This window comes from Schistocerca gregaria, chromosome 8, assembly GCF_023897955.1.
Source record: "Schistocerca gregaria isolate iqSchGreg1 chromosome 8, iqSchGreg1.2, whole genome shotgun sequence".
Classification (NCBI taxonomy): domain Eukaryota; kingdom Metazoa; phylum Arthropoda; class Insecta; order Orthoptera; family Acrididae; genus Schistocerca; species Schistocerca gregaria.
In genome coordinates this window covers 335,263,072-335,335,160 of record NC_064927.1, presented here as the reverse complement: position 1 = coordinate 335,335,160, position 72,089 = coordinate 335,263,072, and the positions used below count along the sequence as shown (strand labels likewise).

The window sequence follows — 72,089 nt, the reverse complement described above, 5'->3', positions numbered from 1 at the left end:
GTAACAATCAACATAGGTAGATGGATCGTAATATATTGTCCACCCAAAGTGAAGCGAGCGCCCACAAAGGCGATTGCTGTGGGACAACTTACTAATTTAATTTGTCTAACTTGTTTGTTACGACTCTCAAGTAAAAATTTGTGTGTATGTTTATCTTGGAAGTTAATGAATGTATCTGAACCACGAACTGTGTAGTGGTGTTGCTTCGTTACAAGGTGTAAGTGACGTCAGGTGGAGCTGATTACTGGTTTTAATATTCGACCAATATTCCCGAATGTCATACGTCAAGTCTGTTAAATCAGCAAATCCCAGATTTAAGAATCTAACTTCCATGTAAAATTTATTTTTAAAATTCTGTCCACAAATAAGTTACAGTGTTAAATATTGGACTTAAGTTACGCAATCGACAAAAAAGTTTAGGTATGGTTTGAAATTACGCTTAAAGTTTTTTTGAAAGCTACTTCGTGTTCTAGCTATGACACACTCGATATATTTAGCCTGGATAATTTAGTTGAATTATAACCTAAAAACTAATTTTTTACATATCTTAATGTTTTTGATGCAGTGTCTCGTCAACCATGTGCCTTACAATAATAAATGTTTGCAGGTACATTCATTGATATACGTTGACTTTGTCTACAAACTGTCTTGCTAACAGAATTAACAGTAAAAGAATCACAAATTACAACGACACGTGTCATGTTGACGTTTTACTGCGTGCCATTTTGTACAAATCTAGTTTTCCTACTCATCTAAATATTTCTGATATCATATCTCCTGAACCACGTGTTGTACGTTGATATGATTTCAGGTACGAGTACATGCAGTGTATATACGGCTACTGTCTACAAACTGAGTTGCGAGTAGAGTCAGTAGTTAAGAAAAATAAATTTAGACGTCATTCGTCACGCTGAAGTTTGGCTGCACGAACAGCACAACTGTAATTAAAGTTTTTTTTTCTTTAATAATTTTGACTGAGAGATAGGTATCAAAGAGAAAAGTCAAATTTCTTACAAGTTTGAAATTACTTTTAGTCTGGATTGTTGCGCGCTATCAGTTACAATGACTCAAGACGAACACACAACTTATAACCGTAAATCTTATTCTGCTTTTTTAAAATTTTGACACACGAGTATACTCTTAATCAGCAGTTTATGACAGCATTTTAAATTACTCATTTCATTCTATAGCCTCACGAAATATTGAAAACCTTTGTTACCCCAGGCAGCCATTAGTTAGGACACCTTTAAATAGATCAGTGTTCCGGAATAGTTGTGTACTTCCAAAGTAATCTGCAAAACACCAGAATAGTACGCTAACCATCCAAATTTTAAGTAGGGTACCACATCGAGATTCACTGAGGTTACAGAAGTCATGTTATATCTCCTAATATCGTGTCGGACTTCCTTTTGTACGGCGTACTGCAGCTACTCGGCGTGGCGCATTGTCATCCATAAATATCCCATTGTTTGTTTGGAAACATTAAATCCATGAATGATTTCAAATTATCTTCAAGTAGCCGAACATCCAGAGGAACTAAAATCTGACAATTAATTTAACAAACATCATAAAAAGAATAAAATGCACCGTGAAAGGCAGAGCATGTTTACCAAATTTGAAAACCTCGAGCCGCTGACCCCTGTCATGGCAATGTGGATTCTATGTTGCATTGTAGGAGAGACATTGAAAAATTCCATAAGAATTTGTACTACCAAACAGAAGCCAGGAAAACGCGAGAGCGCCGCCTTCCGTGGTTTTAGTGAGTAGCCAACAACGCAGGCCATGGTGAATTCTGAAACCATATAATTTAGGATGGACAAAGACCACGAGGAAAACGAATGAAGCTAGAGTGTAACGTTCCATCGTCGATCATATCCGTAGAAATAAAAGGAGAATTGGGAATGAAGCTACCCTTGAAAGCAAACATCCTGACATTTGCCTTAGGCGATGAAATGAATTGAAATGACCACGTGACATTGTTGGCCAGGAGGCCCCATCCGGGGAAGTTCGGCCGCCGGATTTGAAGTCTAATTTCAAGTGACGCAACACTGGGCGGCTTGCGTGTCTTCAAAGGATAAGACAACGACCAAGGACAAAGAATCGCTGCCCTGATGCACTTAATCACTTTACACAAATAGGATAAAATGTACTGGATTGAAGCAGGAGCGAATGTTCCTTCACAAACACGGAACAATAGAACAGTGCTAGAAAGAAAGAAATTTATGCCTCAGTGTTGAACGGTGAATAGTAAAATCTGAGGTAAACCTGTTATAGGGTTCGAGTACCAATTAATGGTAAATCATCGGCGGATTTTTGTGGGCACCTTTCTCTGTATTCCATACTGAGCTACGAAGGCGAGCTTAGAGCACGTTCATGACAGTTGTGCCACATAACAGCGCGTGCAGATCGCCCTGTTGGATAGTTACTGCTTGTAAACTATTTCCGTCTACCCTCCTATCTTGAGCAGTTGTTACCTTGTAAATCATGAGACATTAAACAGGAATAAATAACAACCAACAACGGAAGAAATGCATCCGACGTTAGTGTTTGCTAAATATACCGCTGTAAAAAGGTACACTAGGGAACATTTATATTAAAATCCCACAAGTGTCCATTTCACTAACTCTTTATTTCCCGTCTATGCCGATAACAGAGTTCTTCAGTTATAGAGACTGAAGTTACGTAAGACTTTGGATGAAAGTGTGGCAGCTGCTGCGTATTTTGTTGTCATAGCTAGGATAAAGCAACAGGAAAATCGATGGATCATCCCCACGCTATCTCCGTCAGTTGTCTGCGAGACTGCCGGCAGCACTGTGATGTATACTATCTTACCAAAAATGTTCATAGGCGTGTTAGTAGACATTTATGCGGGTTGTGTTCATCCGTCGCCTTTATGACAGCTTGAACTCTCTGAGGACACTTCCAGTCGCATGTCTGAATGTCTATGCAGGACTGACAGCTTGCAATCATACAGGGTATATCGGTATGTCACGACGGATTTTGGCCGCATTAGCAATCTGGCGAGTCCCACTACTTCTTTATTAATTTTTATACCAGGCCGTTAATACATATTACTTTAAGTCTAGTTTTATGAAACAAGTGTATGCGTTTGTATACTCTGTTACGTGAGGGACACAGCAATTCAGTGAGTGCCGACGGTGATCTTCACGACTTCGCCGGAGACTAGGGTCGCAGGAAGTAAGCTTCCCAGAGTTGGTGGCTGCGCAAAAGAAGAACATACCCAAAGCTACACTGAATAGATGTGTGCACTATTCTTAAACCGTATAAAATTAAACAAAATGGTGCATAAAGTGTTATACGTTAAGTTCTGACTGAAACCTATATTGGTCAAAATCGGTATTAGCCACGATAGCTTTAATATAACTGCTGACGAATTTCAAGTTCTTATGTGGCAAAAGAATGAAGCTCTGTGTAATAAAAGTGTTTAAAGTGTTGAAGAGAACTGTGGTGGTGTAATAAATTTCTTCGAATGTTTCGTAAATGAAGATGATTTGAGATTTTTCTATTAAACTAATCGTAATATTGACTGGAAACGAGATAAAGTCTCAGCTGATTACAATGCTATAGAGGTGGTACTTAGTGATTGGTACATAGTCATTTCTTACCTTTTAATATTACAAATTTACAATTTTAACATGGAATATGTTATACCAGCGTTGTGAAGTAACAAGAACTGTTGCAATAGTGGGAATTGCTTCAGGTTCCCGTAAAGTGATCAGATTGAGAATAAAATGAAAATTATAAATGTGCTTTATGTGTCTCCACTTAGTTCACTTAGCAGATACCCTGATTGAAACATTACTGCAGTTGTGAGTTATGTTCGACTTTCTAATTTACAATGGTCTGAGTTTAGAAATTAATATTTAGATCTTTACAAAAGCGTGTGCCAAATTATCAGTCTTCTGTGAACCACATCCTGATCTACCATGCCTAAGTGTAATGTCCAGGGGACGAACTTACAACCTTCAATTGACTCACATGTAATCTTTCTTGACAGTTTTTTCTAAAACTGTCACTTTATTTGTTCAATACTCCTGTAGGCAAAACAAAATGCATTATTAAATCAAACCATATCTATAATTATGCATGACGACTACGACCAATAATAACATATGCGAACGATTGCAGTTGTAATTCGCTCCACTTTTTTTTTTTCGTTTTGACTTAGTGAAGGGTTCTTATGATGTGTTGCGGACTGCGGCTTTTGGCTGGCTGGTGGAGGGAGTGAGTTACTACAGGACCTGCACGTGTGATAAAAATATTTCTCCTGAAAACCAAAGTCTCAACCAGGTACACACTGAAAAGGGCACTTTGCAAGTTGAACCCAGAAAGGCGACGAGCAAGGGTGGCACAGCCTGTTATAAAGTTTCATTGTGCATGTAGTGCAAAGAATATCTTTTGCCAGAGACAAGATCTGAAAGACAAGAACAGAATTAGCCCAACTGTAATTTTTCTCTTAAATTTAGCAAGGAGGCCCCAAATTAGCATGTAGCAATTGTTTTTACTATACAGGAGAGCTCTCATATATGTGTACTTACGCACCTTCTCATTGGCCATAACCAGGAATCTACTGCAGTCCAAGGGCACAACTACTGCTTTGGTTAACCATGGTAGAATCCATAATAACAGGGAATTTGTTAGTATATTTATGAACAGTCATTGGGCAGCACACGAAATAGCTGAAGCTACTGGTCAGCAAGATTCTGGTGCTGGCAAAACCAGCTAAGCTTTGCAGAGATATTAAGGAAATACTGGCTCCGCAGGCCTCATAGTCCTTAGGGCAGCTAAGTGAGCATTTGCATCATCAAGTACAGTATGCAACATCTTCGAACTGCACAGTGAGACGTCTCCAACATAGAACGCAAGTCAGATTCCAGGCCTGACACAGAATTCTCAGTGATTGCTGCAGCCATCCCTTATTGTCATACGTCACTAACATTGTGAGCATGGCCATATCAGCATTGACCCAGCCAAAGCAAATGCGGTTTATCTTGCTTATTTTATCATGGTTTGAGGCTACAGTCATATAAACTTTTTAATGAAAGTTCCTGTATTTGACCGTATAGAACGTTTCTCTAGAGAACGACCAGGATTTTAGCCTTCAGCCATTTTCAAGCATTGCAAATTTTGGTTGTTATCAGTATATATTAAGCTTGGTGACACCTGCCTTACATAGCCAATATTTCGATGATAACTTCCTTTATAGAAATCTGATAACGCTCAAAATTTTGAGAAGTAAACTGTCCAAAGACCGAAATCCTGGCTGTACAGTAGAATAAACAGTCTATACAGTTAAATTACGGTACTTCTACGTAAAAAATAATAAAAAATTAAGAAACCATTTATTTTGCAGCAAGGTTGCATTTTGCTGATCCAATTTTCTGAACCTACGATGCGCTTAGGTGAGGGTACTGATGTTCGGTCTTCCTTTTCCAGAAGTCTAGGTTTGCAGTTGTTAGCCAAATCTGCAAACACTGTTTTGTACCATACACATAATGTATATACCTATTTTTACCTAGGTTGTCGTACACGTTTTCAGTCTCTGGTTCCCTTGATAACGGATTGTATTCTTGATTCAGCGGACAAGAGAGTTTTACTCTCCTTCAGCAATAAATTAGTTTGCTGTAGGGACCCTCAGTTTCATTCCATGGTTTGTTGGATCCTATCACCAATGTGTCCGTGTGAGATGTGGCACCAATATTTTCATCCTTAATTGCCCGACACTGAAAATTTTATTACACAAACCAATTTCATTTGTGCGTCTTCGTTTTCTCTTAATTTGTATGATTTACGGGAGAGTGGTCTATCGCTGTGTATCACCGGGGATAAATTCTGTACCATCTCAGAGTTGTGCTAAATGACCAACCAACACCGCAGAGCAAGTAGTTCAAATATTGGCGACTCACAGAAACCTAAGAAGCGACAGTTGCTACTGATCTGTGGTTGACATAGAAACCAAATCATTATGTCACCTAACTATGCAGGAATTGCATTACAATAGCTGTTGTGGCTGAAAGGGCGATGATGAGTGAAATGTAACAATTTACTCGATTACAGGCCTAGGGGAGAAGATATTTCAGTTTTGGTCCCTATTGCGACTATGGGATAATGATTCGTGGAAGACGGGATTCCACAGCCCCTTCGACGGTGCTGTCCTCTTAGAAGGAACCGACTACTACCTTTTGGTTTCTTAGTACTGAACTGCGTGCTTACCTTCACGGCTTGATGAACGTGTGATTTGCTAAGGTTGAGCAACCAGGCGACGTTCATGAGTTAATCCAGCACCTCTTCTGCTGTTCTTATCGTCTGTGGAACGTATTCCTTTTCATTACACATTCCTGACAAACGTTATTTCGTGTGGTTAAAAAATACAGTAACCTTTGATTTAGGGGTTTTACCTGTATTTTAAATCGATATCGTGCATTTGCTGCTTTATTTAGTTATGAGCCGCAGAAAATAGATATTTTCTGATGCTCACTTCTTTTTATATTAAAAAGTTTTTGTTGAATGTCCCTGACATGTGTAGCATGTGTAAGTACAACCAAAGGAGGCAGTGGATCAGTATTTAATTACATAACACAATCGACGAAAGCACTAGGTAATTAACAAAATACAGATTCACGTAAGCAAGGCCAATTTGCTATAAGGTGAAGCGGACAGATTTGATTCTTACAGTGATTACAATGACACCTCCGAATTAAAAGCAGTTTGCGAATAGCGGCAGAATTACTGGTAATCATGATTTGTACTGGTCTCACACTAGAGCACCTTAAACAAGATGCACCTCCCACAGCGATCGCCAAACCACTTCGAAGTCACAACCGTTAACTGGCCTCATCCACAGGCACAACCAACCGGATTAAGCATACCTTTCTGCTGCACTATAGAAGGTACAGAATTTGGACACTGCTGAACCAGAACAGAAACTGCAGTCACAGCACTGTACCGTTCCAGACAAGAAATGAGCCGATAACAACTGAATACTTCGGGGCGCAGTATTTACACTAGTGGCCATTAAAATTGCTACACCACGAAGATGAAGTGTTACAGACCCGAAATTTAACCGACAGCAAGAAGATGCTGTGATATGCAAATGATTAGCTTTTCAGAGCATCCACACAAAGTTGGCGCCGGTGGCGGCACCTACAACGTGCTAACATGAGGAAAGTTTCCAACCGATTTCTCATATACAAACAGCAGTTGTCGGCGTTGCCTGGTGAAGCATTGTTGTGATGCCTCGTGTGAGGAGGAAAAATGCTTACCAACACGTTTCCGACTTTGATAAAGGTCGGATTGTAGCCTATCGCGATTGCTGTTTATCGTATCGCGACATTGCTGCTCGCGTTGGTCGAGATCCAATGACTGTTAGGAGAATATGGAATCGGTGCGTTCAAGAGGGTAATGCGGAACGCCGTGCTGGATCCCAACGGCCTCGTATCACTAGCAGTCGACATGACAGGCATCTTATCCGCATGGCTGTAACGGATCGTGCAGCCACTTCTCGATCCCTGATTCAACAGATAGGGACGTTTGCAAGACAACAACCATGTGGACGAACAGTTCGACGTCGTTTGCAGCAGCATGGGCTATCAGCTCGGAGACCATGGCTGCGGTTACCCTTGACGCTGCATCACAGACAGGAGCGCCTGCGATGGTGTACTCAACGACGAACCTGGGTACACGAATGGGAAAACGTCATTTTTTCGGATGAATCCAGGTTCTGTTTACAGCATCATGATGGTCGCATCCGTATTTGGCGACATCGGAGTGAACGCACATTGGAAGCGTGTATTCGTCTTCGCCATACTGGCGTATCATCCGGCGTGATGGTATGGGGTTCCATTGGTTACACGTCTCGGTCACCTCTTGTTCGCATTGACGGCACTTTGAACAGTGGACGTTACACTTCAGATGTGTTAGGACCCGTGGCTCTGTCCTTCATTCGATTCCTGTGAAACCCTACATTTCAGCAAGATAATGCACGAACGCATGTTGCAGGTCCTGTACGGGCCTTTCTGGATACATAGAATGTTCGACTGATGCCCTGGCCAGTACATTCTCTAGATCTCTCACCAAATGCAAACGTCTGGTCAATGGTGGCCGAGCAACTGGCTCGTCACAACACGCCAGTCACTACTCTTGATATCGTGTTGAAGCTGCATTGGCAGCTGTACCTGTACACGCCGTCCAAGCTCTGTTTGACTCAATGCCCAGGCGTATCAAAGACGTTATTACGGCCAGAGGTGGTTGTTCTGGGTACTGATTTCTCAGGATCTATGTACCCAAATTGCGTGAAAATGTAATCACATGTCAGTTCTAGTATAATAACTATGTCCGTTGAATACCCGTTTATCATCGGCATTTCTTCTTGGTGCAGCAATTTTAATGGCCAATAGTGTATAGTAACAAACAACTCACACGTACCTAAGGGCGCAGATGAGTCGGCCGTTGTGGCCGTGCGGTTCTAGACGCTGCAGTCTGGAGCCGAGCTACCGCTACGGTCGCTGGTTCGGATCCTGCCTCGCGCATGGATGTGTGTGATGTCCTTAGGTTAGTTAGATTTAATTAGTTCTAATTTCTAGGCGACTGATGACCTCAGAAGTTAAATCGCATAGTGCTCAGAGCCATTTGAACCATTTGGTGCAGATGGAAGCAGCGCTGGGAAGGCCGAAGACACCGCACGATGCCACAGGACAAGACACTAACCGCACCCAGGCGTAAACCGCCCACGGACGGCAAGGGCTTCCAAAGCGAACACTGTCTATCCCATTTTCGCTGCCCGAAGGATGCCCCGCGGCGCGCAGTCCCACTCAGCTCTGCGGAATCCGTGCCTTGCGTCGATCCAACAGCGACCCCGCCCTGTTTCAGCACTGGCTGCCGGCCCCTGCAACAATCGCCCCGTCTGTAACTCTCTCTCCAATCTCAGCTTAATTTTATCACTGAAGCAACAAAGACACTCCTAAGAATGTGTGTGTGAAACCTTTCTACCTGTGTGCTGTCGCCTCGCTAATATTGACGAAACAATGCGCTGGGAAGAAATCGCAAGAACCAGAAGCTAAGATCAAGAAAGCCTTTACTTCTAATATGGTTCACATCTTTCCAAATGCGACGACGAAAGTAAATGCTCCTCAGTGGACTCAAAAATGGCTATTACCCTATTATCGAAATCTGTCTTCTTGGGTAAGAGTACCCACTGGAAGGGAGTACATATCACAGCTCAATGCAAGGTGTATTGTTAAAGGACAAGAGATGCATTCTCAGCATATCCGAGCAACGACGAGGGCTGTATGTTCTAATATCCTGTGGGTCGAGAAATTAAAACTGCATCGAAAATCCGGTGAAGCTTTAAGTGGATGTGTTGCGCAGCGTCGCTAGAATGCTGTCTCTCATGTCGCACTTTCCAGTTCTGAGGGCACAGTAAGCACTTAAAATGTCCAGACAATGGTTTCTTTCACAATGTGTGAAGTGCGTACTGAAAGTATCCCCTGATTTCATGCAGCCCATAAAACGTAACTGTCAGCCGGTTCCTTCTTTATGAAACATCTAGGCTGCGGAGTGTAGGTGCAAGGAAGTGGCTTCGGCAGCGTTTTTTTTTTTTTTTTGTTTTATCATCACCAAAAATCTCGGACTTGGTAGTCTCAGATTTTCATCCCTTCAGTAACATCTACTGTTGGCTATGGGGACAGTATTTTGACACAGATAGCGATCTGCAGACCAGTGGAAGAATTGGGCATAAATAAATTACAAGCGGCTGCTTTCTATGATGAGGCTATTGGTAACAAGCGACGACAGTTTAAGCCGGAACGGCGTCAATATAGAGAAATAGCTGGAACGTGTAGCTAAATGTTGCAAATGAAACGTTTTTCACTGTGGTTTCCATTTCGCGGCCGGCCGATGGTTAAAAAAGTATCTCTCGCGCAAACTGCGAACATTGTAAAATTTTATATGGAATTGGACTTTATCCCTAAGCTCTTAGTTGGAGGTAAATTATGTAGTGCAGTATAGCGACTGCCACATTTATATTTTTAACCGCATGATCAGTTAGTCAGATTGTACAATAATTATGTATGTATGCAGAGTTAAAAAAAACGAATGAATATTAGAGTCAAGCCCGGGATTGGCTCAAATTTTTCGTCGCTTCAGTCTGCATGTATTTGTCATATCTCTATAACCAAACAGTTTCATTTTGATTATGCCGTAATGTTCGTTTATGTCTCTTCTTAAATCTGTCATCTTGTAGTATATACTTTATAATTCTCGCGAGCATGCGGTTTCACTTGAAAACAACTAAGTGATAGATCGAATTTAGTTATTATTAATGAAACACGATAGTCCATTTCAACGTCTTTAAACACTGAAGCATAAGGCAGGAAATAGAAGGTAGCAAAGGTAAAACGAGTAATACGGGTGCAAGTAAACTAACCTCAGCGTCTTGAAGTTAAAGCTACAACATTATAAATTCAATTAATACACAAATATCTTCATGGAAATAAAACGAATGTTTTCTTAGTAACATGTATGAACTCTTGTAATACTTACTTTCCCGCCCAGTGTTCGAGTACTTCACACACGATGCAAATGATAATGGACGGATTCTGTACGTCGCGATTTTTGGAAAGTTTTTGCTTAATTGGTAGTGGGGGTCTCTTTAGGAAAATATGTTATTAAGAAATTCACACACGATGCAAATTATAACGCGCGGGTTCTGTCTTCGCGACTTTTGGAAAGTTTTTGCTTAATTGGTACAGGGGCATCTGTTTAGGAAAATATGTTATTAAGAAATCCCTAGTCAGCTTTGGGACGGTCAGTTTGCTAAACACAAAACATTAGGCAGGCTGAGTGTCAGCAACAGACATTGTTTCTGATATTAAGGACTGCTCGTATCGTAAGGTCTTTCCACCTGACCGTAACTTTTGATTTTGTCGACGATGGGCTGGCTTACAATGAAATTTTACATTACAAAGACTTTTAGAAGTTTTAGGGTGGAGTTTTGCTTTACAGCAGAGCGTTTCAAATGCTAGAAGATACTCTTCAGTATATAAGTACATATTTCTTCACTCCTTGAAAGTAAGTAACTGTTTAGTATATGAACAAATATTCACAAACAGAGCAACTCAGGTTATTGACATACGTGACATGACAGTACCTGAGGAGACGAACGAGGTCGTAGACTGGAAAAAACAAAGGGCAGGCTAAAACTCATAGGTATTATACTTTTATACATAAGTGACGATACCTTTTCTAACATCAAGTAAATCATGGACGAGAGAGGTTATTCATATTGTCATTGGCTTGCCTGATGTGTCAAAGAGAGGAATACTCAAAGTACTGTATTAAGTGGGCACACACTACAAGGTAGTCACATTCCATCCTAACTATTGTCTACATCAACATGAGGAATCATTATGGAACATGGATTATTTCTTGTCTCTACACTCTTAGTATTAATTCGCACAGATTATTTTTCCTACAGCTACCCTATGATTATAAATTAAGGATTGTTTGATACAAGTGGTGATCAAAAAGTTTCCGTTTGAGGGCGTTGCTGCGATGCATATGCAACACAGCACGAATACGGATTAGAAAAGCAGATTAATCTTCGCATCGAAAGAGGTTAGAGTTGCCTCTAAATGAAAGTTTTTTGATTGTGCCTTACGCTATATTTAGCACTTTTGTCATATCATTTACAGTGATTTCCGGAATTGAGAAGCAGATTAATCTGCGAAAGAGGTTTTAAAATTAAATTTAATAAAAGTGAAACAAGTCTCATGGAGGTCCGTCGATTGAAATCAATATCTGCTAGGGAAAATACATTGAGAAATTAGTACACGAGTTAATCAACTCCCAGTAGTATACGAGTTCAACAAATCCCACTGCAAAAATAGTGACGACGTCTGAAATAATATAAGTATAAAATGTTGGCTACAATCGCAAGGTGTGCTGAGAAATAGAAACGCGTTACATGAAATCGAAATTTAACTGTTTGGTAGTCACTGTAGATAATATTTGCAGTGTACTCTTACATGCATGTGAAATGTGGACAGTATACAGTTCAAGCATGTAGGATGTAGGTGTCCTTTCATTACGTAAGATCGCTGAAGGGGAAAATCTATTGATCGCATGGCTGAGTGTGTGTCGAATCTGGCTAAAATAGTTACGTGGCAGGCATTGATTAACACACCGTAGGAGTTCAAGAAATAGTTAATTTAGTACTATATCAGGTGTGGGAGGTGAGTGATATTAAGTGAACATGTTCAAGTGTATATAGGCTGTACTGTGCTTGCAGAGATAAAAGGGCTACCATTGACCATTGGACACGATAGCGTGAAGAACTCATCTAACGAAAGCAGTAACAGCAGCAGCAACTACAACATACAGAGCAAATGTAAATACACCATGTGATAAATAAAAATAACAAGTCAAATATTTCTTACAGTAATTAAGGTTTCACGCTGAGTTAAAAACAATTGACGACAGGTGAAATATAACAGACTAAGTAAACGTCTCAGACAAGCACAGTTATCAATTGCATGTATGATTTCAAGGTTAAAATAATTACTCACCAACTTAAAAATGGACAAAGAGTCTTATGTACTAGGGTTACTTTTAAAGTGCTGTAAAGTATCTGTAGAGATCAACAGTTGTTTCAACTCACGTAGCAGAAGTGTCTATTGTATATCAACGATGCATAATTTTACTTGTAGGTAATAAATAGTTTCCAACGCCTGGTTTCATTCCATTTGCGTCCTATTAGTAACAACAAATGAATTCACAGCCATAGCTGCACGAGGGCCTAGAATAAACTAGTAAACAAAGGCATTCTGTTCAACACACAAGGACCCTACACTTTTTCTCAAGCACATAAAAGTCACAGTTGAGTTCCAACAAATTTTAAGTGGAGCAAACAGAACGAGACCAACTTGGCGCCCCATAAGTTTGAAGCTTGCGGCAGCGGGGCGCCCTGTTTCTGAATTATTCATTCGCACACCCGCCAACTTGCGGACACTATAGTCTTTTAGGAAACCGACGTTCCTCAGTGTTTGCCCGCACTGCCGCCGCCGCTGCCGCCGCAACTTCTAGGAGACTTATTTAGACCATAATTTTGCCGTTAATATTCATGACCGACGGCAACGGCAGCCAGCAATACGGCAAACTCAGTAGCTCTGCGAAGGGCGGTTCAAAGAACTGCACCGGAAAAACAATTGCGCCACCCAGCTGTAAAATTACGGCCTTGACACAATATTAGGTTAATGCCTTTGAAATATTATTAGCGTACTTGTGCTTTTCTCTAGCCCCTCTGGCACCGCACGAGGTGGCGCAGGGTTGGAGCAGCTCTCGCAGTCGAGAGAAGTACGTAAAAAATCTTCTGGTGAAGCAGATTTGCGTTACATCTACCTTCCCCAAAATGCTTAATGGGAAGGTCGACGTTGTGCCTTTGAATCGGAATAGACTGATTCTCTTCTCCGTATTACAGCAATCCTCGCTAGTGCTCTAATAACCATGTACGCGACGGTTCAATAAATATAACATATCTTTACTCCTTCTTTCCTCTCGGCTCTATAGCCATGGACCAGTCCGACAGTTTCAGCCTACGTTACATCTGCATCAGTATTTCCTGAGTACCACGGAAGAATAAAAAGAAAAAGAAAGAGAGGCAGAGAACTGCATCACAGAATTATTAGCACTTTGGGACACCGTTGGCCTTCACGCAAATAATGAATCTGCTTGGGATTGACTGACAGAATGGATGGATGTTCTCTTGAGGCATATCGTACCAAATTTGTAGAATTGAAGGGTTAGATCGTTAAATCGCAGAGCTGGTTGCAGTGCGCTGACCAAAATACTCCAGATACTCCCAATTGAGGAGAGGTCCGACGACCTAATTGGACGAGATAGGGTATGCCAAGCGTAAAGACAAGAAGAAACTCTCTCCGTGTGCGGACGAGATTATCTTGCTGATATGTAACCCCAAGATGGTTTGCCATGAAGGCCAACAAAACTGGGCGTACAAGGTCGTCGACATATAGCTGTGGTGTATGGGTGCCTCGATTGACAACTGAAAGGGTTCTGCTATGCAGAGAAATGGCACCCTAGACAATCACTCCAGGTTGTCGGGCCATTTGGCGGACGACAACTAAGCTGGTCTGCCACCGCTGTTCGGGAGTTCTTCAGACACGTCTTCGCTGGTATCCGATTTACCTTGTCCATCACGGTCACCAGATCTCTCGCCAGTTGACAAACAACGTTTGGAGCACTTTCGGGTGGGTCCTCGAATCAGTTTGGGATTTTCACGTTCTAACTCGCCATTTGAACAGAGTATGACACGATATCCCTCAGGAGGCTCATGCCCAACAGCTCTATAAACAATGTGAAGGAAACCATTGTAACGAAAATTAAGATAGCTAGGTGGAATTTGAGGTTTCCTACTCGCAAGGTCTTAAACACGATTTTATTTGTCTCAGTGGAATGAAAATGGAGCTAACTTCTTCCGTTCCTGTTGACAATCTGAAGACACCAAATAACAGAAAAATGCGTCTTTCAAGCGAAAACGTTTCTAGGCACACGCGTACTTGCCTGGCAAGTCTTTAACGCTCAACAGGTATATTATCATCTATAACCTTTTACAGAGTGAGGCAGCTAAGGAAGCAGAACCCCGTTTAGACCGGCAACGAGGTAAAATGTTTATAATGAGAGGCTCAAAATCTCTCAAATGCCTCTAAGCACTATGGAAATTAACATCTGAGGTCATCAGTCCCACAGACTTAGAACTACTTGAACCTAAGTAACCTAAGGACATCACACATATCCATACCCCAGACAGGATTCGAACCTGCGACCGTAGCAGCAGCGCTGTTCCGGACTGATGTGCCTAGGACGGCTCGGCCACAGCGGCCAGCTGAGATGCTCTTTTCGTTAATTTATAGTAGATAATATGACGTATTTTCTAACCCAAATAATGTTTAACACCAATTTCTATTTATTGAAAAGAACCTTTGAAATATCCGGAGTTTCATAAAATAGCAACAACGAAACTACGTCAGAAGCCACGCTCTGCCATCAGAAAAGGTGATAGGAAGTTCTGTCCTGGCGCAGTGCGACAGCATATTTGGTAGCTATGGGACGGCCATCGACTTGTGTCAACAACTTCAACGTAAGATGAGGACTCACAGTCCTATATACTTTTAATTCTGTTTTGCTCTATGGACTTCCCAACTACACTCCTGGAAATGGAAAAAAGAACACATTTACACCGGTGTGTCAGACCCACCATACTTGCTCCGGACACTGCGAGAGGGCTGTACAAGCAATGTTCACACGCACGTCACAGCGGTCACATCAGGAACCGCGGTGTTGGCGGTCGAATGGCGTTAGCTGCGCAGCATTTGTGCACCGCCGCCGTCAGTGTCAGCCAGTTTGCCGTGGCATACGGAGCTCCATCGCACTCTTTAACACTGGTAGCATGCCGCGACAGCGTGGACGTGAACCGTATGTGCAGTTGACGGACTTTGAGCGAGGGCGTATAGTTGGCATGCGGGAGGCCGGGTGGACGTACCGCCGAATTGCTCAACACGTGGGGCGTGAGGTCTCCACAGTACATCGATGTTGTCGCCAGTGGTCGGCGGAAGGTGCACGTGCCCGTCGACCTGGGACGGGACCGCAGCGACGCACGGATACACGCCAAGACCGTAGGATCCTACGCAGTGCCGTAGGGGACCGCACCGCCACTTACCAGCAAATTATGGACACTGTTGCTCCTGAGGTATCGGCGAGGACCATTCGCAACCGTCTCCATGAAGCTGGGCTACGGTCCCGCACACCGTTAGGCCGTCTTCCGCTCACGCCAAAACATCGTGCAGCCCGCCTCCAGTGGTGTCGCGACAGGCGTGACTGGAGGGACGAATGGAGACGTGTCGTCTTCAGCGATGAGAGTCGCTTCTGCCTTGGTGCCAATGATGATCGTATGCTTGTTTGGCGCCGTGCAGGTGAGCGTCACAATCAGGACTGCGTACGACCGAGGCACACAGGGCCAACACCCGGCATCACGGTGTGGGGAGCGATCTCCTACACTGGCCGTACACCTCTGGTGATCGTCGAGGGGGCACTGAATAGTGCACGGTACATCCAAACCGTCATCGAACCCATCGTTCTACCATTCCTAGACCGGCAAGGGAACGTGCTGTTCCAACAGGACAATGCACGTCCGCATGTATCCTGTGCCAACCAACGTGCTCTAGAAGGTGTAAGTCAACTACCCTGGCCAGCAAGATCTGCGGATCTGTCCCCCATTGAGCATGTTTGGGACTGGATGAAGCGTCGTCTCACGCGGTCTGCACGTCCAGCACGAACGCTGGTCCAACTGAGGCGCCAGGTGGAAATGGCATGGCAAGCCGTTCCACAGGACTACATCCAGTATCTCTACGATCGTCCCCATGGGAGAATAGCAGCCTGCATTGCTGCGAAAGGTGGACATACACTGTACTAGTGCCGACATTGTGCATGCTCTGTTGCCTGTGTCTATGTGCCTGTGGTTCTGTCAGTGTGATCCTGTGATGTATCTGATTCCAGGAATGTGTCAATAAAGTTTCCCCTTCCTGGGACAATGAATTCACGGTGTTCTTATTTCAATTTCAAGGAGTGAATTTGTGATGGTACTTTGTCTTTTTAGTCCGTTTAATTTCATGACATAGACTTTACAACCTGATGATGAGAACATTGCCTCTTGAAACGCTTTGTTAAAATATATGTATAAGAATCGCGGTTGAATGCTAACAGTGATAACCAGTGCTTAACAGTAACTACTGTAATAGGCTGTCGTGATACGAAAAACAGCAATGTATTATGAAAGAGACGTCGGTTTCTTTCTGGCGTCTGCCATAGGAGGAAGGCGGTAGGTAATCAGAACACTGTGACTTAACAATTCTAGATTATTTGGCAGGATTCTCTCTGCATCTTAATCTAATACTGCAGCTATGCAACTTCAAAATTGTAACATTACTGCGTAACTTGGAAGCGTATTCTATGAATCTTAAAAATGTATTACTTTAAAATGGACTAAAAGCTTCAAAATATTTCAGTAATTTAAAAAGTAATTCTATGGCCTGAACTCATAAACACAACAAGACTTCCTACGATTTGATCTACATATTCAAAATTTCAACGCCTTGAAAAATGAATGTGAAATATAATTAAAAACAGATCACTTTTAAGAGGTATATCCATAATGGTGCTGATCAGCATCGACCGAAGACATATATACGACACTGTAACGACGTAATGAAAAGGTCACAGGACAGATACGCAGAGGACCAAACATACCAGACAGTCAAACGGCACTTAGTGTCTAAACTATCATATTTTTCAATCTGAGACGGTAGTACACTTAACAACATAAAAGTACTACTTAAACTGGTTATAACTTAATACTAGGCAGCCATAGATTTTTGGCGCTAGCGTTTGTAATAATAACTTATTCCAGTACTAAGCGACAAAACCGAAACACTAAATAGCTTAATTAGTAACCATGGGTAGCATCAGTGGCTAGCCCTACTTAACATTCAGATGATAAACTAGCAGTGAACCTTACCCTAGAACAACAGACCTCAAACAACATATATGAATGTAGCGACACTACATGTAGCTTACACTTCAGAGCCCGGAAGCTGGCGCTTTATTGTATGTAACCAAGTCAACAACCGTTAATGCTGCTGCTAACAAAGCAATAGACAGCATTGAAAATATAAACAAAATTTCAGGGACACCCATAGGATAGCCTCTAGACAAAAATGGCCAGCACAATGATCGGCTGACAGACGTGTTAACAGATTTCTGCCACAAATAAGCACTGCTTAGACTTCAAACATAAACTTATCGTTCAACAGGAGACAACGCAAACTTGTAGCAGGAAGTTAACTGCCACATCCTCACAAAATAATCATTGTAACAAATCGCTAAATAAACAACTGTGCCTCCTCAGCAAGACATCCACTGTTTAACTAAATACGCCATCCAACCACAAACTCAAAGAATCGACCCATATCCCCCTTTAGCGATCTAGTAACCTATACTGCTAATAGTGATGGTGGTAGGACAAGTAGTGTAAATTAGCACCCTACACATTCCAATTCGCTGCTCGCTTTGTTCATCAATGAAATACCTGCAAGAATCCATTGTGCACGTCGTTCCATAACCGCAGGAATCTGATACCTACTGGCCCAACGAAGCCGCCTCTGCCACACCACTACCTGAAGGAGTTGCGCGTCCTCTCACACCGCGCAGCATAGAGTGACTGCACACCCACTGAGCGCACCTTCTGTAACAGGGGCGCTCACGTGACAACGCGGAAGGTTGCAGCGAGTGAGCCGCATTTAAGTGTAAGAGCGCCGCACTCCATAAACGGCATGAGTATGCAGAAAGCAATGGATACCACAGCATTTAAGAGGTATAACATGTATCCACGAGGAACGTGTAATGCAGTTGAAAAATTTTCATGGTCTCTCAATGAGCAAAAGATTCCCAAATAGTCTTCCATTCGGTCGGCGGAAGGGGACTACCAAGAGAAGGTGAAAAGACTGAATAACCAACGAAAGAATAACGTTCGACGATTTGGGGCATGTAACGTCAGAAGCTAGAACATGGTGAGGAAATTAGAAAATCTCAAAAGCGAAATGCAAAGAATCGCCTACATATTAATAGGTCACTGAAGTTAAATGGAAAGACGACGAGTATGTCTGGTCTGATTAGTATAGGATACTATGAACAGTAGTAGAAAACGGTATACTGGGAGTAGGATTCGTTATCAATAGCAAGGTAGGGCAGAGAGTGTGTTACTGTGAACAGTTCAGTGATAGGGTTGTTCTTATCAGAAACGACTGCAAACCAACACCAAGAACGATAGTTCAGGTATACATGCCGACGTCGCAATCGGAAGCTGAAGAGAAAGTAAATGTATATGAGTATATTGAAAGGGTAATACAGTACGTAAACGGATATCTAATAGTCATTGGGGACTGGAATGCTGTGGTAGGGGAAGGAGCAGAAGAGAATGTTACAGGGTAATACGAGATTGGGATACGTAGTGAGAGAGAAGAAAGATTTATTGAGTTTTGTAATGAATTTCAGTTAATAATATCAAATACTCTGTTTAAGAATGAGAAGAGGAAGAAGTGTTCTTCGAAGAGACCGGGTGATACGTATAGATTTCAGTTAGATTACATCACGGACAGACAGAGATTACGAAATCAGATACTAGATTGTAAGGCGCCTCCAGGAGCAGATAGAGACTCAGATCACAATGTAGTAGCCGTGAAGTGTAGGGTGAGGTTTAAGACATTAGGCAATTAATAGGGAAAGAAGTTGGATATAGAAATACTAAGGAATGACGAGATACGCTTGAAGACCTCTAAAGTTGTAAATACTGCAATAAGGGATACCTCATCAGGCAGTGCGGTTGAAGAGGTGAGCTAGAGGATTCGAACCTGCGACCGTAGCAGTCGCGCGGCTTCGGACTGAGTGCCTAGAACCGCTAGACCACCGCTGCCGGCAAGAGCTGACAAGTGCGAGAATTATCGCACAATCAGCTTAACAGCTGATGCATCCAAGAAGTTGACAAGAATAATATACAGAAAATAGAAAAGAAAACTGAGGAAGTGTTAGATGGCGATCAGTTTGGCTTTAGAAAACGTGAAGGCTCAAGAGAGGCAATTCTGACTTTGTGGTGGGAAATGGAAGCAAGACTAAAGGGAAAGCAAGCCACGATCATAGGACCTGTCGACCAAGAAAAAGCGCTCGCCAATGTAAAACTGGTGCAAGGTACTGGAAATTCTCAGAAAAATGGTGGTAAGCTATAGGGAGAGACGGCTAATATACACTATGCACAAGAACCGAGGGAAAAACAAGATTGGACGACCAAGAAAGAAGTGTTCGGATTAAGACAGTTGTAAGGCAGGGGTGTAGTCTTTCGCCCCTACTATTCAATCTGTACGTCGAAGAAGCAACCATGGATATAAAAGAAAGGTTAAGGAGTGGAACCATAATTTAATGTGAAAGGATATCAATGACACGATTCACTTATGACACAGCTGTCTTGAGTGAAGGTGAAGAAGAATTACATCATCCGTTGAATGGAATAAACAGTATAATGAGTACCGACTGTGGACAGTTAGGAAGACGAAAGTTATGAGAAGTATCAGAAATGAGGACAGCGAGAAAATTATTAGGATTAATGGTCATGAAGTACATAAAGCTACGGAATTCTGCTACTTAGGCAGCTAAGTAATCAATGACGGGGAGATCAAGACGGACATCAAAAGCAGACTAGCCAATAGAAGTTTACTAGTATCAAACATAGCCCTTCATTTAAGGAAAAAGGTTCTGAAAATGTACGTTTGGAGTACGGCATTACATGGTAATGAGAAAACCGGAACAGAAGGGAATCGAAGCATTTGAGACGTAGGGCTACATAGTCTTTACATAGTCTTTACAGTAGTGAAAAAACGAGTTGATAAATATGTTAATTTGTCATTTTATAATCTAAGACATCATTGTTGATTACTTTCACTGTAGCCTTTATTGTATGTATCTTTTGTAATTCAGGATCACAGTCTTTTGGATTTGCGTGTTAAAATCTAAGAAATAAACCAATAGTTTTTTTTAATGTTACAGTGTCAGCATTTCCACGTTCACCAGATAACACAACTCTACCACTATTATATTGTTCAAGCCGCTTTTCATATTCCTCCGATAATATGCCTTCCAATAACATTTTTTTTCAGATACTCTTCCATTTTTGAATCAAGATCCACAAGCGATTGTTCATTGCCAAAGGAAAGCTACTTCCTGATCCCACTGACTGGGTGTCCCTGTTTCTGCCTGTTTGAGAACCGTTCGATGCAATCTTATTTATCAGGAATATTTTTCACACACGAAAACGTACAGAGCCACACAATACCATTCATCGCAGTTTTTCTCATAGAATTTCTGGGTCCGGCAAATAAGGACGTTGTACTTTAACTCCATTTGATGTTGGTTCGTATTTTGAAAAAAAAAAGTCCCCAATAGTTCTACAAAACAAGCAGTCAGTGTGGGCGGAATGTGGTCCGACAGCTAAACGGACACTTTAAATGGACACTTCTCTTTTGAGTGCATATGTTATCTGTCTATTATTTTTACTCCATTTGTCAGTGCATTGTTTTTTTTTTTTTTTTTTTTTTTGACATGACACGGGTTCCTCCTTTCCAGCACGTACGAAGGCATGGCTCCCACGGAATTAACTGACCGAGTTTATGGGATCAGCATCCTTCTGCCTCTTGACACCGTCCCCCCCCCCCTCCCCTCCACCGAGAATTTCGACTTCTCATCTGAATGGCATTGCACTGCAGACGTGCGTCCTTCTCGGCTCTGCTCCAACAGTGGAACAGCAGAACACATCTTACACTATCAGGGGTGACAGTCCGTCTCCGTTTAGTACGTTACGGATTATGTGTGCGTCGTCCACTTCTCCGCCTTCCTTTGAGGAATGTGCACAGAAACATTCGAGACGGCAAGGGTGTATGGAAGTAAGTCAATGGGGACAGGAATGACTTCAGCTAGTGTTTTCGAACGAATCCAGGTTCTGTTTGTTTGACAATGATGGCCGCATTTTGGTTTGCCACAGACAGGGAGAGCGCCCTTGCAGTGGCTGCGTTTGCATAAGACATACTGCGCCATATCAAGGCCTTATGGTGTGGGATGCTAATGGGTACAACCACAAATCACAGCTGGTGCGTGCTCAGGTCACCGTGACTACTGTTAACTACGTGAATGACATCCTGCAATTCGTAGCCATACGCTTTATGCACAACACGCCAGACGCCATTTTTCAGCAAGACAATGTACGACCACACGTCGCTGCACGAACTCTTATCTTGTTGGTGTCATAGGACGTCGGCCGCTTTCCCGGCCCGCCAGATCACGAGGCTTGCCGCCAATCGAAAATGTGTGAGATATGATGAAATGACAGGTGCAGCGCTGTCACACTATTACAATCATCACCAACCATCTCAGATGCTCGTTGGAACCTGGTGAATGCAGCATGGATGGCTGTACCACAGGACGCCATTCGCGCCTTACACACGTCAGTGCCATTATGCAGGGAACAATTTAACAGGGCATACAGTGAACGGGACACGGGCTGGGCTGAGGAGACTGAAATGCTTATCATTTTTGTAGAACATACTAATGCACTGGCCCTGTGAATATGAACTTTTTATCTCTAGACTTTTAAGGGGTTCTGCTTTCCTGAACGTGAGTGTACTTCAGTAGATTGTGAAGCAAGTTTACCAAGGTCAAATCTAATTTGACTAGATAGTTGCCTGAGGGAAGCCGGCCCACGACTCGTCCTTGATATCCTAGATCAGTGGTTTCCTAACTGTCTTAGACCGTTACCCCATAATTCAACTAGACGTTTACTAGTTCCCCCTTTCCATCCCCTGCCATCTTTTACCGCCCCCATCCCCAAAATAATCGCCAACTTTAGCACCTAAGGAAACTGTAGTGTGAAAGACTTTTCCGAGAATATTTTTATTTTTAATATAATGAATGATGAATGATATTAAATTGGTATATATATATATATATATATATATATATATATATATATATATATATATATATATATATATGTGTGTGTGTGTGTGTGTGTGTGTGTGTGTGTGTGTGTGGTGGGGAGAGGTGGGGATGTTGGAATCAATGACGAACGAATTCGTAGTGCATCGAAAGTGCTGGCCACTTCGTCTGAGATAAGAAAGCTAACTGTCCACAGTGAGGATATGCTACAAAATATACTTCCCCTGCATTATTCCTCTCCACTTCGCACTTGCTTCAACTGGCACTGCAATCTCGATTAAAATCAAAGAAGTTCAGATGTGTCCACTATACTTACTGTTTGTGAATGACTTGATTGCTGGGCTCCTTACGTCTGAACTGGCACAAATTGCACTTCAGTCTGTGAATGCTTTGTGTCTAACCAGTCTAATAATAATAATATTAACAATAATAGTAATAATACTTTCTACAGTCTTATGTAGTTACTGCTGTGTCGTGTTGCAAATGAATTCATTTATCTGTTTCAAAGCGAGTAATGAAGCAACTTATGGACGACTGCAGATACTATTTACAAGTTGGAGAAGGCTTTTCTTGATATATCTAGTATTTTTACAAATATGTCTCACTTTTTTCGTCAGCGATATAGGGACAAAGCACAACGTTAGCGTGATGAGAGTGGACATTGTGAGGAACCTGTAACCTCCATCTGAGTAACGCTAATAATGGAGAAAAACTTATTATTGATGAATTATATAATAAATGTTATTCTTAAATTGTGATAATAGTAATTCTTTTGAAAATAATTTAGGGTCATAGCTGAAACAGAATCTAATTATTAATTTTTACCCCTCAGCAAATTTTATTTTACGCCTCAGGGGGATACTGACTCTACGACGGGGATAACGTCTGAGACGGTGCGTGTTGTAATGTAGACAGATCTGCGGACCTTGTTGGTCACGGGAGTATTTCACCACGCAAACAGTTGATAGAAGTAGATGAAGAGCATTATTTTGTTGAAAACTGTCAACTATGTCACTGTCGTTTTAGAGGTAACACGAGACAAGTCAGGATGACGGTGAAGCACTACTGCACCGCCACAGGCCTTCGAGTAACAATGAGCAATTGTAACGTCGCGAGCAAATGGATGATAACATTCGTCGCTATACAGCCCGCAGTATTGGAGCCGGAAGCTGTGAAAGACACCACTACTTGTGCCTTAGCCAATGAGTCATGTGCACCTGCTACTACGGCAGCGTGAGAACGGCTCCCATGACAGTTCTTAACGATCGTACATTCACCACCTATAACAACCCATATAAATAATATTAAATATTATTCAGTCATTTTCAAAATCCGTACCCTACCTTTTGACATCCAGGAGAAGATTGTATCCAAATTGCAGCTTTATAACTTTTACAGTTTCAGAGATAGAAAATAGTGGTAAAAAAGTCAAAACCCGACACTTTCGGGACTAAATTCAGTTTGGAAATGTAATAGTTTATCTTTTGGTATAACTGGACAACACAAAAAGATATCTTAGTGTGCGGAATTAATTAACTGAGGTTTTCATATTAAAACTTTAATTCTTTTTCGTTTTCGTAATATAAAAATCAGACAAACTTATTAATGGTGTCTAAGATTGTTGTGGGAGTATACGTGAGTGAGTGAGAATGTGTACATGGGACATTTATCAAATTTTAATGTTGCATTAAACACCGTATTAGATAACCTGCAAGAGTTACGCAAGCCTGTCGTGGGAAAATGTTCATAGGGAATTAACCCACTTTCCTAATGACGTATGTCTAGGTGTGATTGCAATTGTAAGAGAGCGCCCAGAAAGTCAGCTAGATTATAATATCTATCTAAATAATATTTCAAGATTTATTGGTTTTTAGTTTTCATTTATTAAACATTACTTTAATATTTGTAAAATAAAAAATGATTCAAATGGCTCTGAGCACTATGGGACTCAACTGCTGTGGTCATTAGTCCCCTAGAACCTAGAACTACTTAAACTTAACTAACCTAAGGACATCACACACATCCATGCCCGAGGCCGGATTCGAACCTGCGATCGTGCAGTCGCACGGTTCTGGACTGCGCGCCTAGAACCGCGAGACCACCGCGGCCGGCTAATATTTGTATATCAGAATGCTGTAAGATACGTCTTTATGTAAGGATTGGTGCAGGCGGGTTATGGCGCGAGTGTGATCATGAGCGAGTATTCTGATTGGCAGCCAGTATAGTTAACCAATCAGAATTTAGATGGTTCCCGCTCGTTACCTGATAGTTGTACTCGGAGTGAGGCCACAAGAAGAAAGTCGCTCGCTAGCTTTGAACTCGGACGGTCATGTTACTACTGCCCGTCAAAATAACGTGTAAAATAAAGCAATATTGAGTTCCTCACGTTTGTAACGTGGTGTGACTAACGCTGATGTAGTTACAGATAGTTTTGTGAAGTTTGGAAGTTCGAGATCTATTTAGTTGGACAGATATTCGCGTGTGAAATTTGGCCTTCTAAGTATCCACATGGCAATAATGCAGTATTCAACTACTGAGCATTTTTTGGCAAGCGGTTTCTTTTTTGAGAAATCCACAAGAAGGACCATATGTAATAACTCATTTTGGTGGTGAAATTAGTGACTGTGGGAACGTTGTTTGATTTGTGTCGGGTTTGGACCGATTTCTGGCTGCTGTGCCTGTGAAATGAGTGTACGAATTGTGAATATGAAGAAAATAGCCAATAGATTAAATGTGGACTGAATAGTACCGTTTCTTTTGGTAGATGGACAAAATTAACTTTTTTTGTGTAAAAATTTTGGACATTATTTTCCAGAAGCCAATCCATTTTCTTACTGCAAGATAAATTTTTTAATGAAACTTTTTCTACAGTATTTTATTTCATTACTAGAGTTGTGCGGCCTTAGTAATTCTAGATATTAGATAGTGTTTTTTTTATCAACGATGCTTTTACATCCTCTTGTAAGTATCTACAATGCCGAGAGGAGGGACATGTAGCAGACACCGTTCTGAGGTAGGTGAATACTAATTGCAGCCTGCACACAGAATCCTCAAACCCCACCCCGCTGCACAGTGATCTGAAATCATTGTTCCATGACGCCAGAAGCAATGTCGTTGTGGCTCACAAAGACATGAAAGATGCTGACTCCTACCGGGTCACCGCCATACTCGCCAAAGATGGCATAACCGTGATTTATCGCAGCACACACTGTGACACAACTCATCACGAGTCCATCCATCCTCATTATGGCTCAGCTGTTTTTGGCGTGGGGTTAACGACGGCAGCATTTAAATCAGGTGGTAATTCCCTAGTCCAGTTGTAGACTGTATACGACCAACAAGGAGGGATTACACACAGTGTTGCAGGGAGTCTATCACTTGTTCACGGACGACTAGCGTGGATGTGAAGGCATTGCAGTCAGCTTGGTTCATAATACCGTGATCCTCCGGTATGGCGGTCAGAGATCTTCGGAGTCTTGGTGAATGCTATGTCACATTCCTATGCGCTCCATTTCTGTGGCACTGTCACATACGAAGGGCTGAAGAACTCGGATGCTGCACGATTCGGCAACGGGCGAAATGGAGACGCACTATGTCTCTCAGACATTAAACACACTGATAGCGGTTCATCGAGTTACTTTCCATTAGGAACGTGGGCGCACTCAACGACTGTGATTTGAGCCGTGAGCGGCTCGTGTTCGTGCCATTTATTACTTGACATCTTCTCTTTGCGGTACTGCCGTTACGTTTCTTATTCAATTTACTGTTTTCTCTAAGTTGCTGGCTTGCCTGCCCATGAGAGACAGCAGCAGAGTTTATCGATAAGAGCACTGTCCTACTACCCTTGGAGTAACCGCTAGTATTTCTGGGTCGTCGTGTGTCGGGAATTCAGTCGGGACGGAACAGCAGTGAGGTTTGGACAGCCATGACTTGCCTGACCGTTGCCGACACTCATTACTTGAGTGGGGACGACCTTGGTTGGTCGTTCGGTCGGTTGTCTCATTGGACGACGTGTATCTGCTCACTGACTGCTTCTCAGTTCTGTGTGTGTGTTGACTTTTGATTCTTCCTTGTGGTTCCTCAGTGACCGTTTTGGTATTGTTCGAGTTGTTTGTGGAAAAGCGTTTTCGCGCAACCATGTGTAGCTTGTCTGGTTTTGCCTGAGCAGTTATTTTAATGATGTCTGCGTTCTGGACAGAGTAGGTCGCTTGGGACCGAGCAGTGAGAAAGTTTCCATGGCCCGAGGTCAGGCCGGGAGTGCTGGCGGTGTGCACGTCCGGTCGGATTGTCAGGCGCTAGCTGCGAGAGCTACAAAGTTCGTTGACCACCGAACCTGGACACTGAAGTTGAGTGATCAGTTAACCTCAACTGCTGTGACATCTCTTCGTTCATTGCTGGTTGTTGCATCCTCAGCCGTTCTGGCTAGAGCAACATATGGTATGTTGCAGTCGGCGAAATTTTGCAGCCACCTTCCTGTATGGCTTTTAAGTATTAACTTGGTTGTTACTTACCAATGAGGTTCACCAGCGGTATTTTCTGCCTTGTGGTCGTTGACGCCCCAGTTACCCGCAATGGTCGTTAGCGTAGTTTTCTGGCAGTGTGTTTCCATCGCTGTGTTGATGCTGTCTGGCGCGGCATGTAATTCGTAAGCCTTTTAGTTGTTTGTTCTTTTTCTTTCTCTTAAGAGTGGTTATTGTGCCTTGGCTGTTTTTAGATGCCAATTTTGAACACGTAGTGTGGCTGATATTTTCCGCTGTCGTACCATTGGTCAGGGGGAAGGGAATTGATTAGGTTGTTGGTCGGTCCTTCAGCGGTACCTGGTTCGGGTTGCTATCCGATTATTTAACCTTACTATTGGCTGCCTGTCTCACCTCAACTTACGTTACAGCTGCATCCCCAGGCCGACCCTAGGAACACTTGTGAGCACCAGTGTTCTGTTGGTTTTAGATTGTGATTTTCATTTTAGTCTTCAGCCTTCAGCTGTCTATTAATTTAGTTTGTTTTAGTCTTAAAATAAGGCCATCAGCTGACGTAAATTAAAATATGAAAATTGATTTGTTTCAAAACTAAACTTTGATAGTTTGTTACATCTGAAATTTTTGTTATCGAGGCCTTAAGCCCTGAGTTGTTCAGTGTCGGGTGTGTGGCCTTCAGGCAAACTTCACATAAAATATTATTATGATAAGGCCTTCAGCCGTCTTAAGTTAAAATTTTGAAAATTGATTTGGTTAAAACAAATTTTTTTTAATTGCTCTATCTGAAATTCTTGTTATCCAGACCCTAAGCCCTGAGTTGTTCAATGTCTTGTGTGTGGCCTTCAGCCAAGTATTTACTTGAAATATTTTTCTTAAGTAAGGCCTTCAGCTGCATGTACTCTTTAAAGTAATTTTTATAACTTTTGTTCGGGCCTTCTGCCGTTCTTGTTTTTGGTGTCGTTTTGGCCTTCAGGTACAGAGGTATTTTAAGTTTTCTCAACTAGGCCTTCAGCTGTATTGTTTTAATTCGGTCCTTTTAACGCAATGTGTGATTAAGTGGTTCTTAAGAAAATAAAATTTGTATGTTTCGTACAACTAACAGTAACTGATTACGGCCCCGTCCACAACCATAACCTGATCCGCGATATCCTGCAAAACAAGATTTCAGTGATTTAACTTTCAAATTATAGAGCACAGCGATCAGTTATCCTTTTCTAACAGGGTTTATGCGGCAAATTTTGTGAATAGCCGTTATCAATGCACCATTCCATAGCATCATTGTACGTTCTTATACGTCGGCCTTCTGTTGTTCGGGCTTCCGTCCCAGTTCGTTAAAACTCAAGTGATTTTGAAAGAACTGTGAAGGGAGCCGGAACAACAGGATCTGACGTGCTAGAACATGTATTGATGCTATGAAATGGTGCACTGATAATGGCTAGGCACTAGCCGAGATCTAGATTTGCCGTATAAAACATAAAAGAAAAGGACGAATAATTGCTGTGCTCTATCATTTGAAAAGCTGATAACGATGTCTCACACAGGCACGCGAAATCCCCTTGCCCTTTTGCTGGGATTAATCTGACGCTTCTAGGTATGGTAGCAAAGTGCAACGTCAATCACACTAATGCACTCTGATGGAAGCTCGACTTGTCTCAAAGAAGCGAAACTCCAATCATCTGCATTTTCACGCCGGCCGCCGTGGCCGAGCGGTTGTAGGCGCAGCAGTCCGGAACCGCGCGACTGCTACGGTCGCAGTTTCGAATCCTGCCTCGGGCATGGATGTGTGTGATGTCTTTGGGTTAGTTAGGTTCATGTAATTCTTAGTTGTAGGGGAATGATAACCTCTGATGTCAAGTCCCATAGTGCTCAGAGACATTTGAACCATTTTTGGATTTTCACAGATGGTGTGTACGAGTACAAAGTTACATCGATATCTAACAGTTTCGTTCTTTTTTCTTCTGTCGGTTGGATTCTAGGATGACGGGCTGGAAGAGAGAATGCCTTTCCTTATATGCATTACCCATGATCGTAAAGCAAGATGTAAGACTATTTTGAAGGAAGTAACATGTTTCTTGATATGTTAAGGATCACTAGCTCTTGATAGTTCATGAGTTCTGCACACAGTCAAGTTCATGGTTGTTCTTGAAATTTGAATATGCACTTTCTTCTTTCCTTTTTTTAAAAGGATGTTGCACAGTTCCAATGTACTAAGTACTAATTGTTTTGCGTCAGCTAAGTATTTTGTTAGGAGTGGTGAAGTAGCAATGTTGTCATTGTGGTGTTCCTTTTGTTACAGTAGGTGTCAGCGTCTGCACTAAGACATTGACGAGACTGTGTGAGCTATTTGCGATGACAGTTGCATTATTCCGGGGCAGTACGCTGGAGATTCTGCCATGCCTGATTCACCACAGCCAGCCTGGTGAGGACATTATCGCATTCGGTGCGACAAGTGAACGCTCACGGACCAGTTACTCGTTGTGGTTGTCAAGGTTTATTTGATTAATTATTTCTGTTGGTAATTATTTTGCGGTTGTTTCAGTACGAGTCCACATGTGGTACGGGATCCTCAACTGATAGGTCAGGAAGACCTGCGATTTGAAGTCCAGCTTCAATGAGGGGCCATAATAACGGTACGGTGCAAGAGTTATTGGTTACCCCCACAAAACTGAGTGCGGCATCTGTTCGTGTTCCGTTCTATAGCATTAACATGGCGAGTGATTATCTATTGCAAAATAAAGAAGTGGTTGTGGAAATGCCCGCAGTTCTTGACGTTTTTGATGTTAGTAACCCGTCCTCGGCTGAGCAACGAAGGTGGAATGCAAGGAAGGATAGGACACTGTCAAAAGAGAATGAACAAATTAGCGGAGCAAGAGCAATTGAGGGGCAACTCGAGCAATTGAAAAATAATATGAGTTAAATTAATGCTATGGTGGGAGTTCGAGAGTGCGGATGCTACAGAAGAAAGTCGGGAAGAAGACGATAAAATTAACTCTGCTTTGGTAGCTCGAGGAGATAACTGTATCAGTGTATTTGCGAAATTGCCACATCCTCTGCACGAATTTGAGTAGCTTCGGAGTGATGGGTAGCATCCAACGGACAAGGCGGTTAACATTTTGTAAATGCTAGTGGAGACGGAAGACAAGGGTAAATTGTTTAGAACTGCCAACAGAAAATTGTCAATATTAATTTCTATCAAAGTATAGCGGCGTTCATGCTTTTACTGACTGAGGCATGTCAAATCGTGCAGCAAATGATGCTAGAACGCTCCCTCCAAGGGTTAATCTGCACACATTATGTAGGGACCAGGTACCCTAGGAATAGATGCGGGGTTGAGTAAATACAGTAAAAAAACCTTGAAGGCACTTCGGTTGTTTCATTGTCATACTGTGAACGTATTAAGACCAGAGAGCAAACAGAGAGCGGTACTGTGTCAAGCACCTAAGAAATACCAGCAGTTGGAAGATACGTCACGACATGTCCAGAGAATAATGTACGCTCACCAAAGACGATAAGCATATCCTCCATTAGTCCGGACTAACGAAGTTGGAGAGTGGCTAGGTAATCCTGGTAGAAATCAGTTGCGATATTTTAAATATGGGAAGGAAGGCCACAATCATAGATTCTGTTTGCCATATGGATGTTCAAAGGGATGCGGCCAATCAAGGAAATGCCGGAGAGATGAAGTTAACGATGGGCAGCCTATCAGCGGAATAGTGGAACCAACGGCAGGGACCCTCCCGTTTGTTCCACATTCATGAGATACGCGTGTGTGAGTTAATGGATTCCAGGAGTGCAATCTCTGCCGTCGATCGCAGCTGGATGGTGAAGTAGTAGCAACGTTTGAAACCTCGTAACGGGACGTACACTAAGGCCAACAAGTCACGAGTTGGTGCCGTAGGTACTGTTGAGGATTAAATTCTTGCTGCCAGTCTCATGGGGAATATCATTTAAGGGCGTGGACAACCTTACGATATAACTGATGCTGGAACGCGATTTTATGACTACAGAAGATGTAGCTGGGCTGATGAGTACTTTCAGTTTAAGATCTGACTGGAAAAGAAGTTAGTGTTTTTTGAACATCAGTGTTCAAGAAACGAAAGGTTGTTGAGTCGGTGGTAGCACCTCTTTGATAATTGCAATAACAGTTTTCGTATATGGGTTGTGTATGTCACACCTACGGATGGTTTGAAAATGGAAACAGGCTTCCGAAACCAGTCACCATCAAGAAATGAAGAAAGATAGTTCTCAATGCAACTTATGACGGAGCTACAACCATTTATTTCACCCAAAGGAGCATTTTGTGGAAGAACAGAGGGGTCCGGCCACAGGTGCATTTATATGAAGTGATTGATTAGTTCCAGCATTTCTCAGCTCAAGGTAAGGTAAAAATTAAAGCATTCAGCGGTAAGTTCCCTGATGTGTTAACTTACAGATTAGGGCTTACTTTATGAGATATAACACTAACGTTAGTGATGAGGTGATATTGTCGATGAGGTCCCATACTCAGGGGAGCGTAGGGGACGATGTGGGAAAACCGCACCACCGACTAGTCAAGGTCCTAGCGGATTTGGTTTGCCATTGTCTTCCTCCGACCGTAATGGGGGTGAATGATGATGATGAAGTCGACACAACATCCAGTCATCTAGAGGCAGGTAAACTCCTGACACCGTCGGGAATCGAACCCGGGACATCGTGCGTGACAAGTGAGACAGCTAGCGCAAGACCACGAGCTAAGGATGTGGTGTCTTATAGATATAAGCCTCAACGTCCCCCGCCCCCATCCTGCATTAGACGGTCAACGTAGGCGATAGAGAAAATATTATAAGAAGCTATCTGACAATCATCCTCACCTTACTCGTGTTCTATATTTACTGTTAAGAAACCTCAGGGACGTTTTTCCACATGTTGTTCACTACCAGGAATCAAATAAAAAGGTAATTTGCTTCAGTACCCCTGCTCGATCTTCTGTGTTGGTTAGTACGTTTCCAGGGAGCCAAGGTTTCCACCACCTTGCATTTAACCGTACTTATTACCAAATACTCCTTGTAGAGTCATCTAAGGCGTTGCCCGCACGTGGTACAGTTTAAATGGGTTTCGTTCGGCCTTCCTGGCGGTGTTGCCGCATTATCCCAACTCGTATGATCTTCGAAGGGATTATGTTCGAGTCTGTGTATAATTATCTGTGTGACGTCGTAATCTGCAGTGAATCGATGGAGGAACATCTTCAACAATTTCATACAGCCCTGTAGAGACTATGTAAATGAGCCCCCTAACCCCTTCTACACATATTAGATGGGGTTGCCTTCCCTCATGCGTCAGAGGCGCTGACTGGCACCATTCAGCTGAAAGGGTGTCGAGATCTCTGCCACATTTTTAACGTACTTAACGCAGGTGCTTTGGAGTCACCCATGTTGCTGCGGAACTGTGGGAAACTAGAGTGACCCTTTGCCGTTTTATTCTAGCGCATTCAATACAGCAGCCTTCCGTGATCGGGGAGCGAAACAGTAGGAATGAAAAGGCATAAGCACCTTTTCGCCACTTCGGATCACTTATTACGTCGAATGGCTTTGAACGGGCCCTTGTTGTTTCACGCTGTATACCTGAGCAAAACGTACTGTCGTGCAACTCTCCAAAGGGATATCATGACTTTCCGTTGGATTACAGCGCCACTATGTTTTAGAAAAGTGTTCAATCGATCTTGGCTGTTAGAAATTGCGAACGTTGTCACGAACGTCGTCCTAGTGTCATAGAACTGCGAACTGTCTTTTGCTACAGAGAACTGTGAGGAAAACAACGGCCCAAGGTAAGGAGGGGTTTCACTAACGATCTTATACCACCTGAGGGCTTATCATGTCGATTCGGAACGACTGTGTGTCTGAAATGTTTTTCCCACCCACCAATAAGAACATCACGCGATTTGAGAAGCTGGGTGTCGCGTTCTGGCCTTCATCGAAAAGGCGTCAAAAAAGGCTGAAATGTGTGTAATAGGTGGCGTGACAACCTTCGCATCCACGGTGGCGTTAGGAAGAATTTTGGCGAAATTTGGTGCCAATTAGAGCATCAACCCACGTCACATTCTAGATGAACTCCTTAGCTGTGGCCTTTTTTCACATGCGCACCCCAGCCGGAGGGCGACAAGGCAGAGCGCCTAGCTATTGCAACGTTAGAGAGGAAAGTTCCAGGCACCTTTGAGTCAGCTTTCAAACTCAAAAGTTATTATGGTATTCACTTAGTGGGTTCCGAAATGGTGGTAGTTCTTTTAGGCAGTGTATAAATCAAAGTTAAATTATCGTTCCACTTTTTTATGTTTAGTATTAAAATAATTAGCTATAATTATTAAAATAAATATAAATATTATTTATCCTTTAGTGTGACGGTATGGACAAGTTACTTAACAAGCGACATGCAAGACACATAACGTGGAGGGCATAACACGGGAACAAATAACTGTCTTCATTACATTCAAAAATAACACTGACACCGTTCCGCTCACAACACGTCAGACCATAATACCATTCGCACAGTTTTTCTTCAGACTATACTGCTCTCGTGAGCTGTGCAGTTGGGATATTTATTGCACTTTACCATTTTTACAGAAACCAATATTACAAAAAACTCCGCAGCGATAGTTTAGCAGACGTCAAAACTTTTTGAAATGGAGCATAGCGCCGCCATCACATGTCGCAAAACGTATGTAGTGTATGTAATATGTGTCATGGCCTCATATCTAATACAAGACGGCGTTTACAACTGCTAAGCAAGAATGTGTAGGTTTCTGTAATATACTTCTTCTACTTTACATACGCGTATGGCCGTAGACATCCAAGGAAGACATTAATCGATCGAAATTTGTTAGATGAAATAAATATTGGATTTCTGCAGCTCAAAAATGAATTTTATTGCCGGCCACTGTGGCCGAGCGGTTCTAGGCGCTTCAGTCCGAACTGCGCTGCTGCTACGGTCGCAGGTTCGAATCCTGCCTCGGGCATTGATGTGTGTGATGTCCTTAGGTTAATTAGGTTTCAGTGGTATTTTGTCTAGGGTACTGATGACTTCAGATGTTAAGTTCCATAGTGCTTGGAGCCATTTGGTTTGTATTTTATTATGGCGAAAATACATAAACCACAGTGTCTTATATAGCAACGACTGTGTTTAAAATAATTAAACACAATTATTGTAGATCGTTTCTAACCTATCTTCAGCTGCTCTCTGGACACCCGATCGCGTGAAAGAGTCCGAACAGAGACACCACAGCAGAAATATTCTTTGTATGTAAGACACAGTAAAACATGTCACTCCCGTTCTCGAACAACGTGGCAGCCTTGTGCGAACGTGCATAATTACGTACTCTACAATACTGTAGAATGAACTAGATAAAAGAAACTTCTTCAGCTCTTCGTTAAACATACCTAACGTTCTCAAATATCTTATTTTTAGTAATAAAGCTCTGAAGTTTACTTAAGAAAACTTTGATTCTGGATGGAAAAGGGCACATGTAATCAACGGATGATTATGACGTGAGAATTAATTAATCAAAGGAAACCTAATTTAATACACCATTTTTCCTACAGTAAAATAGCTTTATCACTTAGTATCTTCCCCTGACGTCAGCTACATGCGCACTAACGCTATCTGCATGCTTATAATATATCAGCCGAAGCGTCTGTTGTTGCCAATTACCTGTAGTACCATCTACGAGTAATAACATGCTCCTATATAAATGTAACTACTGCAAGGTATCCAGTGGTGAAACTGATCTCAGCAAAATTATCGAGTTCTTACTTTTACTAACGGAACAGTTACAAAATCAAATACGTTAGTCTGCAGCACTATTGCGTTATTATTTCCGCCTCCACCGAATCGTGTCGAGTTGACATTTGCTTTGTCGCCAGGTGCGAAAAGCTATGTTTACACCATCCGGCTCTGCCACTGGGATGACAGATAGCAATTGTGCTGTCATCGTTGTGGCTTCATAAAAAAAAGGTCAACTTCAGTTTACATAGAATGACTGATTGTCCTTCCCACTGCAGTTACGTCACTGGGATGTATAAAAAATAGCTATAAAAAATAGCTGCAACATTCAAACCTGAACAGTTTGGGAACTACGGAAAAATCTGTCGGACCTATCGCACCACAGTTTAAAGCATCTTCTCAGATTTCAGTCGTAACATGAGAGCCTTCCAGATATGTGCTCTTATATTCGCTGTCTTAGCCCAGTGCATGGGTGACTTGGACGAAGTAAGTGAATCCCTGTATGCTGCATGAACTATCTGTATTGTACATGGCTATTCTTATATATTTCAGCAATAACGCTTTCTCAGTAGGACGAGACTGCTAAAGGAAATCGGCCATGTCCCATTCAAAGGCACCATCGGCACATCGATAGCAACCGCTGACAATGTAAATCAGTGATATCCGGAGAGTATGCCTCACAAGATCCTTTCTTTCACCCAATACTTCAGATATCCTTCCATTTCGTTCTTTACTTACTCGCTTAGTTATTAAATTATCTTTTTTTAGCAGAACTGGAAAATGTTCACTAATGTACATACCCAGGCAGGTAATCTACTTTCTTCACTCTTTTTAGCTATTTACGTAACTTAATTGAGTAAATTTACCGGAAAGGACGTCACTAAGTCCCGCATAACTGCATGCCATTTTTGGCAGGTCTCATTTTTGTAATAATGAAACAAATTCTTAAGGAGACATAACGTACGTAGACATTTTCGTGTGGAAAGCATGCTAGTCCGGATTTTACAGCTACGTCACCAAGCCAGCTATACCTTAAAAAATGTAACTGTGTTTGTTCAACTCTTGGAGTGCGTAATTTAGTCTTAACCTTCATAACGTGCTGCTTCCATTTCTTACAGGTCCAAAATTTTTCTTAATATTCTCCTTTCGTAGAATACTGGTTTTTCTCCGTCTTTGTTTCTACACTTTAGCTCTTAACATCCGTACAACATTACTGATAACATAGTTGCTAATCTTTCGAAATGCCTTCGAGCAAAAACTATGTAGCAAAACGAATTCTGAATCAAGGGTGAATGTTTGTGAAGAGCTTTGCTTTAAGAGTTTTGACGCATGCAATTTGCGAACTGTCAGCCGCAAGTCATCATCATCATGACAGTTCTGCCTAAAGTCAGGTCTACACATGGTAGTTCTCCAGGCTGCGCGGTCTTCTGCCATCATCTTCAGGTCTGCATAATTTTCTCTTTGCTTTATGTCGTCTATCATGTTGTCTTTCCTTCTTACTATCAATCTTCTCCCACAAACCAATCCTTCTATAGCATCTGCTAGCAAACACTCCTTCCTCAGTGACTGTCCCAACCAATTCTTTTTCCTTTCCCTTACAACCTTCATAAGGCATCTTGTCTCACCAACCCTTTCCAATACTCTTTCATCACTCACTGTTCCCATCCTGCTTAGTCTCTCCATTATCCTCCACATCCACATCTCAAATGCTTCTAACCTTTTTTCATCCTCTCGCCTCAGCGTCCATGTTTCTTCCCCATTTAGTGGCAAACTCCAGATAAAACATTTGCCAAGCCTTTACCTTAGACCTTTATCTAATTTGGCACATAAGAGTCTCCTCTTTCTGTAGCATGCCTTCTTCGCTATGGCAATTCGATTTTTCACTTCCTGGTGACACCTAAAGTCTTCAGTTATTGTGCTTCCAAGATATTTAAATGCTATTACTTGGCTAATGGTAGATTATCTATTTTAATAACGGGCTGTCTGCGTCTTGTACTGATGACCATACTCTTTGTTTTTGCTTTATTTATTTGCATCCCATATTCCACACAAGTTTCATTCAGATCTTTCAGCATGTTATTCACTGTCCGCTCACTTTCTGCCACTAATACCATGTCATCAGCAAATCCTATACATTCTATTCTCTTCACCAACACAAATTCCTTCTTCCTATCTAAACCTTTGTAATAATCTCTTCAAGGTATGTGTTAAACATCAGTGCTGATAAGCAACAACCTTGTCTAACACTTATTTCAATGCTGCTTCCTTCTGACATTTCATTTCCAATCCTTATCCTTACCCTCTGATGTAAATATAGATTCTGTACCAGTTGCCTCTCTTTCCAACCCACTCCTTTCCTCTTCCAAATATCCATCAGGTGGTTCCACTGAAATCCGCCAAAAGCCATTTCTAAATTTATAAAAACAGCAAAGATATCTCTAGCCTTCTATTCAACACTCTCAGCAAGACTTCAGCTGCGTTGTCCTATGCTTTTCACACTTTTTAGTGTTTCTCTTTTTCTCTGTTGGTATCATCAGTGTTGCAAGGAGGTCCCCAGGCCATTCCCCTTTATCATATATCTCGTTACAGAGGTAGACTATATGTATTCTTGACTTGTTTCCCAGGTTCTACAACAGTTCTGCTGACAAATCATCAATTCCACATGGCTTCCAATTCTTCATTTTCTTCAGTGCCTTTTCTACTTCTGTCTCCAAGATGGTGAATCCCTTTCCATCTTCTGGCACATATTGCTACACTTCAGCCTTAATTTCACATTGTATGTATTTCATACATTCAATATATTCTTGTCAAGTGCTCAAAACCTTCTCGGGTTCCTCTGCTACAGTACTGTCCGCTCTTTCTATTTCCTTGTTATTCCTTTTTCTTGTATGTTAAAAAACTATCTCATTAGCTAGTTTATGCATCATTTCATACGTTCCCTCTTTCTCCATTTTCTCTATTTCGTCGCATTTCTGTTTCATCAATTTATCACTTGTTTCTTCAGTTTCTCTTCTTAATTCATCATTCAGTTCCCTGTAGCTTTTTTTGTCTTCTTCAGTTTCCATATTTTCCACTTTCTCTGCTTTTCCATTTTTAACATGTTCTCTGTTATGCATTCTTTCCTGGTACTTCGAGATACTCTAATTCCTAGTACTTCTTTGGCAGAGTCCATGCGTCCTTCCCTCATTTTTATCCATTTGTCATTAACGCAGTCATCAACTCTACCTATTTCTCATTTTTGCATAAATCCGTTTTCCAGATGTGGTACTTTTCCTATCTCTCTGAGTCTTTCTGTGTTTAGTGTTTCTTTTGCTTTACCTCTCCAGACTTTTTTCAACTTCACTTGTATTTCTTCCACTACTAGATTGTGGTCTGTATTAATAATATCCTCTCTGCGCCTGTGGCGGAGCGGTTCTAGGCGCTTCAGTCTGAAACTGCGCTGCTGCTACGGACGCAGAATGAGTCCTGCCTCGAGCATGGATGTGTGTGATGTCCTTAGGTTAGTTAGGTATCATTAATTCTGAGTTCTAGGGGACAGATGACCGCAGAAGTGAAGTCCCATAGTGCTCAGACCCATTAGGTTACTTAGGTTTAAGTAATTTTAAGTCTAGGGCACAGACGACCTCAATGATAAGTCCCATAGTGCTTAGAGCCATTTGAACCAATATCCGATCCTGGATAAGGTTTGGCATTCTTCAAACAGTTCCTAAACCTTTTACCTATCAGGATTTAGTCCAACTAATTTCTCTTCCTATTTAAATTTTATATCCATGTGCAACGTCTCCTTTTGTGATGTTCAAATAATGTGTTACCCACTGCTAATGCATTTTCTTTACAGAAACTAATTTGTCGTTCCCCTCCCTCATTTCTTATTCCTGATTCTAATTTTCCCACTGTATCTTGACCTCTTCCTTCTCCCAGCACTGCATTCCAGTCCCCCATGACGATAATGGTGGCACTTCTACATTTGCAGGCATTTTTCTTTCTCGTTGAGTTCTTTTATTTTCTCATAACATTCTTCTTCCTCCTTATCCCTATGCTGGCTGGTTGGCATATTCACTTGTGTTAACACCAAATCTTTTGAACTACTCTTGAGTCGTATCATCATTAGTCTTCCATCAATATTTTGTACCTTCATGAGCTTATTTTTAGCTTTTGCCCTGTCAATATTCCTATTCCGTTTTCACCTCTCTTGATTTCCCCCGAGTAAAAGAGCTTATAATCTCTCCTTTCTATCTCCCCATTTTCTCCCCACCTCATTTCACAGAAGCCAAAGGCATCTAATTTGTTCTTTTTCATTTTCTGTTTTGCATTATCTAGCTTTCCTGCTTGATGTAGTGTCCTCACATTCAATGTTCCAATGTTTATCTTTGCTTCCTTCACTGTCCCTTTCTTCCTTTCAAATATGTCTACTCTCAATGCCAACAAGTATTAATCGGTTGTTATGCTTGTTGTATAACGTATTTTCTACGTCAGCAGGGTTTAGTGACGTGTAATAGGATGAAGGAAGGTTTGCCATACAGCCTGCGTCTATATTTGTTAGAGATGAAGCTCGAGCACTGAATGCCCAGTGGCTGGAATGGAAATCTGTCAATCAGTACCTTAAGGAACCGAAATGACTTTGATCGGATGTATTGAAGGGAAGGAAACCAGAAATAAGGAATGTTACATTTGGCCTATGATTCGCTTAGCATACTTTCATCAAATGACGTTGAGAGAATGCTTGCTATTTTAATGTAACTGTTCACCTTTTGTGAAAGTAAATTTGTTACGCAGATTTCCGTTGTTTACAGACTGGCCAGGCTTTACGAGCATCCGTGTACAAATGCGCTACCGGCTACGGCTTGTCAAGAGGTCAGTATGCAAATAATTTTCTTCATGTTGTCATACTCTTTCAGTGAGATGACAGCAGTTATGAGAATCAGAGTTTCAGTTTCAGTAGGCGATTTCGATTCTGGACTGGAACACTATCAACTGATGACTTTGTAAGCTAGTCTGAGTAATACATAGAAAAGTAATACTGGTTGCATAGAACCGTTAATGCGCACGAGGCATCAGCTGATATCGGACGTTTGTTGTTGTAGGAAGGTCTCATTATGAACTTTCGGAGCATTACAATTTTCAGCAATATGCATCAAATTTGGTTCGTTATGCTTTCTAATGACATTTACACTCATCCCAATAACCCGTGCATCTCCAGTTCAGTTATGTTGCAGATTTGGTAAGTATCCCCCTCATTTTTGGGTTGTTTCTTTTCTAACAGAAATCTCCTTCATGTGCTGTTTTCAAGAGCAAAGTCTGTATCCTCCCCCTTTGTTACGTTTTCGTCTCAAATATATCAAAAACTTAGCTTTGAGAACTATTCTTAGTGTACTCTAAAAATATTTCAAGCCATTTTTAACCTTCTCTGTGTTTTCTTGTTCCAGCAAGTAGTATTCAACACCATATACAGTGTGTTCGGAAATTCCAGGTAAAAATTTCTAGGACTTGTAGAGGGGAGTCAGTGTCTAAAATTTTTTAGGAACCAATGCCTGCAAACGAACCGTTTTTGTTCTATGACGGTCTCAACTAAAGTGTTTAACTCATCCACTTCTGCTCGAGGAATTGAATTAGGGGCGTGACGCAGTTGTTAGGTACCAATTCGAAAAGAAACATAACGAAACATTTCTTTGTATTAACACTTAAACATTACGTTTATCGTACCGCATGCTCGGTTCTTCTTTGTTTTAGAATAATATATGCGAATAATGTTTCGGTGTTGGAATAACAAAAGTCTGCGGAAGTCATCAATGTTTCTTTATATTCGCTTTCAAGTTATTACCTAATGACTGTACGGTAACACGCTAATTAACTTGAAGGATTTCTAGGGCAAATAATGTTCAAGATGGGTCATAAGCTATTAAAAAGCTATGAAAACTATACATTATAACTATTCTTACTCAGTCCTACATCGTGTAATTTCATCCACGACTTGCAAACCGATGATAGGGATTTAATAACTTCTGAAATAGGATTGTTCCTATGCTATACTGTACATAGTGTTCTCATTTGTGGTTGGTAATGAATGTCGTCAATAATATTAACATTACGAAGAGAAAGCTGATAGGTGGCTATTAAGGGTCTTGACTGTCTCATTTCTTGTACAATAATATAAGTACAGCTTTGTTACAGTTTGCGGAACTTCTACTTCGACCAATATTACGTAAATACTTATGCAAGTTATTGTCGTTAACATTTCCTCCAAGTTTAATCACTTATGTTGTAAAAAACCCGACGCTATTTCATTCTTCATATCTCACTTATCCCAATATATTATTTCATGAGTTTTTAGAGGAATGTTTTTCTTTCTTATTTACATTGAGATGCTACATTTCATCTCGTAAGCTATGCATTCACTTCAGAGAAATTTAAAAACAGACGTATTTTTTTCTCTTAGTTGTGTGACTTATCATCTTATGGAAAATTATGTTTAGCTTGTAGTAATTTCTGATTGGTTTCCTTCGTAGTCTTATTCCTTCTAATTGCTATTGTTAATAAATTTTCATTTTAGCTTGCTGTATTCTCTAGAAGGTTTTGGTTTAATATAGCAAATCGTGTCAAGTTTCAATTATCGTTCTCTCGAAACTCTCGCCTCATGTTGGCGTTCTTAATGTTACCACATTTGCTTCTAGTTACATCGAAGGCTGTTTTGACTTTTCTGTGTGATGAGTTAGTCCTTCTGACGATCATTTCTTTTTCAATTTCTTCACATTTTGCCTGCAACAATTTCACTTTGACTGCCCAGAACTTTCTATTTATTTCATTCCTAAATGATTTAGATTCCTGCAATCCCCTCTTTTCCTGAATGTTTTCATACTTTTTGCTTTCATCGATCAATTGAAGTATTTCCTCATTTACACAAGAGTTCTTCGGAGTTATCTTCTTTGTAGCTGTGGCTAATTGTTCAACAACTGTGACTGCCCTTTTCATTGATGTAGAATTCTTTTCAACTGGATTGGTATTCTTATCGTAGTATCCACATCCCCATCGAACTTCAAACCTGACTCACCATTTATGAGTACGTGAGTATCCCACTTCTTTCACATTAATTCTTCCGCACGATTCTCTTAAACTTTTTACTCTTCTTTATTATTACCAAATTATGATTCAAGTCTACAGCTGCACTTGGATACGAAATGCGGTTGAGTGTCAGATTTCGGAATCTCTAACTGATCTTTTCGGAATCTTTTTATATCTACCGGCCTTTTACAAGTATAAATCCTCCTCTGGTGATTCTTGAACTGAATATTCGCTATTACTGGTTAAAAGTTATTGCAGAACTCAATTATTCTTTGTCCTTCTCATTTGTACTTCTCGTCGATAACCTTCCTCAATCCTTTCCTCTACTCCCTCTCCTACAACAGCATTCCAGTTCAACATGACTTTTCGATATTCATGTCGTATAATATACTAAATTACACATTCACTATCCTCATACATTTCCTCTACTTCATTATCTGCTTTTGACGCCGACATATATACCTGAGTTACTGTATTTGTGATTGACGTGCAGTCACTTCTCATTGCCATTGAACTGTTCACAGAAACCTATCCGATGCCCTACGTTCATGCGCATAACGAATGCTAGCCCTTTTGATAACATTTTGCTTCTGTTGATATTATCCTACATTAGTCTGACGACAATTCCTTTTCTTATTTTCATTAAACTTCACCGGTGGCAATATAACTAGACTGAGCCTTTTGCATTTTCTTTTCAGTTTCTATAGCTTTCTTACCACGTTCAAACTTCTGACATTCCACTGTGCCCCTCGTTGTACTTTTCCCTTTCGTTGATTATTCCATTTCTTTTCTTATTGTTACCTCGATCTTGGCAGTCCCCTCTCAGAAATCTGAATAGGGAACTAATGTGGAATCTTTTGCAAAGGAAGTGATCGTCAAGACATTTTTTCAACAGCTTTTCACATAACCCGCACAATGTTTTTAATGCACTAGTTATATTGCCTCCTGAACGCTCAGACAGTTCATCAGTGTAGATTCACCTACCTAAAAGCAGTTTCCTGCCCCGAGGGCAAGAACGTTTACCATGAGAGCTCAATAAAACATGAATCGTTGGTATCAATACTCTAATTTTTTCTGACTCTTGTTGTACAGCATTATGAGCCATAGATCGTATATCAGATGCTGTCTTCTCAACAAAACTATTTTAATAACACGGACTTTCCCTATACTTTTCATTTTATTACCCATGAAAAATTTAACGTTGCCATTGAAAGTTCTAAATGCCATACCACTCTTTATAAAGCGATGAGAATTATGTCTTAGTGTCCTCAGGCTCAGCACTTGGTTCCTACTTTGTGAGCTGCGAAACACATTCAGTTGTTACCTTTATTCAACTTAGCTGGCGCTCGAAGCAGACTCGGTGTACTTACATCACGAGTGGACATTCATTTCGATTTCTCTTTGTACATTACGCGAGATCATGACAGGGACTTCCTTCACAGTACGCAATTCGCTCACCAGTTCCATCGTCACAGGGTTAATGTAGAGCTATCCAGTAAACTCAGTCGAGGCATACACATGTTAATGAACCACAACTACTTACCACTTCATCCAGCAGAACTATTACTCCATTCTCGTTATATATGAAGTGACGAGAACTGTCGTAAGATTGCATATTTTATTGATATTGCAATTTTTGTCATCTGCAATACATAGATATGTCCATTTGCCTGACTTTAGTAAATACTGCTCAAAAATGCCACTGTAACCTACTTTTTTTAGCAGTCACTAGGCTTCTGATTCAAATTACAAGATTATTTGTAATGTTTTCTACATTTTAAGGTATTATCATGTAATTCTGGTACACAGCGGATGTTTTTACAGGAACTAAAGTACACCGTCTTTATAGATTTCCGTACACTGAACACGATTACCGCGAAGAAAATTGTCTCTTAGCTCAGGGTTACAAGTAAGTAGGAACTTTATGTACAACGTATATTGCTTCCACAATTAACAGTAAAAACACATTAATTGAACTTATATAGTTTATTCTCGCCGTTTTCTTCGCCCTTCCTCTCGTAGGCGTGTCTACACTATTCCTTTGCAGTATCCTGCAAAAATCGGACTACAAAGTACCACTTGCATCGTTCTTTCAGAGAAATGTGGTGGAACCGCTCGCCACGCTCATTACTGAATGCACCACAGTTCTGTGGCAAAATATCGATGTGAGATAAATGAATCTTCAGGATAATGTTGAATCAATGAACTTTGTCCACGACGTCGCTGTAATTTTCGGCTTTACTGTTCCCCAAGAACAATGTGTCACGTAACAAAAACAATGCTACGCCTGCAGTTGATCTGAAATTAGAGGCCCCCAGCAGCTGACGTGAATATCAATCAACAAAAATCCCCTTTGTGATATTCTCTGTCACGTGTAGTGGAAACATTTTACAGAAATAGTGAAATGCTGATCGAGCAATCCAAGGGTGTACTGACGGTTCATAGTGTTCAACGGGCACCATGTTCAGCGATCCGACATGTCACCATAGTCAGGTGCGCTGACGGCAGAGCTCCTTAGGAGGTGTGGCCGACGGACATCCCCTGCCCCCTATAGCCGCTCCCTTTGCTGTTCGCGCCCGCATCTGGGGTTGGGGAGAAACAAAAGTCGAAGCCGGTGATAGCGCCGATGTAAGTTCTCGGTCCACCCTGGTCGCCAGATCGTTTTGTTTGCTGAGAGTTTCTATCAGTTCGACACAAAACCCGACGTTGCTGACATGTCTGATGGCCGAAATATTGTGCCCGTTGGACGCTTTGAACTGGCGGTACCCCCTTGGAGTGTTCGATACAAAAATACGCCAGGGGCAACTTAGGAATCGCTCTGAAATGCTGCTTCATTCCTGTGAACAGCCTTAACAAATGCTTTCGTGAGTGCATTCTTAATGTACAATGGTAAGAGAACATTTTTGTTTGCTTTCACTGGCGGTTCTTTGGAAATATTTTTTGACCCAGGCACCACAGCTGTTCGTGACGATTGTTCCCTCTGTATCTGTATTATTCCCTTTCGTGACTATCCTACTCAAAAGGTAGCATCAGTTCTTACTGTAATCCCCTTGCAAATCCAACTTCTCTGCAGTGACTTTTAAATCTTCACACATCAGCCGTTCATGCTTACTGTAAGTAACACAGCTTACAACGTATTAGAGAATGGTATAAATTTCTTGTGCTAAGGCATCATATGCAATAAGTATTGATGGCCTTTCCTAGAACTGTGTAAAAATGTATATTTGAGACTTGATTTCGAGCCACATACAATGACTCTTCACTTGTATGGTTTGTGTGTAATGTTCAGGACTTTCACTAAACCGCCAGTGTCACTCAAGAACGTAATGTATCCTTAAGTACTGAAATGACACTCAAATTTTTTTCCGACACTCCCGAGATAGTGACACACATACTGTGTCAACAAGAAGATTGCGCTGGTGCACCCGTGAGATCAAGCGTTCAGCCTTACGCTTTGTACGATCTAAATCCCTATTCAGTTTGGGTGATTTTGTGCGGTTCTGCAGATGACAACGTTGGTGTGAATGTAGGAACAATGTCAGTGGCAGATGATTGTACATTTTCAGCAGCACGTGTCATTCCAGCATGATAGCTACAACTGCTTGATGGTCGTGCATGTGGGGCAACAGGAACTGGCAAATGGCAGATGGTAAGTCATGGTATTGAATATTTCACTTCTTCTGGATATTTCCTTCTTTCCTCAAGCAATATGAAGCATGATTTTTGTGTGTACGCCAAATAACAGGTACTCCAAACTTCATGAAGACATTTTTGCTCTGCATCCAAGCATTCAGTGTGAAGGAACACGAGAGATCTGAAATGCATTGAACTGGTTGTTTCAGTGCTTTAGTCACTGATTGACTTCTTCAACTACATATAACTCTGCACAAGTGTAACAAAAGTTACATGTTTGTTGCTGCACAATAACACGATTCTTGAATTTCAACACTTCGCCTCGGATACATTCACAGCCAAAGTAACAAGTGTACTAATGCAGCGCGAGAGCACACGGCAGTGACAAGCAATTAAAATCTCGTTCTTATTTCTTCATTCGAGAACGATTACGTGATTGAATGTTGCGCACGTGAGTCTTGGTGCAAAGCAGATTTGCCAGATTGTACGGGAAGGGTCTACCTCAGTTACATGAGATGAATCCTTGACAAAATGACTTCGCACAACGCGTACCAAGTTTCAAGCGTGCAGCTCGTGTGGGCCACGGGTGGACCAAGCCCCGCCTGTCACTCGTCTTTGCTCGGTACTTCTTTGAAGTACCCGGAACAACACTTTTCTTTTAGCATTGCAGTGCGGTGGTCGGCACATGTCTCTCCGATTCGGCAGAATTATGCTCTTAGCACTATTTAATCTTCACCGTTTGTTAGTAGGATGAAGGCTAGTCAATGGTCCAGTAGCTGGTTGCACAAAGGGGGTAGTCTAGCGAGCCTTTCAAATGAATGGGAAAGACAGAAGAAACTGACAAGAATTCTCAGTTTGCGTAAGTGGCAGGTAGTGCTTATTTCCTATGAAATCACGTAACAATACCGTGCAGAGGATAAGCGATTTAGTTGACTATGAAACAGCAACAACCTACAAAGATCTACTGATGGGATTCATTGTCATGTACATCAAAAGCACTTGGTGCTAAATTTGCAGGCTTGGAGCACGTGAAGAAGTTGGTGGTGTGAATAGTAAAATTTTTAGACACACACACACGCCTTATTCAATTGTCAACTAGAATAGTGTCAGTGGAACAGAACAAAGAGTACACGTCGTATCTTAATGCATAGTTTGTTAAGTCAAGGGGCATGCTATGATTTTCGATTTACAACTCGCTTCTACGGCATTTATCAAGGAAAAAACAGTGCAAGAACGAAAACCAGAAGATCCAGAACGAAGTCCAGGTAACTTCCTTCTGATTTGATGGGGATGCATTTAAAAAGAAAATCTCGTTGTACAAAAGGCATGTTCTGACGAAGACAGACAGTTCCCTAAGCTCACTGGTGTTAAACAGAATGCAAGTTTTGCGGAATTCATAAGGAATTTGAGGACACCGAATGTTTCCGATCAGTTTTCGAGACCGTTTACCGTTTGAGCTGAAAGCGCCCCTGGATAAGCAGATGTAACTGACTGATCTGCAAGGTAATGGCAAGAGGAAGAATCTTCTTAGATTAAAACTGTCCAGGATATTTACATTGCTTTCCTCAGGTAGGGTTTCCACATCTCGGGAAGGAGATTATAAAAGTGCTACAATATTTCGAGAAATTAACTTGTGTTAAAGATCGCTTTTGGGTTATGAAAACTCAATTAGTAACGATTATGTGCCAACTTGAATTAAAAACTATGTGAAATTGTCTGCATCTGTCCATATTCCGGCAGTTTGTTCAGTTTGTTGATTAAATAATACTGAAAATTCGTGATATGCACTGCGACTGGGCTGCCATTTTAATGCAACCCGTTAACTGTTTTTCCCTCATCCCCCTCTTCATGCTCAGACAGTATGACGTGTTTGAAGCGAGACTGAGCGCTTTGATACTCACGGCCGATTAATAGGAATGTTGATAATTTTAAAAATTATTGATATTTAAATAAATACCATTCTCGACACGATATATATAAAGAAAGTATCGATATAGCGGAGGAAAAATTTCGGCGTACCCTCCTACAAGAATATGGGATGCACATCGTAAATATACTCCAGGTTTTAGAGCTGTATGTTGATTTTTTATTAGATATTTTCTAAATCAACAAGCTAGTAGCCCGCCTATAACCCCTTAAAACAAGAATTGAAAGGAAAACGATGCACGTTCGTGCTTGGCAATGACCCCTATGCTAACAATGGTAACAATGCTAACAATAAAATGTATCTGAAGGGTCCATCGATCGGTTTCGTCACAACGGATTTGTCCGGAACCTTCATGTCGACTTCTAGTTCTTTTTTTTTCATCTCTACAAACGCCAGAGAGCTAGCACTTGTAGTGTCAAAACAAATGGGTGAAGTTAACGTTGCTGTTTCTGTTGATAGCGCCGAACACCAATTACATCAGCATTTCCCCTCTCACGTCTTCACCGACTGCAACGGTCAGTCTTTGTCATTTAGATTTTCGTTCATCATTTCAGCAACTGTTTTTGAATACGTCGATGCAAAGAAATAGCACACTAGCTGCATTAAAAATTACTTTTTAATGTAACTGGTGTGCTGCTTCTGCACGTCGGAAATCTTGTTATTCCATTCACACAGCCACGCCGCTCCGATCAATCGGAGTTTTTCTTTTATGCCACATATACTTGCCTCACTCAGTCAATGAGAAAGATTGGACTTGATGAAAGCTCAAAAAGTAGTTGATTCCCTCACTCGGTAAAAGTAAAATTACGTCTTACTACAATTTCAAAAGAATAGCTTCAAATATTTTCATAAAATTGTGAAAAAAGTATATTATAAAACAAAAATATCGGAAATGGATACATCCATTTGATATCGATATATCGTGGGAAATCGTGAATACGATATATATAAATATTATTTTGAAAAATATCTGTGTTTCGATGTATCTATATTTTATCAAGAGCCCTACCGGGCAGGGCCTGCAAGCCAAAGTTTTGGCCGCCGATGCCTTTCCTTGTAACTCTTCTGATGTCCCATAAGTGTAACTATGGGATGTTAACACTTTATTCATTTGTAAACCTGAGCTAGGAGATTATTTTAACCTTGATATTCGTGTTCCGAGCTTCTAAATCTATAAAGTACGGCTGCTTCCGTTTCTGCAAAAAAATTAAAAGTGAACATTTCTGTAGCAATTGTAGCCTGTGTAACATAATGTTCGTGCTATATTTCCTCCAAGAAAAACCTAATCAACCATAACTACTTGTTTATGTTTTTCCAGAGACCGCTCGATACATCGTAAGCCACAACTTCACACTGCCGAATGAGAAAGATGAGAACCAAAGGGTAAGATTAATTGTCATCTCTGTATTCAGTTTCCAAATTACAAATATAAATGAACACTGCCTATGACAGTTTGTTTTCTTTTCCAGTGCTTCATACAGTGCTTTTTTCAAGAAATGGGAGACGTGAGTATCACTTTAACTAATGATACAGCTAGCACTGAATTTGTATAGCAATCCGCTATACAAAAATTTGGTAGAGAACTAAGAGGAGCTAAAACGATATGCATGTCATGAACATATGTCTTCTTCTGTTTTAACTAAACTGCAACTCAATCAGTTTTTATTACTAAAAGCACGTAGATACTATTACCTGAGAACAACAAAATTTCCTCAGTAGATCTATCAAAGTGAGTGTGGGTCAATAATGGAGACTGAGTGAAGATGTTACATTTCAGTAGTGGTCAGCCGAAAACAAAAATGGTTTAAATGGCTCTGAGCACTATGCGACTTAACCTCTGTGGTCATCAGTCGCCTATAACTTAGAACGAATTAAACCGAACTAACCTAAGGACATCACACACATCCATGCCCGTGGCAGGGTTCGAACCTGCGACCGTGGCAGTCGCGCAGTTCCGGACTGAGCGCCTAGAACCGCGAAACCACCGCGGCCGGCAGCCGAAAAGAAATAAGACTTAGGAAGGAGTGAGGCAGATTTCAGGGTGAGACAGATTTCACTCTCCATAAAGCTGGCTTTCCTCACTTGATGTTGGGGTCTCACTAAAGTGGAAAACTAACGAGAAAACCCCCGTGCAGCAGCTACGAGAAGAAAAGCATATTTCGGTCACCACACATTTCTGCAAGAAGAGAAACAGTCTTGAAGCGACGAACAGTTAGTTACTGTCTTTACGCCCACAAAATAGAGAACAGCAAAAGAAGGGATAATACGTGGAGAAATGGGTTTTCGAAAAACCGTTGAAAGGATAGCGAACGATTTCAACAAAATAATTTAATCTCCCTCCCAGAAAGTTAGCGGATAATTTAGAAGTAATAGGTCCTTGAACGTTGTAAGGTCATCAGCTATTTGTAATCAGCCATTAGTATAACTAGTTTCACATCAGTCTAAGTAATGTCATTGCTTTCTTCTGATGGGTTCGACCAGTTACTCACACGTTAGCACCTCCGAAAGAATAAACACGGAAAAGTAACCTACTCACCATAGTACGGTGAAGGTGTGCCTCATTAGTGAACTCTATGATATGTGCTTTCGTTACAGATCAACTCTGATGGCGTATTTGATGTGGACCATGCTACGGAATCAGCAGAAAAGTGGTTACAGGTGCAGGGACGCACAAAGAATAACTTGAAAGAGGCAATGGCGGAATGTGCGAAGATAGGTGAGTTTATCAGGTTATATTTAAATGTTCGTACAGAAATGGAGTAGTGGGTAAGATGATTCTTCTAGAAAGGGAAGTTATTTCAATTATTACAACTGTCCTGTGGCATATTTGCATAACAATTCATCATAACGCACTGGTAATTTAGAATTTACTAACATACTTCTTGTACCATGTTGTTCATTGTGATGCCAGTGGTTATCTTATATATCTTATTTCCTCCTAGACTACGTCAGTGCAGCTACCCACAGCCGTTCTTAAGTATTCGCTTTATAGTCTCATTGTCCACCTATAAAACAGTCATCGAAGATGGTAATAATACGAGTAAATTCTGATATAATTCCCCAATGCGCTAATGAAACTGTAGCATTAGCACTGGAAACCGAGAACAAGAATAAACCGTGGGAAGTTTGATCACTGATATGGTTCAACCAAGATACACAGAAATTTTCGATGTTTTTCTTCATCTTTTTGTGAGAACACCTGTGACAAAATCATTTATCAGAGCCGTGGAGTAATCCACCAGTGTCCAGCTGTAAAAAATTAAAGAGAAAATGTAAATCGAAGGACTGCATGTAGAAACAACGAATCGTATACAAAAATACTTTTTTTTATATAATTTTTGTAAGGAAGATTAAGTCTCAAAAAATGTTTCCGCTTTCGCTTGTTAGCAGTTGTTATGCATGTGTAATGGAATATCAGATTCCAAAGCTGCAATATTGCTGGTCGAAATGATCAACAATAATAATATTCTTTATACCTAAAACAACAATATTCTTAATATTTATATGCGACTTACACGTCAGTGAGGGCCGGTTAGCATTGTGGATTTTCTCAGAAAGTAACTTGGAGTAGACAAAAGGGGAGGAAGTATGCTACCAGGCAAGACAAGAGGATTTAACCGAGTACCAAACCATTGAAAAGCATAACAAATGAAGCCAGGAAAAGACTTAAACGTATCTTCCCTCCGTTGATTACATAGGAAGTACTGCACTATATCTGACGAAAGTAGTGCAAAGGTTACATACAGAAGTAAAAGGTGAATGAGTCTCAGAACTATACTGTGTTTGAAATTGCGATTGGAGACTGTGATTGGTCTTAGTGACAGCGCCAATGTAATGTTAGCGCACGATGCCAAGTGCACGTATACAACGCTACGCACAGTGGAAATCGTCCTAGACAAACTGTCTCCAAACACTTGTCCTTGAATCATCAAATCGACAATTCAGCATGAGATATTTACATGTCATGACTTTCGAAACAATCATTCATTTTGTATTACATTGCCAAAGAAATTCTATACCTAAGACTTAAATGACAAAGAAAGAACATGTGTGTCGCATATTCTGTTATGCCCAGAGCAAAAATGAAAAAAAAAGGGAACAACAAGTTCGGTTTCAAGGAAAGCAATGTGACAATAGGTGACTGTAGATGGAAAGTATTTAATGGCGTCCTAGTACTTAGGAAATATTTAAAAATGTATAAATACTTTGTGATATGTAGCAGCCACTTCAATGCTGATTTAGTTTTATGCTTCAACCACTCAGAAGGGCATTTCTCGATAACATGAGAGTCTGTCAGTGAACAGAAGCTCTCGAGAAATACAGGAACTATAAGTAACAGAGGTGCAGATGAGACCTCAAATACCAAAGACTTTTAGGGGGCTCCCCCAAGCAAACGTTATTCCGAATGTCAATAACGTGGACTCTGGCAAAGATTTCACTGCTTTTAACTTGTGATAGTTATTCTGTGTATAACTGCAACTTAATAACTACTTATAAGTTTGTCTAATGTTTGTTTCAGCTGGCACGGGAACGTGTATGACAAACTACCTCATCCTTAAATGTGCAGTGAAAGTTGCTGAATGACACTGATAATTTTCAAATAAATACAAAGCATGTTGATGCGCCCCAATACAGAACGAACTGTTCCCGCCTGTTCGTAAAATTCGAATTTTGTGTAGAAAGAAGTCAATAAAGAACTGAAAATTCAATACTTTTCATACTTCATTCCCTAGTTCTTTATGGAACTGGAGGAAAAGTTTTAATAATCTACGCTCCACATCTTAGTGGTAAGTAGACTGTGTGTAAAGAAAGCTGTTGACTAACATTTAGAACTGGATACAGACATATATCAGTCTGTTTAATTTGTTGCCAGTGCTCTTTCATTTACATATTGCCGTGAAACTGGTAAAGCTTCTTCTTTTTATGTAGTATAACGTGCTTTCTATCCTCATCACAGGCACATATGGTCCCGCAGCAAAATGGTTTGTTTTCCAACGTACTGTAAGAATGCCAATGATTATGGGCTTTAATTCATCGTTTCATGCTATATTTTAATGATATTGGACGCAGAGTATCGGCAGTTGTTACCAACAATTTGAAAATAAAATCGCAGCAATGCATTTCTTACCATGTCTGCTTTCAGTAATGGGTTACTCTTTCGTGTACAGCATGTGTTTCACTTGAATATAAAGATATACTCAACCTGTGTTACAATTTACGTTATACTCATAATTAAACATAGCGCAAAGAAAAAAAATTTCGCCTCTAAAGAAATCACTACTCACACCGTGTATGTCCACCTGAGACCGAGCGAGGTGGTGCAGTGGTCAGCGAACTGGACTCGCGTTCGAGAGAACGACGGTATAAACCCGTGTCTAGCCATCCTGATTCAGATTTTCCATGATTTCCCTACACTACTTCAGACAAATGCCAAAATTTTTGCTTTGAATAGGTCACAGCTGATTTCCTTCGCGATGCTTCCCTAATCCGAGCTGGTGCACCGTCCTTAATGTCTTGGTCATTGATGGGATATCAGTACCCTCCTCCAGCCGCTGAACTTAATAATTGCGTACATTCGGTTAGGCAGTGAGTACAATAGTTTCTGAAGGTATGTCGCGTCCAGATTAAGCCACTAGATGAGGATCCGATCTCGCAGTTCCTGCAAATAGCGGGGATGTTCACGACGCTGTTTTATCCGCTGATCTAAGATGTCCTACCGATTTTCTGTGGGGTGGACGTCAGGTGACTTTTGAGGGCCGTGGAGATGTAACAGTGAGGCGGAATGTTCAGAAAGCCGGTCACTTCTTCTTCCAGCCCGATGGACTTCGTTATCGTCGTGTTTAGGTACCTGTGTGAGCAATTGATTCTTGGGAGGTGACCAACGCCAAAAATTTATTGCAAGCAGTTCTCATTGCTTGGTAAAAGGTTGTAATTGGCCCTTCATTCAGGGCCTGAAGCAGTTCCCGTCTGGATAGGAAGTATCATTGATTCACATCCGTGAAACGCGTCTTAGGTCCCTCTTCGTCAGGACATTTTTCCAATCACAATTCTGATGTAGTGTTTGGTGCCCACGTGTGTTACGTCAATGCTTGTAGATACCTTAAACAGTCCATTGAAAAGTACCTGAGAATCCAGCGACTTCACACATCGTATGGTCATGGTCATATCCAAACATGGTTGCCCCTTTTTGTCACTCTATCACTTCCTTACGTTTACCCATGTTTAATACAATTTCCACTTGAAACATAAATATCTTACTGACTGCTACTTCCTTTAAGTAACGCCAAAGCAGTACGTGCGCGGTTTAGCACATAACTCGATCACTGCACCATCTGCAAAGGCTTCACGATTTATCTGTGCGTGTGCGCTGATGTAATTAATTATTAGGCAGATGATGTTGTTAACCACATAGCCTAACAAGATGACAGATTTACAAGCATATGAAATTGCCACTACTGAACTCATAAAAGAGAAACAGTTGAAAGGTGTTATTCTTTTCGACTTAAGCAGAAACGGTAGCTCAATGTATTTGTACTGTTTAGGATATACAACTTTGTTTGAGCTTCTTGTAGACCTTCTAGAACCTTAGTCCTCGATGCTACAAGTCAGTGACTTCAAAATTTGTAGTAATGTCACACAGCGACTAGTAAATCGAGAAGTGATGGATATGTTCAAGTATCTGTTGTTGCAAATCCAAATGCATATTTCAGTGCATTGTGCAAACATCAAAAGATAACAGCATTTGAGTGCTTGCTAGCTCGTGCAATTGCAACTCGCCAACGGTCCCCACTCCTGAGAGTCTCCTCCGGTTTGCTGCCGAAACCTAAAATCAAGATGATTCGATATATCGGTAAACCGTCTGTCCACCATCTTCAGAAGTACGATGCTGATACTGAGTACCACGAAGAACTGATGCCAAGGTTGCCGATCGCCATCCTACTGAGCCCTACGTACAGCGCACGGCGCATGCGCCGGCCACCAGTGTTGCCTCCAAGGCTGAACTGGTGGCGCCATCCTTAGTACAAAACAGACGGCAACTATATGTATCGCAATCAAAGAATATTTTGAGACACTCAGTCCGCACAGAAGACTATTGTGTTTTAACGCCGGACAGCACAGGCTTCCACGTCTGCTAAGAGGAAAACTGTTGTCCTTATTAACCAAATCATCTGCCGACCTACTTACATTTACCTCTCTATACCAAAAACTACCCGTGGTCTAGATGTTTCCCGGCACGGTAGCTCTGCAATAAAAGAAACTGAGCTAATCGATCAACAACGAACTTAAACGGATGTCTTACGACGTCCGACCCGAGCAGATGCAACGAACAAAAGCGAACAAAATGAGATTAAAAAAAAAATGGGAAGCGTCTTTGACTCATACTCAAAACGTCTTCGGTCCCGGGTTCGATTCCCGCCACTGCCTAAATTTTGATAAATAATTAGCATTGGTAGCCGAAGACTTCCGGCATAAGAAGTCAGCCTCATTCTGCCAACGGCCTTGTCAAAGGGGGCGGAGGAGCGGATAGAGGTTCAAGGCACTCTCTTGTCCTAGGGGTATGAAATTGCCCCTAAAGGCGGAAGAATCAGCAATGATCAACGACATGAAGATGCAGAAGGCAATGGAAACCACTGCATTAAAGACACGTAACGTCTATCCACAGGACATGTGGCCTGTAGTTGAAGAAGTGTCATGATTATCTCTCCTTTGGCAAAAGATTCCGGAATAGTCCCCCATTCGGATCTCCGGGAGGGGACTGCCAAGGGGGAGGTTACCATGAGAAAAAGATTGAATAATCAACGAAAGGATAACGTTCTACGAGTCGGGGCGTGGAACGTCAGAAGCTTGAACGTGGTAGGGAAACTAGAAAAACTGAAAAGGGAAATGCAAAGGCTCAATCTAGATATAGCAGGGTCAGTGAAGTGAAGTGGAAGGAAGACAAGGATTTCTGGTCAGATGAGTATCGGGTAATATCAACAGCAGCAGAAAATGGTATAACAGGTGTAGGATTCGTTATGAATAGGAAGGTAGGGCAGAGGGTGTGTTACTGTGAACAGTTCAGTTTCCGGGTTGTTCTAATCAGAATCGACAGCAGACCAACACGGACAACGATAGTTCAGGTATAGATGCCGACGTCACAAGCTGAAGATGAACAGATAGAGAAAGTGTATGAGGATATTGAAAGGGTAATGCAGTATGTAAAGGGGCACGAAAATCTAATAGTCATGGGCGACTGGAATTCAGTTGTAGGGGAAGGAGTAGAAGAAAACGTTACAGGAGACTATGGGTTTGGGACAAGAAATGAAAGAGGAGAAAGACTAATTGAGTTCTGTAACAAATTTCAGCTAGTAATAGCGAAAACCCTGTTCAAGAATCACAAGAGGAGGAGATATACTTGGAAACGGCCGGGAGATACGGGAAGATTTCAATTAGATTACATCATGGTCAGACAGAGATTCCGAAATAAGATATTGGATTGTAGGGCGTACCCAGGAGCAGATATAGACTCAGATCACAATATAGTAGTGATAAAGAGTAGGCTGAAGTTCAAGACATTTGTCAGGAAGAATTAATACGCAAAGAAGTGGGATACGGAAGTTCTAAGGAATGACGAGATACGTTTGAAGTTCTCTAACTCTATAGATACAGCAATAAGGAATAGCTCAGTAGGCAGCACAGTTGAAGAGGAATGGACAACTCTAAAAAGGGCCATCACAGAAGTTGCGAAGGAAAACATAGGTACAAAGAAGGTAGCTGCGAAGAAACCATGGGTAACAGAAGAAATACTTCAGTTAATGGATGAAACGAGGATGTACAAACATGTTCCGGGAAAATCAGGAATACATAAATACAAGACGCTGAGGAATGATATAAATAGGAAGCGCAGGGAAGCTAAGTCGAAATGAATGCAGGAAAAATGTGAAGACATCGAAAAAGATATGATTGTCGGAAGGACAGACTCAGCATACAGGAAAGTCAAAACAACCTTTGGTGACATTAAAAGCAACGGTGGTAACATTAAGAGTGAAACAGGAATTCCACTGTTAAATGCAGAGGAGAGAGCAGATAGGTGGAAAGAATACATTGAAAGCCTCTATGATGGTGAAGATTTGTGTGATGTGATATAAGAAAAAACAGGAGTCGATTTAGAAGAGATAGGGGATCCAGTATTAGAATCGGAATTGAAAAGAGCTTTGGAGGATTTACGGTCAAATAAGGCAGAAGGGATAGATAACATTCCATCAGAATTTCTAAAATCATTAGGAGAAGTGGCAACAAAACGACTATTCACGTTGGTGTGAAGAATATATGAGTTTGGCGACATACCATCAGACTTTCGGAAAAGCATCACCCACACAATTCCGAAGACGGCAAGAGCTGACAAGTGCGAGAATTATCGCACAATCAGCTTAACAGCTCATGCATCGAAGCTGCTTACAAGAATAATATACAGAAGAATGGAAAAGATAATTGAGAATGCGCTAGGTGACGATCAGTTTGGCTTTAGGAAAAGGAAAGGCACGAGAGAGGCAATTCTGACGTTACGGCTAATAATTGGATGCAAGGCTAACGAGAAATCAAGACACGTTCATAGGATTTGTCTACCTGGAAAAAACGTTCGACAATATAAAATGGTGCAAGCTGTTCGAGATTCAGAAAAAAGTTGGGGTAAGCTATACGGAGAGACGGGTGGTATAAAATATGTACAACAACCAAGAGGGAATAATAAGAGTGGACGATCAAGAACGAAGTGCTCGTATTAAGAAGGGTGTAAGACAAGGCTGTAGCCTTTTGCCCCTACTCTTCAATCTGTACATCGAGGAAGCAATGATGGAAATAACAGAAAGGTTCAGGAGTTGAATTGAAATACAAGGTGAAAGGATATTAATGATACGCTTCGCTGATGATATTGCTATCCTGAGTGAAAGTGAAGAAGAATTAAACGATCTGCTGAACGGAATGAACAGTCTAATGAGTACACAGTATGGTTTGAGAATAAATCGGAGAAAGGTGAAGGTAATGAGAAGTAGTAGAAATGAGAACAGCGAGAAATTTAACATCAGGATTGATGGTCACAAAGTCAATGAAGTTAAGGAATTCTGCTACCAAGGCAGTAAAATAACCAATGGCGGACGGAGCAAGGAGCATATCAAAAGCAAACTCGCTATGGCAAAAAAGGCATTTCTGGCCAAGAGAAGTCTACTAATATCAAATACCGGCCTTATTTTGAGGAAGAAATTCCTGAGGATGTACCTCTGGAGTACAGCATTGTATGGTAGTGAAACATGGACTGTGGGAAAACCGGAAGAGAAGATAATCGAAGCATTTGAGATGTGGTACTATAGACGAATGTTGAAAATCAGGTGGACTGATACGGTAAGGAAAAAAAAACAACCGGAAGTACTAGCAACTACCAAAGTATCGCCAAATTTCATCCAGTAACCCTCATTTAATCAGTGTTCTGTTATAGGCAGAAAATTTGAATAATGAAGACAATGGTTTTACTCAGATCTGTATGGTCCCCCATTAAAACACAAGTCTTCAGTGCTGTCCTAATGTTTGATAGATATTTCATTACATAAAAAGGGATGGTCTCATAAGCACCTTCGTCACGCTGAGTTCGGACCATCCCCAGTGGTGCATGAAGAGGAGCATATAACTGTGGCATTTATTCGTTTGGCTTCAGAATATTTTAATTATACGCAGCTATCAAACTTGTAAGCTCTAGTAGTAAACTGTCCGCATCTTAAATGGCACATGCTCTTCCAGGCTTCTAAGAACGCCATTGCGCTGATACTGTGGATGACAACTTTTATCATGCAGAAACCGATCGGTCTTTGTCGCCTTTCGGTGAACACTGTGTCCCAGAGCACTTTTGTACACCGTGACATCCAAAAATGGAAGCCTATCATGTTGATTTTAGGATTCCGCAGCAAACCTGAGGAGACTATCAATAAATATTACGACGGGAAAGCATACGAAATACAGTTCCTATTTCTGAGCACAACTAGGATTACTAATGGAAAATTATAACATTATATTTGTTGCGTCCTAAGAATTAAAATTCCTGTTCTTCCCAACAACATGGTGTAACACTTGAATGACAATGAGAAGGTGTCGAGTGCTATGAACTTCTTCTTTGGTAGGTAACATTATCTGCTGAAACTTATTGCTTACAAATCACTCTCTTGATGAACGTAATGGGAGACGCTGCATGACCTGTCTCTACGAGTCGTTTTTCTACACACAGGCACACACATTCTTAATATGATGGAGTGATCTGTGGAGGTTCTTGATGAGAGTCCCACAGACCACGTAATACACTTAACTCGTTACCTTTTTGTCAATTTTCCTCTCTTTCTTTATCTGCAGTTCACGTGATAACGAAGACGGTTTCCAGGCTTAACTACATCTCGCCCAAATTAGCGGAAATTTGGGTATAACAAACAAAGGAAGATGTATTTTGGCATACCGTCCCGTTGACGGCGGTGACTTCGTCAAAGATGGAGCAAAAACATGGAGAACAGAAAGTGACTGAGACCAGGCGTGTCTTCCTTCAGAAATATTATGATAAACCGTCTGACGACTGAGCATAAGTTTCAATGCTTATTCCACACCAGTTCGATAATATGGTGTTACCCATATCATCACCTCTTTTGGTACAGTGAAGAGCAAAATAAAATGGCACACATGACTAATATCGTGTGTAAGTAGGCTGTTTCATATATGAAACGTCGCCTTAGAAAAATTATACATGACTCTGCTTAAAATGACACACAATATTTTTAGCGCAACGCAATCTGACTTTCAAAAATCTCTACAAAAGAATGGCCCTGACTAACATTAACCTATCCCTTTCACAAATCACTTACCTCACCAAAAACTTCGTTATTCGAACTACTGCAATACAGCGAGCGCCACTACTGCCAGTTAAATAAAAGATTCAGACTACGGAAGGCACTAACTACTGATAGGCATAGTTAGCGAATGAAAGATTTTAATAGAGAACAAACAATGTATCTACCTTAATAGTCGTCAAAAGTCATAATATATGTAGCAGTTCATGACATCCAGTATTACAAATTTCAAAACTCAGCCATTTCTCTCCCCACATCCACCACTGGTGGCGGCTCGCCTCCAACTGCGCAACGCTACGCGCTGTTAACATCCAGCTGCCCAACGGTACAATGGCGAGTATTACAACAATGCCAACAAACCACAGACTGCACACAGCACAGCCAGTGATCTTCATACTGAGCGCTACGTGGCGTTACCAATAAAAAAAACTAAACAGCCTACATACACGTGTAGGGTCCCGCTAATTCCCAGAAGTGCCGCAGCACGACTTGACATGAACAATACTAATGTCTGAAGTAGTACTGAAGGTAATTGACACCATGAATCATGCAGGGCTGTCAATAGATGTGTAAGAGTACGAGGGGATGGAGATCTCTTCTAAGAAGCACGTTTCCAGGCATTCCAGATAAACTCAATGATGTTCACGTCGGGGGGAGTTTGGTGGACAGTGGAAGTATTTAAACTCAGAAGAGTGTTTCTGCAGTAATTCTGGACGTGTTCGGTGTTCCATTGTCCTGCTGAAATTGCCCTTGTCCGTCGAAATGCACAATGGACATCAATGGATGAAGGTGATCGGACACGATGCTTACGTACATGTCACCTATCACAGTCGTATCTAAAAGTTTCAGGGACGCCGTACAGAGTCCATACCGGCCTGAACAGCCCGACATGCTGACTCCATGGATTCATGAGGTTGTCTCCATTCCTGTAAACGTCCATACATTCGATACAATTTGAAACGAGTCTCGTCCGATCAGGCAACATGTTTCGTCATCAACAGTCAAATGTCAGTGTTGACGGGCCCAGGCGAGGACTAAAGCTTTCTGTTGTGCGGTCCTCAAGGGTACACGAGTGGTCCTTCATCTTCGTAAGCCCGTACCGACGATGTTTCATTGAATGACTCACCCGTTGACACTAGCTGACAGCCCAGCACTGAAATGTGCAGCAATTTGCCGAAGGGTTGCACTTCCGTCACGCTGAATGATTCTCTTCAGTTGTCGTTGGTCCCGATCTTGTTGGATCTTTTTCTGGCCGCAGCGTTGTAGGAGATTTCATATTTTACCTGATCCCTAATATTCATGGTACACTTGTGAAATGGTCATACGGGAAAAGCCACACTTCAACGCTACCTCCGAACTGCTGTGTCTCATCGCTCTTGCACCGACTATAACACCACGTTCTAACTCACTTAGATCTTCATAAGCTACCATTGTAGCAGCAATAACCGATATAACAACTGTGCCAGACACTTGCTGTCTTTACAGGCGTTGCAGACCGCAGCACCTTATTTTGCCTATTTACAAGTCTCTGTATTTGAATACGCATGCCTATACCAGGTTCTTTGGAGCTTCAGATAAGGCGAATGACATTTATCACGTCATCTCTTATATAAACCTAAGAGCAGTGATCTTGAACTTTAGGTACCAATCCTTGTATAAATATACAAAAATACCCCAGAATGGATAGCAATACTACTTTCCACTATCATGTTGAAAAAAACAACTATATTTTTGTCACCCCATTAAATCAGACCACTCAACAAGAAGCATAATCAACTGTACAAGGTCGTACAAAAATGGAAACCATAATTTTTCTCTACCTTCGCGGTTGCAGGGGAAACCAAACTTGGCAGGTTCTATCGTAAATCAGACCATTCAACAAAATACAGTCTAGAAATCAGCTCCAAAGATTTATGTTTATGTTTACGGGCTACGTGTCTGCTACTAAGTTATTTGAAAGTTATCATGGCCGTTTTAAAAGACAAACAAACAATTACGTGATTATACACGGAGTGTAAAAATGTTTCTGTTTCCTTACAATGATAAATAACTTAGAACAAATGAGAATGGTTAAGATGGGAACCATATCTGTGTATGAGTTTGTGATGTGTTTGTGGTTGCTTATAATGGTGATAATGTCCACAGAGATAACTGCAGAGTATTAGAGAAGCAGGTGTGCGACGTAGCGTTTAAGGAAGGGCACGTTGTGGATCTGTATGACAGGTAGCATGTTGTGCATTCCAGTGTCTCATTGCCATAATGTTCATCTCAATGCATTGGTTGGATATGCGAAGAACAATGGCAACACTTCAGTATGAGGTACAGCACTAATCCACTGACATATAATCAGAGATAAACGAGTTACACTTGGACAACCCTTGATTAAACATACAACTAACAGCTGTACCCTAGTCAGCGAGTTCAGTTTGATGTAGGATGTTACAATAAAAATAAAAACTGTCAGGGATAGCCACCAGATTTTCAGATCTAAGTGCTTGTTAGTGTTTAATATCCTTCGTTACTTTGTGTTATCAACCGTATATATGACTCACCCTCCCACGTCTTAACTGAGATCGCAGAACTAAACGTGTAGTGAGCAGCTGCATGTAGGTAAACTTCTCAGGTGTTCCGTTGTCAGTTGTTTAACTCTTCTTCTGACGCCTCTCCAGCACTAGTGGCAGGAAAGTTTCGAATCACAGCCACTATTTTTAGTGTTGGTTAGCATCAAGCCTGCTCCCGCATATTTTTGTTCACATTCCTTCTTTTCTGGGTACGAATATTGCCGATACTTCCTACTTTATAAGTAGATTGAAAGTTCGGTAAAATGAGGGACAGTGCGCTCTGCTCCATTTCGAAGACTTCGGAATTGTTGTCAAAGATTCATTTATGTATCTCACCGACGGTATACACCTTGTGATTTTAAAGCAGCTGAAGAACAGAAAACCAGCAAGGCTGGGTAACAGTATATCAGATCATATCACATCTGGAGATTAATTATATATCTGAGGCTGTTCCTTTACTAAATGGACGTTGGAATTGGAAGATGGTAGCCGACTTTTCAAGAGTGGTTGAAGTAACATCACTCGATAACAAAAGAATTAGAAAAGTATATGAAAAGATTAATATGTATGTTAAAAATTCCCAGCAAATTATAGAGAAGAATAATTAATAACAGACAGAAATGAATAGCTGACGCCCTCTTACTGGAAGAGCAAAACGGTTTTGGGAAAGGAAGGTCAATCTGTGAAAATATTACAGCAGTGCATCCGATAACCAAAAGGAGACGAGAACATAATCGAGACACTAATGTTAAATTTTCAGATTAGAACGAAGCCCTCGATTGAGTGAATGGGTGTGTTATTATTATGTTGTTGTGGTCTTCAGTCCAGAGCCTGGTCTCATGTAGCTCTCCATGCTACTCTATTCTGTGCAAGCTTCTTCATCTTCGAGTAACTACTGCTGCCACATCCTTCTGAATCTGCTAAGTGTATTCATCTCTTGGTCTCCGTCTACGATTTTTACCCTGCACACTTAACTCCAGTACTAAAGAGGTGATTCCTTGATGCCTCAAAATGTGTCCTTCCATTCGATCACTTCTTTCAGTCAGGCTGTGCTACAAATTCCTCTTTTCCCCAGTACCTCCTAATTAATTACGTGATATACCCATATAATCTTCAGCATTCTTCTGCAGCACCACATTTCGAAAACATCTTTTCTCTTCATGTGTAAACTATTTACCATTCATTTTTCACCTTCATACATGGCTACACTCCACACAAATGTTTTTAGAAAATACTTTCTGACACTTAAATCTATACAAGATGTTAACAAATTTCTCTTCTTCAGAAAAGCTGTCGGTGCCATATCCAGTCTATAATTTATATCATCTCTAGCTCAACGAGATCCGCTTTCTTTCTCCACAAATAGCTAAACTCATTTACTACTGTAAGTGTCTCAATTCCTAATCTAATTCTCCAGCATCACCTGATTTAATTCGACTACATTTCATTATTCTCGTTTTTCTTTTGTTGATTTTACATCTTATACCCTCCTTTCAAGACACTGTCCATTCCGTTCACCTGCTTTTCCAGGTCATTTGCTGTCTCTGACAGAATTACTATGTCATCGGCAAACCTCAAGGGTTCTATTTCGTCTCCAGGGATTTTAATTTCCAATCCAGATTTTTATTTTGTTTTCTTTACTTATTGTTTAATATGCAGAATGAACAACATTGGGGACAGGCTACAAACCTGTCGTCCTCCCTTATAACTGCTGTCTGGTTTCTGTACAAATTATAAACAGCCTTTTTCTCCCTATATTTTATCCCTGCCACCTTCAGAATTTGAAAGAGAGTATTCCAGTCAGCACTGTCAATATCTTTCTCTAAGTCTACAAATGCTAGAAACGTAACCTAGCGTCTAAGATAAGTCGTAGGGTCAGTATAGCCTCACGTGTTCTAAAATTTCTATGTAATCCAAAGAGATCTTCCCCAAGGGTGGCTTGTAACAGTTTTTCCATTCGTCGGTAAAGAATTCGTGTTAGATTTTGCAACTATCAGTTTAATAAACTGATATATCGGTAATTTTCACACCTGTCAACACCTGCTTTCTTTGGTAATGGAATTATTATATTCTTCTTTAAGTCCGCGGGTATCTCGCCTGTGTCATAGGTCTTGCTCACCAGATGGTAGAGTTTTGTCAGGACTGGCTCTCCCAAGGCCGTCAGTAGTTCTAATGGAATGTTGTCTACTCCTGGGGCCTTGTTTCGACTCAGGTCTTTCAGTGCTCTGTCAAACTCTTCATGCAGCGACATATCTCCCATTTCACCTTCATCTACCTCCTCTTCCAGTTCCATAATATTGTCCTCAAGTACATCCCCTTTGTATAGACCCTCTATAAACTCCTTCCACATTTCTGCTTTCACAACTTTGCTTAGGACAGGTTTTAAGACAGATCTCTTGATATTCATAAAGGTGGTACTATTTTCTCCAAAGGTCTCTTTAATTTTCCTGTAGGCATTATCTATGATACCCGTAAGGATATATGCCTCTACAACCTTTCATTTGTCCTCTAGCCATCCTTGCTTAGCCATTTTGCACTTCCTGTCTATCTTATTTTTGAGACGTTTGTATTCCTTTTCGCCTGCTTCATTAACTGAATTTGTATATTTTCTCCTTTAATCAATTAAATTCATTATATCTTCAGTTACCCAAGGAATTCTACCAGCCCTCGTCTATTTGCCTACCTGATCCTCTTCGGCCTTCACTAGTCCGTCTCTCAAAGCTGCCCATTCTTCTTCTACTGTATTTCTTTCCCCTGTGTTTGACGGTCGGTTCCTATCACTCTCTCTGAAACTCTCAACAACCTCATCTTCTTTCAGTTTGTCCACGTCTCATATAATTGAATCCCTACCTTTTTACAGTTTTTTCAGTTTTAATCTACATTTCATAACCAATAAATTGTAGTCAGAGTCCACACCTGCCCCTGGAAAGCGTGACAATTAAGAACCTGGTTCCTAAATCTCTGTCTTAGAACCATATAATCTACACTCCTGGAAATGGAAAAAAGAACACATTGGCACCGGTGTGTCAGACCCACCATACTTGCTCCAGACACTGCGAGAGGGCTGTACAAGCAATGATCACACGCACGGCACAGCGGACACACCAGGAACCGCGGTGTTGGCCGTCGAATGGCGCTAGCTGCGCAGCATTTGTGCACCGCCGCCGTCAGTGTCAGCCAGTTTGCCGTGGCATACGGAGCTCCATCGCAGTCTTTAACATTGGTAGCATGCCGCGACAGCGTGGACGTGAACCGTATGTGCAGTTGACGGACTTTGAGCGAGGGCGTATAGTGGGCATGCGGGAGGCCGGGTGGACGTACCGCCGAATTGCTCAACACGAGGGGCGTGAGGTCTCCACAGTACATCGATGTTGTCGCCAGTGGTCGGCGGAAGGTGCACGTGCCCGTAGACCTGGGACGGGACCGCAGCGACGCACGGATGCACGCCAAGACCGTAGGATCCTACGCAGTGCCGTAGGGGACCGCACCGCCACTTCCCAGCAAATTAGGGACACTGTTGCTCCTGGGGTATCGGCGAGGACCATTCGCAACCGTCTCCATGAAGCTGGGCTACGGTCCCGCTCACCGTTAGGCCGTCTTCCGCTCACGCCCCAACATCGTGCAGCCCGCCTCCAGTGGTGTCGCGACAGGCGTGAATGGAGGGACGAATGGAGACGTGTCGTCTTCAGCGATGAGAGTCGCTTCTGGCTTGGTGCCAGTGATGGTCGTATGCGTGTTTGGCGCCGTGCAGGTGAGCGCCACAATCAGGACTGCATACGACCGAGGCACACAGGGCCAACACCCGGAATCATGGTGTGGGGAGTGATCTCCTATACTGGCCGTACACCTCTGGTGATCGTCGAGGGGACACTGAATAGTGTATGGTACATCCAAACCGTCATCGAACCCATCGTTCTACCATTCCTAGACCGGCAAGGGAACTTGCTGTTCCAACAGTACAATGCACGTCCGCATGTATCCCGTGACACCCAACGTGCTCTAGAAGGTGTAAGTCAACTACCCTGGCCAGCAAGATCTCCGGATCTGTCCCCCATGAGCATGTTTGGGACTGGATGAAGCGTCGTCTTACGCGGTCTGCACGTCCAGCACGAACGCTGGTCCAACTGAGGCGGCAGGTGTAAATGGCATGGCAAGCCGTTCCACAGGACTACATCCAGCATCTCTACGATCGTCTCCATGGGAGAATAGCAGCCTGCATTACTGCGAAAGGTGGATATACACTGTACTAGTGCTGACATTGTGCATGCTCTGTTGATTGTGTCTATGTGCCTGTGGTTCTGTCAGTGTGATCATGTGATGTATCTGAACCCAGGAATGTGTCAATAAAGTTTCCTCTTCCTGGGACAATGAATTCACGGTGTTCTTATTTCAATTTCCAGGAGTGTATACGAAATCTTCCCCTGTCTCCGGGCCTTTTCCCGTATACAACATTATTTCAAGATTCTTAAGCCAACTGTTAGCTGTGACGAAGCTATGATCAGCGCAATATTCTGCCAGACGGATTCCTCTTTCATCCCTTACCCCCAGTCCATATTCCTTTCCCTACTGTCGAATTGCAGTCTCCCATGACTGTTAAATTTCAGTCTCCCTTAACTATCTGAATAATTTCATCTATCGCATCATACATTTCTTCTATCTCTTCATCATCTGGGGAGCTAGTTGGCATATAAACTTGTTCTACTGTGATAGACATAGGCGTCGCGTCTGTCTTGGCTACAATAAAGAGTTCACTATGCTGTTCATAGTAGATTATCCGCACCCCTATTTTATATTCATTGTCAAACCTACTCTTGCATTGCCTCTATTTTATTTTTTATTCATAACCCCGTATTCACCTGACCAGAGGTCTTGCTCCTGTTGCCACCGAACTTCACTAATTCCCACTATATCTAACTTTAACCTACTTGCCCGATTAAAGGATCTGATATTCCACGTTGCGACCCGTAGAATATCAGTTTTCTTATTCCTGATAACGACGTCCTCCTGAGTAGTCCCCGCCCGGAGATCCGAATGAGGGACTGTTTTACCGCCGTATATTTTATCCAAGAGGACACCATCATCATCTAACCATACAGTAAAGCTGCACGCCATCGGGAAAAAGTACGGCTATAGCTGTCAGGCGTTCGCGTTACCAGCTCAGCAAGGCCGTTTTCGTTGATATTATAAGGCCACATCAGTCAGTCATCCAGACTGTTGCCCCTGAAACTACTGAAAAGGCTGCTGCCTCTCTTCAGGGACCACACTCAACAGATACTCCTCCGTCGTGGTGGCACCTACGGTACAGCTATCTGTATCGCTGAGACACGCAAGCCTCCCCACCAACGGCAAGGTCCAGGGTTAATGGGGGGAGAGGAGGGGGGCGGGGGGGGGGGGGGGGGGAAGCTCTATAGATTGAAAATATCAGAAAATGAAACCAAAATTTCTACTTTTAGAGGAAAATACTCAATACGTTCTAACCTAATTCCGAATGGAAGGTCACTTCATCAGGCGTCTCACTTTCAAGTATTAGCATATGATAAAAGTTCTGAATGCGATAACCACATCCACAATAAATTAAACAAATTCCATGTAATATGTGGCATTACACATAGAACATTAGCCAATATGAACAGGAAACACACAAAGACAAAATCCTACAAAGTAATGCCAACACCCATGTCCACATAAAGAAGTGAGATCAAAAAACCATATAATCAGTGGAGACGAAATTTTTAAGGAAAGAAATAGGGTGTACTCTGAGAGATCAAATAAAAATGTTTGTAATAAGGAACAAACTAAATGCATTTTGCATACACGAAGGACCAGAATAAGAGATAAGAAAATTGGAAAATTCGAGCAACACATCGAAAGGATGGAGGATCATGAATAGCCAGAATTGCAAAAGACTGTAGACCTAAAGGAAAAAGAGATGCAGGAAGACTAGGGAAAAGTGTTTTCTGTTAAGGTGGAATAGTCTGTAAGCGTTCTCCTTAAAGTGAATAATAAGCTTAATTTTTATCCACATAGTTTTTCTGACAGAATGGGGTTGGGTTGTTTTACGGTAAGAGATCAAACTGCGAGGTCATCGGCCTCTTCGGTTCAGGGAAGGACGGGCAAGGAAGTCTGCCGTGCCCTTTCATAGGAACCATCCCGGAATTTGCCTGGAGCGATGTAGGGAAATCACGGAAAACCTAAATCAGGATGGCCGACGCGGGATTGAACCGTCGTCCTCCCGAATGCGAGTCCAGTGTGCTAACCACTACGCCACCTCGTTCGGTTGACAGAATGTGCGTGCCCGTTAGACAGCGGTTGTGTATCTTTGCAGTTTACTAGGCCGTCAGAATCATTCCGTACGTAGTCAAGCATAGCCGATTTCTGTGCCAGCTTCTTTCCTGGTGCTAATCTGTGACGAAGGTATAAAGTAGGAAACTGCATCCACAGCTAAGGTGGGCACTTAGGCAGCTGCACTATGAGTAGAAGGAAGGTGAACATAAATTGGCACTCCTAGACATTACTGATTGCTTACGTTATACGTAAGAAAATTTTGTCTTGTGCATTTTCGACAGAAAAGTACATCGAAGAGCGATTAATTTGCTAAATTGTATGAACACCGTATTAAATTAAAATGCTTCTAAAATATTCCGATTACTTCTGTTTAATGCGTTTCTTGTACTGAAAATGTAAACAAAACATAAATTCTTTAAAACCATTCCTTATCGCTCACATGTAAGAAATCGCGTTGAAGAGTCCAAGCATGAAACTTTTTCACCAATAAATCTGAACTCCTGATAAAGGTATCGATTTCAGTCTACAATTCATGTTATTGGAAAATAGTCATCGGTCTAAGAACTTACATCATCCCTTATCAATTTGTCGCTTTTTTAACGCGACGTGTGACTCTCCTAAACGTAACAAGTGCTGGAATGAACATCAACGCAAAAGTAAACAGGTACATTCATTTACACTCGGCTGCGTTATCACTATTTGTGATATGTTTGTTGAATTGATGTAACAGAATTCAATAATTAATTGAAACACATTATGCAAACGATGACTGTTTCACAAACAAACGTACTATTACTTGCATTCCACCCGCTACCACACCTGTTAACAGGTCGTCAACTGAAAAATTTCTCCATCATGCAGCGGTATTGCCAGACTAACATTTCAAATGTGACATCAGTTTCGAATCTTAGTCTTTTATGTTTGGAAATGTTAGCAACTCCTTGATAATTTACGAGCCATATATTTATAAAGTCATCACCTTGTTTGGTAAAGGCCGGTTTCCAATTGTAATATATGTTTGGCAATTATAAGTTGTTGCCCTCACAGAACAGATTCACTGTTTAAATTGATGTGCTTGAATCCTGTTTCACGGAAGTATAAAATATTATTATTATAATAGTATAAATTATTATTTTCAAATAAAAAGTATACTTGTAAGGTGTCAGGCAAATCCAACACCTTACATGAAAACCCTGACATGATAAGCAAATCCAGTATTATGTCACATAGCTCCGAATAAATCGTGACTTTAAATTAACCAAAGTAATAAGAGTAACGAGTGAGCAAATGGAATACCACAGACTAACACAAGAATGCCTAAATGCATGTCGTACCTTCCCACCGTGAGGCAGACGCAGTTCCGAGGGGAGAAACGAGGACAGAAGCCGAGAGCAGAACCGTGTTAAGCTAGATAAGGGAGAGGCTGGACACCCACGCTGCGAGCCTACCTGTACGACTATACAACCCGCACATTTTAGCGTGAGGCTTTTTCGCGTCTCAGGTACGTCAAGAATCACCCCCAGCCCATGTTAAAAGCTAGAGCCCTCCAGAAAAGCAGTATACATCTTACGATAACACTAAAAGGACCACACTAGCTGCAGGTTTTAGCGTGAGACTTTTTAGCGTCTCTGTTACGTTGCAAACTTTAAAAACATTCCCCCACCACGAAAAGTATAACGTTTCTCATTGGACAGACAGAATTTTTGTAGGCGGAGCTTAAGGTTAACATTGAGACCCTGATTGGTCAGATGAAAACATAGCCAGATAGTTTTTTTTTAAACTAACTTCGCTAAATTGTAGTAAGGAGAAGTTAGAGCAGAGTTAGTTCCGAGACGGCGGGCTGGATGGCTGCTGCGCCGGCCGCTGCCGCCCTGTATTAAAACATTTCCTTTTATCAATAGTGCAATTTATAAACGATGTTTTGTGATTAGAATAAATTTCCAATGGTATACTTAACTGCTTTTTCGACGTTATTTTACCAGCTAACTAAAAATAGGAAAGCCTTGAACCCTTTCCACTATATTTAGTTAGAATTAAGATTCTTTTACAGGGAGTGCAGTGGAGCTGACGCTGAGATCATTTAGTATTTGGTTATATTATCGCTAGTCTCACTGAACTCTTCTGAATTCTACATGTCATGTGTGGTCTGGCGTCTCCTTACCAGCAACAGGTCCCAGGTTCAAACTAGTTCCCTAAAAAACACGCTCAGAGCGTCGTTGCGCGAAAGTGGTTGGGAGACACGATATAGTACAATCAGACAAAATCATGAATGTTTAGAAAATGGCGACCCTGCCAGGATGGTAAAATACCATAATTGAAGGTCGACCACATGTCTGATTAGGTCATAAAAATATCCTGCTAAAAAATTTTCGTAGTAAAAAATCTTTTTCTTATGTTATACATAGTCGAAAACAGTAGCTGGACCGATAGATAGTAAAAGTATTCAAGAAAAAGTGAGAATTTTATCAGTGACAATAGCATAATTAAATTATGAATTTTGAAAATCGTTAGCATTAAGTTTTCTCTCCAATGCAAGCGCACAGGTGGCAGTTACATCGTTGACAAGTTGGTTCTGTCCCAACAAGTAAGTGAATGGATTGTCAGTCTTGGTAGTGTCAAGTCCTGTGAACAAAAAATTTATGAAACGCGTGAGATCGTATGAGCCCATTTTGACGCGAAGTAGGGCGCGTGAATTGCTTTTAAAACAGAAAATAAGGGATTCGGAAAGATTAGCAATGGCGAATCGAGACCTTGACCGAATTGAGGTAGAGACCCAGCAGGAAAATGGACAGAGAATAGAGGACAGTACAACAGACGATGCAGTATCGCGGGAAATAGGACATATAACGCACCATAACGAGGATAATGTACGCCAAGGCATAGAAAACGTAAGTCAATATACGACAGAGGAGCAGCAAAGTAGAGAGACAGGCGATGTGGATTTTAGCTTGCGTCTTGAATACGTAGAACCCATAGTACAAGTAATCAGAGCTCCCTCACAACAGAGTACAAGGAATGCGAGCAGAAACGTGTCACAGCACAGTTCAATGCAATCGGTTGCGAACCAACACTTCGGCGAAAACACAGAGCGTAGGACGTCGGAAGAAAAGGCAATAGGACCCACCAATCTGGCAGAATTATTACAACAAATTACGGAAACCATGACAAGGCAAAATAAAGACATAGCGAACCAAATTAAAATTCAGAATGCGGAAACCACGAGACAAATGCGTGAGATTAAAGAACAAAACAAAAAAATTCAGTTACACCTAAGTCATATTGAAGACGAGGCAAAAGAATCTCGAGAAGTAATAGGAAACCTAATAACAGGTCATAATCAATTGAGAACAGACATTGACAAGGTACAAGCGGACGTACAAATATTGCGTAATGACATTCAGGACGAGATCAAAACATTACGTAACAACACCCACGGAGAAGTCAAGAAAGTAGAGAAACAGATAAACGTAATTACTAGACAAGCAGCAGATATAGCTCGTGAAATTGTTGAAAAAAGAGTGTTACACAAACGTATCACAAGAGCAGCGCTGAAAAGATATGATAACCGCATAGTCAAAATAGAAGCGCAAACGAAGCGACAATTTCAGAAATTGCGAACAGAGTTGTTGCAAACCATTGAAGAGCGTAGTGAACAGGATCGAACAAGCACAGAGTCTGCAACCACATCCGTATCTGTAACAGCTCCGGAAAAACAAGCAATTAACGAAGATATTACGCATTTGCGATTAGAATCACAGGCGGAAAGTAACATACGTGAAATCAGACAGCCTGCACCGCGGGTAGGCGAAAGTTACAGTGGACAATATCCAATGGATCTACCACAACAGGAAAGAACGACGAGAGAAATGATGAGAAGCAAAAGTGGCGAAGAATCGCGAATTTCATATGGAACTAT

General features: G+C 41.5%; 1 protein-coding gene across 1 annotated transcript; it reads left to right on the top strand.

The window, feature by feature from the left end:
- The first annotated feature begins 35,192 nt into the window (after positions 1 to 35,192).
- Positions 35,193 to 52,173, top strand: LOC126284634 (uncharacterized). The gene is made up of 6 exons (XM_049983709.1): positions 35,193 to 35,336; positions 39,644 to 39,704; positions 48,788 to 48,852; positions 48,939 to 48,974; positions 50,065 to 50,185; positions 51,989 to 52,173. The coding sequence occupies exons 1-6, from the start codon at positions 35,268 to 35,270 to the stop codon at positions 52,051 to 52,053; spliced, it is 417 nt and encodes a 138-aa protein (XP_049839666.1). The 5' UTR covers positions 35,193 to 35,267; the 3' UTR covers positions 52,054 to 52,173.
- The last annotated feature ends 19,916 nt before the right edge of the window (positions 52,174 to 72,089 follow it).

Coding starts and splice junctions, on each gene's coding strand:
- LOC126284634 (XM_049983709.1), top strand. CDS start 35,268: ATGAGAGCCTTCCAGATATGTGCTCTTATATTCGCTGTCTTAGCCCAG. Junction 35,337..39,643: donor GCATGGGTGACTTGGACGAA/GTAAGTGAATCC, acceptor CGTTGTTTACAG/ACTGGCCAGGCTTTACGAGC. Junction 48,975..50,064: donor TTTTTCAAGAAATGGGAGAC/GTGAGTATCACT, acceptor CTTTCGTTACAG/ATCAACTCTGATGGCGTATT.